Source organism: Lathyrus oleraceus, chromosome 5 (genome assembly GCF_024323335.1).
Source record: "Lathyrus oleraceus cultivar Zhongwan6 chromosome 5, CAAS_Psat_ZW6_1.0, whole genome shotgun sequence".
In the NCBI taxonomy this organism is placed as follows: Eukaryota; Viridiplantae; Streptophyta; class Magnoliopsida; order Fabales; family Fabaceae; genus Lathyrus; species Lathyrus oleraceus.
In genome coordinates this window covers 246,039,119-246,111,207 of record NC_066583.1, presented here as the reverse complement: position 1 = coordinate 246,111,207, position 72,089 = coordinate 246,039,119, and the positions used below count along the sequence as shown (strand labels likewise).

Below are 72,089 nucleotides of genomic sequence, written 5' to 3'. Positions count from 1 at the left end.
AAATTGTGAAAATGATAGAGGCATTGTTTGTTATTGAGAAAAACCACTTGGCCAAAAAGTTTTGAATCAACTAACCTTGTGAGGAGTGATCCTTAGTTAACCCCTTTAAGCTTGTTTTAGGATTCATTTGATTGAGAAGTGTAAATTCCATTGAAAATTTTGCGAATAAATGAATCCTAATTTCTTTCGCTTCAATTGAACCTTCAACCGAGTTTGTTTGCAAATTTTGTCTTTTGCCTATGTCTAAGTAGGGAGCATTATTGAATAAATTTGGTCTTGAAATCTAAAGTTGAGGAGAGTAAATTAAAAGAGTTGATTAAAAACTTGGAAAAGTGATGTTTTAAAAAAAAGGTGAAAGTGTGAAAAGAAACAAGAAAAATAAGTCACCTTTGAAATTATGGAGCAAAGAAAAAGAAAAGAAAGAAAAAACAAAAAGAAAGTTCATGGTTGTGTGGATGTGAAAAATAAGAAAAGAAGAAAGATTGGGATAAAAAAACGGAAATTGTTGTTGAGTTTGAATTTATGGGAATGCTCCCTTAGGATATGCATTTTTGTTGAATTCTCTTAATCATATCCTTTCTTGTAACCCAAGCCACATTACAACCTTTGAATGACCTCTTGATTCTCATTTTTCACATGATTTAGTATTTGCTTTGATGACCACATGATTCGAGTTGTTGTTGATTTAATTGTTTGGATGAGTGAAAGAAAATCTTCATGTTTATTCATCATTATTATGATGTGTGTGTAAGTTTGATTCAATTTTGACATGTATTGCTTTGAATTCCTTGGTATGTTATTTGCACCCAACCATTGTTCTTATTCATGTTTTGTCTAGCATTGAGATAGGTGGATTGAGAAAGTGTCGTACACTTTTGAACCATTTGAATGTCTTTGGTTAATCCTTGTTTCAATCTATTATTTCACTACTTTGGTTGTTTTGGTGAAAACTTTTGTTTAGGGACAAACAAAATGATAAGTTTGGGAGAGTTGTTAGGGACCAATTATCACTACTTTTCATATATTTTTATTGGTCCCTTTTACCATTTTCTTATTGAATTACACACTTTTATCCTCACAATTTAGTAAAAATGCAATTAAGTTTAATTGATTATGTTTTGAGTAGATATTTCACGTATTTGTTAGTTTTGTAGAGTTTTTGGATAAGAGAGCATTGGATTGCATAAGCATAATTTGGAAGAAGTTTCAATGGCATTTTGGAAGCATTTGAAGAACAAAACTTGGGAGAAATGGTTTAAATGAAGCTTTCAAGGCAAAGAAGCTGAAATTGCTTCAGTTCGCGCCGCGACCAAGGTTGGCGCCGTGAACCTTGCGAAAACAGCAAGCTTGATATTTGGTTTGGGCCAATTGTTATGTTTTCAACCCAACTTAAGTGTGACAGTTTTGTATCATTTTTAGAGTACTTTTCAGTTTTAGACCAAAATGAAATATTTAAGGAAAGGATGAACTCTTTAAAAAAAACAGAATGGAAAAAAAGGAAAAATCATTCACAAGTTGGAGAAGAAAAACAGAGCTCACTTTTGTATTTCATTTTGCTGTCAAAATATGATGATGAGGAGCTAAACCCCACTTTGTCAAGATTGGAGGTAGTAGCTATTCCTAATTGTTTATGTATTCCTATTGACTCTTGTATGTGACAAAAGGTTATTGATGTAATGAATGATATTTTTACCCTATTTTGAATATTCAGATCCGAGTTATTGTTGAGAAAGATTATTCAAGTCTTGACTTAAAATATGCTTTCAAGTAGTGAATAAGTTGTAGAAATAGATTTTTACACTACTCATCTTTTGTATAAAAACATTAAAGATTGCTATATTGATAGTTAGGTAGAGAAATCATTTAACCATTAATATAGTGATTATCACAATATCATTTAGAAATAAATGATATTGAGAGGATACTTGAATATCATCAATAATTTTAAGTCCATATAGTTGTCATTAAGGAAACATAAGAAATTTGGATAGTGAACTCCAATCTTGCCAAGCCTTTTATATTTGATTAAAACTATTTTTATTGTCTTAGTGTCATTTTACTCAAAAGATAACTATTCAAACAAAACAACTTGGTTACATTTTAAACTTATAACAATTGGAATTATAGAACGGCGGTAATAACAACCAATCTCTGTGGATACGATATAAAAATATTTGCCGGAAATATACTTTTCAATAGTATACTAGTGATGAGTTGTTCTTGTCGGTTAAGCAAGTGAATGAGTTCGTGAGGGACGACACTGCAGTGTTTATGGTATTAGCTTTTATGAAGAAAAAACTAAAGTTGTGTTGAACGAGCTACATGTGGTGAGTGACTTTCGAAAGGTGTTTCCAGATGATATTAGTGATTTGTCACCAGAGCGCGAAATGAAGTTTTCCATAGACTTAGTACCTAGTACTAGTCCGATGTCAATGGATTCTTATAGGATGTCTATTTCAGAGTTGAGTGAGATGAATAAAAAATTGGAATATCTTCTTGAGAATAAGTGTGTTCGTCTGAGTGTTTCGCCATAAGGTGCGTAAGTGTTGTTAGTGAAGAAGAAGGATGGTAGTATGAGGCTATACATGGACTACCAACAGCTGAATAAGGTGACTATCAAGAACAAGTATTAACTTTTGAGGATTGATGATTTGATGTATCAATTGTTAGGTGCTTGTAGGGGGTGTACATGGGTTAGGTCAACCCATAAAACCCGGTCAAACCCACACAAAAAAAAAACAAAAATGTGTGTTGCGTCGGGCAATTTGGTGGATATGAGTTTAAAAACTAAAAAACCCATTAAAAGATCATTATTTTCGGTAAAACCGGATCCAAATCCAAAAAACCTATTGACCCACTAATCAAATATTTATTATTACGATTTTAATGATTTTGATGAATATTACTTTAGTTGTTGCAATTTTAGTCTCTTAAAATTTACTATTTTAGTGAATCATGACTTTAACTAATTTTGAATGTTTCACTCTTTAATTATTTTGATGCTAATACAATTTTATGTCATGCAACTTTAATTTGTTGCTAGTATTTTATGATAATTTTATTAGTTGATGATATCATTTATTATTTTATGATGCTAAAAGATAGTAAAAATATGTTATCTAATAATTTTTAAGAAAATATAAATATTGAGTAATTTTTATAAAAAAAATTGGATGACTCACCATTTTGTTATTTAATATTAATAAAAAAGAAAAATCATTTGGGTAACCCATTATCCAACCCAATCCAACCCAAAAATTAGTGGGTTTGCCCAAACCGTCTCATTGGTGTAACGGGTAGTTATTTTACATAACCCAAACTGAAGTGTCCTATATGGATTGAGTATTGGGTTTGGCCAAACCCAACCCAAACCGGCCCACGTACACCCCTAGGTGCTTGTGTGTTTAGCAAGATAAATTTGCGTTTGGGTTATCATTATATTTGTGTGAAGCCGAAAGATATTCCGAAGACTGCTTTTAGAACGAGGTATGGTCACTACGAGTATTCGATAATGTAGTTTGGGGTGTCTAATGTGCTTGGAGTTTTCATGAAATACATGAATAGAAACTTTCATCCATATTTAAACTAGTTTGTGGTTGTGTTTATAGATGACATCCTGATATACTCGAAGTCTGACGAAGAGCGTGTGGAATATTTGAGAATTGTATTACAGACATTGAAAGAGAACCAGTTATATGCAAAGTTGTCCAAGTGTTTGTTCTAGTTAAGAGAAGTGATTTTCCTTGGTCATTTGATTTATAATGGTGGTATAGTTGTGGATCCATCGAAGATAGATGTTATGTTACAATGGAAGATTCTGAAGTATGTCATTAAGATTAGAAGTTTTCTTGGATTGGCTGGTTACTATAGGAAGTTCATTGAAGGTTTTTTGAATTTAGCATTGTCGTTGACTCAATTGACTCGTAAAGGTCAAGCATATGTTTGGGATGTGAATTATGAAGAGAGTTTCCAAGAAATCAAGAAGAAGTTGACGTCTGCTCCAATTTTGATTTTGTCGAATATAAGTGAGCCCTTACATGTATATTGTGATGTTTCGAGATGGATCTAGGAGGTATGTTGGTGCAAAATGGTCAGGTGGTAGCTTACGCTTCTAGATAGTTGAGAGTTCATGAAAGGAATTATCCTATGCATGATCTTGAGTTGGCAGGAGTGGTATTCGTGTTGAAAATTCGGAGGAACTACGTATTTAGCTCCAGATTTGAGGTGTTTAGTGATCACAAGAGTTTAAAATATTTATTTAACTAGATTAAGACCCGCGCGATGCGCGACAGTTAATTAATTTTTATTTATTTCGTATTGAGTTTTATATATTTTCAGAATTTTTATTTTGTAAATATGAATTAATTACGAATAAAAAAAATGTATATTTGTAACTTGAGAGTGACATACAAGATTTTATTTTACAAATTGAAATAATTTTAAAAGATATCCCAAATGATTTATTTTTTATTTTGATTCTAATGTATTTTTAATATCGGTCTCTCTTTTAAACATTTAATAAGAAAAATATAGAGAATAAATATATAGATTCGAAAAAGAGTGTTGTATTCTCTATTATCTTTTTATAGATTAAATGAGAGTAATTTAGACCGGAAAATTATGGAATATATACTTTAACATTAAAAGTATTTTTCAAGTGTTTCTTTTGTTGCTATGATTTTAAGAAAACAAAAAATATTTTAAAGTGTGTGGATTTGAACATCTCTTTTATTTTTAAAATTTTGAAAAATATATTTAGTTGGAGTAATAATAAATGTATTGTTAGTAAATTAGTATGATATTTTTTAAAATAAACAAAATTAATAATCAAATATTGGGTAATTGTATTTTTGCATTTGTTTGGATTCGAACCCGTGAGCTTTTATAGAGAGAAACAATATGTTTTGACCTTTTCAAAACTGAAAATGAATTTTGAGAGATGCCAAATATATAGTTGACTTGTATATTGAGAAGATTGTTAGTTTGTATGGTATTTCGTCGAGCATTGTGTCGGATAGGGATCTGAGGTTCACGTCGAGGTTTTGGAAGAGTTTGCAAGAAGCTTTGGGTACTAAGTTGAAGTTGAGTTCCACTTATCACCTGCAAACTGATGGCCAAACGGAGAGGACTATCTAATCCTTGGTGGATCTGTTGAGGGCTTGTATGCTAGACCAAGGAAGTGCTTGGGATAACAACTTGACACTGATTGAGTCCACTTACAATAACAGTTTCCATTCAAGTATTGGGATGATACCATTTGAGGCGATGTATGGCAGGATGTGTAGGACACCTCTGTGTTGGTACGAATCTGGTAAGAGTGCAATAATTGGACCTGAGATTATGCAATAGACTTTTGAGAAGATCAAGATGATTCAAGAGAAGATGAAAGCTTCACAGAGTCTCCATAAGAGTTACCATGATAATAGGAGGAAGACGCTTGAGTTCAAAGAGGGGGACCATCTGTTTTTGAGAGTTACCCCAATAACCAGTGTTGGTCGAGCCTTGAAGTCTCGAAAGCTTATGCCATGTTTTGTTGGTCCATACCAGATCTTGCAGAAGTTATGAGAGATGGCCTATCAGATTGTCTTGCCATCGCCGCTTGCTAATCTTTATGATGTGTTTCATGCGTCTCAATTAAGGAGATACATTCTAGATTCGTCTCATGTGATCCAAGTGGATGATAAACAGGTGAAAAAACCCTGACTGTGGAGGCATTGCCCATGCAGATACAGGATCGGGAAGTGAAGCAGTTGCGTGGTAAGGAGATTGCGTTGGTGAGGGTAGTGTCGGGAGGACCAACTGATCGAATCATAACTTGGGAGCTGGATGGTCAAATGAGAGAGTCGTATTTGACTTTGTTTCCTTCATGTAATTTTCGAGGGCAAAATTTTTTATAAGTGGAGGGAAGTTGTAACACCCCAAATTCGATTAATTAATTTAATTGAATTATTTATAATTTTATTTGATTAATTGGTGTTTTAAATTATTTGTTGTGTGGTTGTAAGGGTAAGTATCCTTGAAGTAGAGGTATAGAGAGAGTAAGAGCTTGGAATATTCGTTTAGAATTAATTAGAATTTTAATTAATTATTAGAATAAATAGTATTTTATTTGAATTAGTTAAATAAATAATAAAAATGATAGAATTGAGTCATTCGTGAGAATTGGAGGAAATAAGTGGTAAAAATAGAGAAATTAGTATTGAGTTGGGCAAATTTCATAATAAGACAAAGTGGTGAGAGAGTACATATTCTAAAAGTAGGGAAAGAGCTAGGTTTTTAGAGAAACATCAGATACATAGAAAAGAGGCAAAAGGGAGAAAGAGCAAAAGCTAGGTTTTTGAAGAAGGAACCATAGAGATTGCTTGATTCGTCATCAATTGCTGAAAATTTAAGGTAAGAGGAGATAAAGTGTTACTAATTAGGGTATTGCGTGATGGGGTGATGATGAGTAATCCTTAATCTCATTAGGGTTCTTAGCTTTCTTGAGATGACTTATTATATGATGAATTTTCTGGAAATTGTTGGTTGGATTTGTGTTTATAGGTGTTGTAATGATTGGATCAATATTTGAACTACCATGAATATATATGTATGATTTTTTGTCATTGATGAGAGTGTGAAAGCTTGAGTTTTGTTCACGATGAGGAGAAAAATTATTGTTGAAATTGATGATGAAATTGCTGTGAAATGGGGTGAAATGGGTGATTTATATGTTACTGATTATGCTAGTATGATTTATAGTTATAAATCATGTTTGGGTCTGTTAAATTTTTGTAAAATAATTTGGAATGATATATAAGGGTTTTGAGATGAAGGGGATGAAGACTGTAGGAGAAAAACTAGAATTTTTAGAAAAAAATAAGCAGTGCAATCGATTGCAGGGGGGTTGCAATCGATTGCATGCCTTGAAAAAAGTATATAAAAAGCATGCAATCAATTGTAGGGGGATTACAAACGATTGCAATGTCTAGAAGTGTGATTTTTACGAAGTCAGTAGCAAAACTTGTTTATGTGACAATCGATTGCACCATGACAAATAGTGAAAAATTCTTCTTTTGTTTTCGTTGCATTGTCTGACGATTTTGGCCGTATCTTTTAATTCGTAGGTCCAAATAATTCTTCTTTTGTTTTCGTTGCATTGTCTGACAATTTTGGTCGTATCTTTTGATTCGTAGGTCCAAATGAGGCGCCGTTTAAAGTGTTAGAAAGCTAACATGCAAAGCTACCTCCTGATTATGCATGGTGAAATATTTAAGTTGTAGTTAACTACATACTGTAGGGATATTTATGATGACTTATATGATTGGTTAGCGAATCATTATTTTTATGTGATGATGTGTTGTTGTTTTGGTGAAGTAACATGAATGAATGCCTACGAAGTCATGTTTGATGAGATACTACTATTGTTGTGGTTTATTGATATCATAACATGAATTTATTCTTGAGTATGATGAATGATGTGATGCATAAATGGTGAGATGTGTATGGAGATCCTTTTGGTGAACCTTTTTGTGATAATGCATATTGTTGAGAGTCATGCATCATGGTGTACGGGCTTCAATCCAGCTTTAGTATGCTCTGGTCCTATGATAGGGATCGAGAGCGAGTAGCCGTTTTAAGGTAGGAATCAGTGAAGCGTTACTTATGGTGATGGTAACGATTGGTGTGCTCTGATCATATGGTGGAGATTAGGGGCGAGATAAACCTAAGTGTTTGTGAATGGTATCATATGCATAATGAGTAGTTATGGAGTATATTTGCATATATGATTGCATATGTTGTTGATTTTTCATGATGTTGATGATTGAATGTGATTATGTAATTGTTCTCATGAATTGGGTGTGAGAATATGTTGTTGATGGTTGTGTAATGAATATGTGTTTGATGTGTATTCTCTACCTTAACATTCTTTACACTGTTTATATTGGTTTGTCATTTCTCACCCCCTTTACTTTCATGTTATCTACCTTGGACATCTTGCATATACTAAGGAGTAGAGTTTGTTGTTATAAGTGGAAATTAGCTCTTGGAGTTACTTCGTTTAGTTTCGTCGTTATTTTAGAAGTCTTGATTTGATGTTGTAACATCGGGGTTAGGAACATGCTTGTTTGCTTATTATGTTTGTTAGAGTTTAATTATTTATTTAGTTTATGTTGGAATTACTCAATGGTTGAATATGATAATTCTTTACTTTGAAAACAATTTATTATGATTTGAAGATTAAGACTAAGAGTCTAAGTTGTAATGTTTTGTTATTTGAAATAAATCGATACCGCCTCAATGATACCTTAAGTGAAGGTGAGCATGCGATGACATGTGTTGTATGAAGTTAATTTCCGTTGCATGTTTGTTAAAAGTTTGATTTATTAAAGGTTTTGTCGGTGGTGACACCTTAGATTGTCGTGTAAACCTTAATATATAAGTTTTAGGGTTTATGGTGTTACAACAATGCTAAGCTAAACTTTGTAATTGGTTTGAGGCATGTTTCACTCCTTCTATTTTAATATATTCGTTTTGATTTTCCAAAAGATAAATATAATAATTTTCCATGTAATAAATTGTAAATGTGAGTGTTGAAGAATTAATAGAGAAGAAAAAGTTAATAGAAGTATTGCCTGATGATGAGAAAAAGAAGAATTTTTTTACCTCATACCCCTACAGTTATACCTATTGTTAGTTGCGGTAAAGCATCAAGCAAAAGTAAGTATTTTGTTGTATCGTCTCCACAGGGATTGGTGCGACATCAAATGTCGTTCAACGGTTTCTACGTTTTTAAGCTTAGATTTTTTAAAGAATTGGATCTAAAAGCTAAACTATGTAAAACAAATGAATAAATAAATAAAGCTTCAGAGAGATCTGAGAGCTTTACAGGATTGTATTTCATCCACCATACGAACATGTAATTTTCCAATCAGTTATGCACAATCTAAATATTCATCAATATCATCACGTATCACTCACAACAGAGTTCATATCTGCAACTTCCGTAGAGAGTTCTACCGTATTGTTTAATCGACGATCTCTCAGCCTATCAAACAATATGGAGCATTAATATTCGACATTCATGCAAATGTTAAACCTAAATCTATGTCTAGAGTTTATAATCTAACAGATGATTATCCTAGATCTAGATTCGAAGAGTATTTCTCAATAACGGTTCAAATCAATAGATAAACAAGTAAATAAGGATAACATCGATATAGATTCATGAATAGATCATACATAACGCCATGATTAATAAAAATACATACTAAAAAAGTAAACTTGCATATAAAGCCAACAAGAGAGGTACAAAGAGAAGAATGAAGATGAACAAGAATCTCTCCATGTGTCAAGTAGATTGATGCTAATCCCACTCCGAATCTTCAAGATTGCAACCCCTAATATTGTTTCTAAGCCTATCTACTCAAAAAATGTTGGTGATGGAGTGAGAGAAAAAAAATCCAAACCATGACCCTAGAAATGAAAAAATGGGAAAATTTAGTGTGTTGGAAAGTGAAAACCGCACTTAGCGATAGCAGATCCCGCTAAGTGCGCTCTGTTGCAATGCGAAAAATCAGAATCTTATTTTTGTCATAACTTGAGAATCATAACTTTGATTTACACACGGTCAGAAGCGTTGGAAAGCTTATTCAATGATATATATCACAATGACTAAATATAATTGCTTTAATACCTACAAAAATGAGATAAAAATAATCAAACTCAATGATAATTACATAATAACATAATATTTACATTAATACGTAAAATATACACACTGTACACAGAACTGGGGATTATTAATGAAAAATAAATGAGTTAAGTGGACGAGTGATAATTATTTCACACTTAAAATATCAACAATTTAGCACTCATCGAACTCTCCCCAACTTAGACTTGTTTGTCCTTAAACAAGAATCAGTCAACTCAAAGAAACAAGAACAACCTTCAAGAGTTTATGATCAAACAAGTTTTTGGAACCGGAAGTAAATGCATGATTCAAAATTTTCAAGAATACAAGCAAAGTAATGTTTACCACTATACTACAACGATACCATGACTATGAAACAAATTCTAAGCATAAAACACATGTCAAAAATTCTAAAGCAATACATATTCAAGAATAAATCACACCTAACACACAAATTCATCCAGGGATAAAAAACAAACATGAGGGACTTAACTCACACCCAATAATCTTGCTAACATCTAGATCAAATTATACATTTATCCAAAAAATTCATATCGAAAACATAAAACACAAATCACAAGGACTTCAAGGGTTGTAATGTGGCTTGGGTAACAAAGAAAAATCATTTATAAAGGTAATTGAAAAAAATTTGCCTAATCATATGAGAGTGATCACCTCTCACAATCTTAAGCATTCACAAATTTCATTCACCTTTTCTCATTGCATAATTGTTACACTTTTTCACACAACTTATTAGCACAATTTATTTGCTATTTTTTTATATTTTTTTCTTTCTTTTTCAATGCTTTTTATTTTTCTTTTCTTTTTCTTTCTCGATCTCTTATCAACCAACCTTTTCTCCCCAACTTGAACGCAACCAATCATGTAATGTGAATGCTCCCAAACTTTAAGGCAAGGGTAAAAATTCAACTGTAAATCATGGTTATGGTTCAAGAAAAATATTATAATCAATACAAAAATGAGCTCAACACTAACATGGATTCTAACATAAGGCTCAAAGGGGTGAACAAATGTTCGCTCATTCACAAGGTAGATTGACTATTTGGTCAAGTGGTTGTGCTCAAAATCAACAAAATGTCTTTATCATTTTAGTGATATCATACAAGTCAACACAAATAAAAGATTAAAAATAATTCAAATGAGTTAAACAAGAATGTTGGTCTCCATGAAATTTGATAAACAATGGAAAGGTTCCTCACATTAGTTATGAACTAAAGTGATTCAAAATTGAACAAAAATTGCAAAAGAATAAATGACGTGTAAGTTATATAAAGCCTAAGGCTCATAAGCATTTTAAGTTCTAGAAACGCAATAAACACAAAACTCGATAATGCAACTTTCTTTAAACTGTTCACACTACCATAATATTTCCTTGTTGAAACAATCAAAATTGAACAATCACACAATGCATCCTCAAGCTAAGCAAAAACAAAACTTGAGAACAAACACAATTTATTCTAACAACCTAACAAAATTAAATTAAAACTAACTAAACACAAAACACAAAGACAAAAATTGATGAAAGTGGATGGAAAATGAGAGATTTTTCATCATAAACATGGCGTGCTAAGCGCGAATAGGCAAACTTGGTTTTTCAAAATTAGCGCTTCCTCTCATATAATTCATCCAATCTCACACTATACTATCTATACTACTAAGTGACAACTATAAAAACTCAAAAAATATTGGGTTGCCTCCCATAAGCGCTTGTTTTACGTCGTTAGCTCGACGTCTTTATTGTGCTTGGCTAGTAACCTCCTCATTGACACGCTGATGCTTCGCCTCAAGCGCAAACCTAAAGAAAGTATCATAACCAAACACTTAAATAAACGTTACGAGAATAAAATATATACACCACTTAAACAAACATAATGGAAAACAAATATATACAAACAATTACACAAAGGCTATAGAAGCACATATGTACAAGTTTCTATGAAAAACAAGTATGAGCAAGTATAAAACACAAATATAAACAAGTATGAAAAATAATTCTATATAAGTATGAAAAAAAAATCAAAACACATATATTCAAAGTGGACAAGTTACTATACAAATATCTATACAACTATACAATCATATATACAAAGTAAGCATTTGAACAAAATAGAAAAGTTCATTTACAAGTATACAATATAAACAAGTTAATATACAAAACATACAAGTATGTACAAAGCTTAAAAACATAGAAATGGTTGCAATGCGCTCAATATCAAAACACTAATCCCCGACAACGGTATCATTTTGTTAGTTGCGGTAAAGCAGCAAGCAAAAGTAAGTATTTTCTTTTATCCTCTCTATAGGGATTAGTGCGACATCAAATGTCGTTCAACGGTATCTACATTTTTAAGCTTGTTTTTTTAAGAATTGAATCTAAAAGCTAAATTATGTACAACAAATGAATAAATAAATAAAGTTTCTGAGAGATCTTAGAGCTTTATAAGATTGTATTTCATCCACCATACGAACATGTAATTTACCAACCAGTTATACACAATCTAAACATTCACCAATATCATCACGTATCACTCATAATAAAGTTCATGTCTGCAACTTTCGTCAAGAGTTCTACCGTATTATTTAATCGACGATCTCTCAGCTTATCAAACAATACAGAGCATTAAGACTCGATACCCACACAAATGTTAAACCTAAATCTATATATAGAGTTTAGAATCTAACAAATGAGTATCCTAGATCTAGATTCGAAGAGTATTTCTCAATAACGGTTCAAATCAATAGATAAATAAGTAAACAAGAATAACATCGATATATATATATATATATTCGTGAATAGGTCATACATAACGCCATGATTAATAAAAATACATATTATAAAAATGAACTTACATATAAACCCAACATGAGAGGTACAAAGAGAAGAACAAAGATGAACAATAATCTCTTCATGTGTCAAGTAGATTGATGCAAATCCCACTCTGAATCTTCAAGATTGCAACCCCTAATGTTGTTTCTAAGCCTATCTACTCAAAAAAATGTTGGTGATGGAAAGTGTAATCGTGCTTAGCGGTAGTAGATCCCGTTAAGCACGCTCTGCTGCAATGCGAAAAATCAAAATCTTATTTTTACCATAACTTGAGAACCGTAACTCCGATTTACGCACAATCATAAGGGCTGGAAAGCTTATTCAATGCTCTATATTAAAATGACTAAATATAATTGATTAAATACCTACAAAAATGAGATAAAAATAACCAAACTCAATGATAATTATATAATAACATAATATTTACACTAATACGTAAACTATACACAATGTACACAAAACTTGGGATTATTAATGAAAAACAAATGAATTAAGTTGATGAGTGCTAATTATTTCACACTTAAAATATCAACAATTTAGCACTCATCACTCATACCCCTACATTTTGTTAAAAATAATAATTTTACCCTTGTTTGTTTTTAACCAATTTACCATTTCACTTTTAACCATTCAATCGAGACTTCCGAAAATTACACCCTTCACACTCGTATCAGAACATATTGAAAAAGACTTTCAGTATGTATTTTTTCTTAAACGGAACACTTTGTTGAAGACATCCGGTTTATTATGAAACGTGTCCCAGAACACTTTCTTGAAGAGTTCCGGTTTAGTGTAAAAAAAGTACCATTTCGGAACACTTAACATATGTGTTCCAATTAGCACACTGATATATATCGAAAATCTTTTCTAAAGATTTCCGGTTTGTTATTTTTGTATACCGGAACTCTCTTATGAAGACTTCCGTTTTACATTGTTAATTTTTTTGGAATAATTTTTTATTGTGCATGTATGAAAATTATTTCCCAAATGTGTATAGATACTTCTGGTGCTTTTTCAACTACTCAAAGATTTAGTACACGAGAAGAGGTGATAATATGGATTAAAGAGATTGAAATCCATAATAAAGTAATTGTTATTATCACTCGTTCAGATACTGAAACAGGCAAGAGAGGGAGAAGTACAAATTAATATTTGATTGTGATAAAGGTGGGAAATACAATGATACTAAGAGTGGAACCCAAAGTGAGAACAAAAAATGTGGATGCCCATTTAAAATCAGGCCGACTCCGAAGAAAGATGGGTTTGGCTGGAAGATTGATGTACAATGTGGAGTCCATAACTATGGTTTACCTTATAGATTAAAAGGTCATTCCTTTGTTGGTAGGTTGACCATTTATGAGAGTAGCATGTCGTTGATTTGACAAAGAGACATGTTCCACCTAGACACATATTACTTTTCTGACAAGACCGAGATCCAGAGAATGTCACTCGAATCATGCAAATATACAAGCATAAGAGTATGATAGAAAAAGAGATAAAAGGTCCTTGAAGTGAGAGACAACATTTGTTTAAGCTTATTGAGGACGAACGCTATGTGTATGAAGTAGAAAAAAAGATGACTCAGAAGTTATGAGAGAGATATTTTGGGCCCATCCCGATTCAGTTAAGTTGTTGAATATTTTTCCTATTGTGTTAGTTATGGACAACACCTACAATACAAACAAATATAGATAACCTTTGTTTGAAATTGTTGGCATGACATCAACCGAGTTGGCTTTTACTATCGCACTTGCGTATATAGAGTATGAGCAGACAAGGAATTTTTGTTGGGTGTTAGAGAAGCTTAAACAATTGTTTGTGAAGAAAGATTTATGTCCACAAGTGATTTTGATAGATAGAGATTTTCTTTGACAAAGGCAATTTAAATTGTGTTTCCTAGGTCGATTAATTTGCTATGTAGATTCCACATTAACAAAAATATTGGTGAAAAATGAAAGTAATGTGTGGTGAATGACATGCAAAAGACGAGCGACACATCATGAATGTAAGTTGTTTGGGCTAGTGATGAGGTTGAGTATGATCAACGGTTGCATCAACTTGAGCAGGCATGTGTTGATTTTAGTGGATTTATTAATTATGTGAAAGACACATGGTTGACTCCACATAGACAAAGATTTGTTGGAGTATGGATTAATCTAGTGCTACATTTGGGTAACATGTCGACTAATCGATGTGTTATATTTTTTACTATGTGTTTTTGTAATATATTTTATTTTTAATATTTTCAATATGTATTATTTTTAGGGTTGAATCTGCTCATTGGAAGTTAAAGTAGATGTTGGGGAACAATGTAGGTAACATGGTCAAATGTTGAGAAGCTATGAATAACAACTTGAGGTTAAAACTGGGTAACATTAGAGCTTCTTTTCAAAAAAAATTTACGAAGTTGAGCACGCGCACGTAAGTCCATTTTATAGTAATCTGCGTGGTTCAATATCTCGTGCTGCTTTGAGACGTATTGATGAAGAGTTATTGAGAGTTGATTATGTTGGAACTAACAGGAAAATATGTGGTTGTACTCTTAGAACATCTTATGGGTTACCTTGTGCTTGTGAGTTAGGAAGATACACACTTGGTGGTATACCGTCTTGGATGTTAGGATTTACAGAACGTCTATATTATTGGCAATTACTTATGCATATATTACCATGAATATATGATCAAAACATGAATATTATATTATGTCATTCAGTTTTAATTTCATGTCTCATTATCACATAATTGATAATAAATTAAACATAACTCTAAAAGTTAATACATAGGCAAACGAATAAACATAAATCAATGTGAACGAGAAATATGTAAAACTTCAAATAAATTAGCAAACTGCGGGTCATCCTCTTTAGCATTAACTTGTCTGAGATAACGATGAATCAATGTAGAAACACGAGCCCAATTAGGATCAGATGGTCCTGCTTCGTAAATAGGAACTGACACCTCTCTTGACGCATCACGATGGGGCGGGACCAAACGAGGATGCGAAACACGATAATACCACTCCAAGTATCCATCATCTGTATCAGATGGAGTGGTGGCCAATGTTGTCAGACGGATCATAACAACAATGCTCTGATGGTAACCAATCCACTCAACATCAATATCACCAGCTATCATATAATCAGGAGGTGGGGATGGAACATACTATCTGTATCCGAACTGACGTATACATCTGTTAGGCAAGTATGGAACAACTATGTCACCCGACTTCATACACCCCTTGTACATACATAACTCATCAAACTGACGCCATAATCTATGATCCTCGAATGGACGCCATATGACGTCGGCAGGTATCAACTCGTCCAAAATAGGTTGCAAGTCATTCACCTTCAAGACTCCTTGCTTATATGACCATCTCATCACTCGAGGAAGACCAAAATTATCAGTTGGTTTCCAATTCTCTCCTCTTTTTCTAACTGTTAGAAAGTACTCGTGAATCTAACACTATTACAAAATTAAAACATAATAAACTTAAATTAATATGCTAAATAAAATTAATTAACATATAATAAATTAAATTAAATTAAATACCTATAGAAGAGTAGGATATCCACCGAGCTGCTTGCAATTGAGCATGGAAGCATCTCTGAGGTATCTGTAAAGGGTAACCAATACAACTGCTCCCCAATTGTATCTCGAACATCTCTCTAAGTCCGTAAATAGTAAGAGGTATCGTGCCTCAACAAGTGTAAAGGTATTGTCGACAAATATTATGGAATCCACCAACATCATCAAATACACTCTAGTTGCATATGCCTAGCTAGAAGCAGCTCAATGTGCTATGAATAAATCGTATAACCACTCCTATTTATAGTAAGAACCCATGCAGTTACGAACATGTGCGTGTGCCTCACTCTATGAAACTCCTAAGTAATCAACAACAAGTTCAACAACAACCTCTTTAGTGACATCTTAAGGGCTCTAGAACACTCCCCTGATGGGCAAGTGAAGCAGACAAGAGACGTCATCCAGAGTAATGCCCATCTCACCAAACGACATGTGAAATGAAGATGTCTCTAGATTCCATCTCCCTATAAATATGGATACCAAGTTTGTGTCTATCTTCGTCAAACTGGTTCTCTGAAGTGAAGATAATCCAGACCTAGAAACCTAACTCTCCATCTGTTGTGGAAGAGCTTGTGGAACCCTCGATGTCAGCTTAAGCACGTGTCCAACAATCTTAAACTCTTTCTTCGGACCTCTCTCCTGAAAACAATTAAAACACATATTATAAAACACAATATAAAATATTCAAATATGATTCAATATCAAATATACTCTGTTTACTTACCTCACCGAATCATAAATGTCGAGCAACATGATGCTCGTACTTTACCAAAAGAGACGTATCATATGACCCTTCTAGAAAGCCATCCGACTCTACTGCGGATATAGATGTGCCACATCCTAAACCATGACCTGGAATCCTACCGTCATTACCTCGTGTTCGAGCCACAATTTTTTTAATTTTTTTTAAATTAAAAAAAAAGCGCACTGGAACACTTCTTAAAAGAGTTCTAGTGTGAAAAACAAACTACAAACCCGAAACACTTTTAAGAAGACTTCCGGTGAAAATAATGAAAAAATGAAAGTCTTTTAAGAAGTGTTCTAGTTCAAAGTTTGAAAACCCAATGTCTTTTATGAAGAGTTCCAGTGAAATGGAGAGAACCCGAACACTTACTAAATGTGTTCCGATATGTTAAATGTGAACCAAAACACTTGCTCAATGAGTTCTGGTTTGCAACGACAAATGTGTTGTTCCAGAAGTCTTGAAGCGAGAGTGAAGTCAAAAATGGAAATTTCAAAAATATAACTTATTTATATGAGGGTATTTTGATCCAAAAAATTATAATGTAGGGATAGAGGGATAATTGATGGGGTATGGGGTATTTTTTTTGAAAAAAAAACAACTGTTGTCCAAATAAAGAGGGATGAAAGGTACCCAAATCTAATGCAGTAATGAGTATAAAAATTGTGTGGGCTTATTTAATCTAATTGATATAATTAGTGGTACATCAGGTAGGGGACTTAATTGCACCATGTAGCGGTAAATTCATGATCATTAAGCTATGGATAAGCTAGACATTAAATAACAAGAGTCGCCACCACGCTTTTATTGTTTCCAAGGGAAAAGGGAAAAAGTACGAATAAAACCCCAAAAGTAAGAAGTTTTCAAATCAAAACTAATAAAATGTCAGAGATTACAGGTAAGGGGGTTGGTTACACAGAGGGAAGGTGTTAGCACCCAAAGTGTCCTAGGTACTCCTAGGGAGCCCTTTTTGTGTGCATATGTATTTGGTATAAAAATGATGTTTACAAACAAATAGAATGGGGGGATGAGAAAAGAATTCAATTAAATATATTTTCGTGTTTGACAAAACCTTCAGACTTATGCCTACGTACCAACATAAAAATGAGGGATCAAAACCCCGTAGTTCATGATACAAATTTCAAAGTGGATGTATTGCTTTTATCAAAAATTAAGTTTGAAAGACACAAAGGCCTAAAAATGGTTTGAATGAGTTAGTTATTTTTGGCTTTTTGAAAGTTTAAGTCAAGTATAGTTAAGTTTATTTACAAGTTTGATTTAAGAAAAGAAGTTCGAAAATGCAATGACATAAGGCCGAATTTTCTATCTTTTTGCAAAGTGGTCAAAGTTTGGAACAAAATAAGTTCAAACAAAGAAAATTTTAAAAGGAGGGAGATATTTTTAAATTAAAGAAATGGGGAGAAGATGAAGAGACTAATCTTATGCACAAAATTAAAAGTTAAGAGTCGAAAAGATCTGACTGATGGGTAGCAACCCAATAGGCAAGAATGTCATATAGAAACCCCAGATTCCCTTGGACATTTAGAATTAAGCAACACATAAATGCACAATTATATCAATCTTGAAGAGCAAATGCATCAAATAAAGATAGCCACATCCAAGCTTTAGCCACTCTATGATCATCTTCAAATTAGCCCATATAACAGATGAATTCCACAAGTCACAGGTTCAAAATAACAACTCCACAATGATCATGTTGCAGATAAACTCAAAGGGGTCTTGAATGATGTATAAGATGAAGTTTCAAATTGCCAGCACTTGGTTTCACAAAAAAAAGTTGGCATTGCCCAAGTCCTCTAGCATAGGAATGTTGCCTAAATTCTAAGTCCATTTGTCCAAGATCAAGCCAACAATCCACACAAAAGGTTTTTAGGGTTTTTGTTATTATTACGTACATTAATGGTCAAAGACCACACAAACAAGCAAAGTATACACAAACAAGATATATCACACAATATGGTCCAAATGGACAAAGTGAAAATTGCATTAACATAAACAATTAGAATGGTATGAATAATGACAAATGAATAAAGGCTAAAATTAAATGACATTAAAGTAAATGACTTAAAATTAAAAGTTAGTTGTTAATGAGTTAGAAGTTAGTATTATTTTGCTTTTTCTTTTCATTTTTAAGTCATTCTTTGGAGAACGCTCAACCCACTTATCACAAGCATGGATCCTTGAGCCAAGACATCTTCCAAAGGAAGGAAAAAAGGCTAAGTTTCCATACAATACCATGAAAGAGGGGAGACTTACAATCTTACTAACTAGAATTCTATGCCTTTTGTGTCACAAATTTAGCGCTATGTTAAGCAATCATAATTGGACTTATGTCGAAGTCATATCTATTTGAGGTCGGACAATAGAATTTTGGTGTTAATGCATGTTAGAGACATAGTATAATGGACTATGCTCATGAAACATACCACATACAAAAAGAATATGCAAAAGAGGTGACCTAATCTCACTCATACTCATGTTGATTTTTCAATCAACTAGCCTTAGGACTTTGAGATATCATAGGCCAAATGAGATGAATGCATAAAGAATGGGAACGAGATGAAGAGGGAGGGGAATGGATCAAAACTCAAATTGGTCAAAGGAGGATTTTTACCAAATTAATATCATCCATTCATTTTGGGAGATGGAATGTACATTCCATCAATCCCCTAAATCCAATGATATTAACTTGAAAAAGTCAAATCAACCTTGACCGAAGCCCAACAACAAGAGTCAAACTCAAACAAGTCATCACAATGGTCAACACAATTAATTGACATTTATTTAAATTAAAAAAATACATTTAAATTAAATATGGTTTGTCAAATTCCTAAAACCTCATCAAAACACCAAAGAAATGGCCATGAGATTTATCATAGGTCAAACAAGGTCAAAGGACCTTGGAGAAAAAAATTCAGAATTTTTAAAGACTTAAAAGTATTTTTAAACAATTAAAAATAATCACAAAATCAACTATCATGAAAAATATTAATAATGATCCAAAAAATAATTTTAATTCAGAATATGAAAGAGGAAATTATTTGAATTTTTTTTGGTGAAACTCTCATATTTTTTGGATCAATATTAAAATTAATATGAATTAATGAAAATAAACGGAATAAAAGAAAATCATAAAATAACAAAAAATGTGGACCACTTGATCTCCCTCATTAATTGAGGTGGCAGATCAAGTGGTCCTCAACGCGCTTTCCATTGTGGACTTAAGTCAATGTGCCACAGGGATGGTAATCAAAACCAATGCGTGAGATTAAAACATTTGAAAAGGATCATATGGTCGGAGACGTGCCAACACACGGCCAGAGCTGTAGCTCCGGTCTTCTTCTCCGGTGGACCTCACCGGACTGGTCCACCTTCAACCATCACCAAAATAAAAAAGGAGGTCATGATCTGAAAGAAAAAAAGGGCGTAGAGCACGAATCTGACCTCAATTTTAACTAACTCCACATATATAGAAAGATATGAGGAGTTGAATATTGAGGTGTGTCAACTGAGTTACTTCGATTTGACCTCTAAGCAACTCAATCTTCCTGCCTACATTGGTAGGACTTCAGACAACCAAAGATCCAAGAGAATTGAGTAGAATTCAGTGAGAATCGAAGAGATGAAGTTTTCTGAAAATTACCTTCAATGCTATGCAGCTCTTGATGTTGTTTGCTCCAAACACGATCTGATCACACTTGAGAAGTTAGCAGGAAGTGATTAGAGAGGTTGCAAGGCTTTGGATCCTGGAGTTCTTGAATCTCCAACAATTGAGATTCAAACTCAAATTTCAAATTGAAGTTTCACAGGTTTTCCTTTAGAATGAGAGGGTTTCAATAGAGGGCAAAGCTGGCGCGCAAAGTGTTGTTCAAATGAGCTCAGAAGCCTTCTATTTATAGCCAAATGGAATGATATCTGCACACTTCAAAATCTATCCAAAATTAGCAATGTGGATGGCACGAGTGCATGGTCATGTACATGCCCATGATGCAATGCAATAAGGTCCAAAATGATTCCAATTAAGGTCTGAATGAAGCTTGAATGGCAAGGCATTGTGAACCAAAATTTGTGAAATTGATTCTTTCCAATGATGCAGCCTTGTTAAAGCCATGCGCAAACCTAGCAAACCTCATCCAAAATGCATGAACTTGAGTTCTTTGGAAAGCTTGGATCAAGGGAAACAAGTTTGATGATCAACACTTTTTTATTTGGATCTTGGAACAAGTAGAATTTTGAGGTGGAAGTTTGGAAATTTCAACATGTTGAAATTTTTTCTAAGTGACAAACATATATCTCAATATTCCACCTTACTTAACTTTTTATGTGAGCTTCAAATGAGAAAAGTGTCTTCATAAAAGTTGTATCTCTTTCAAACAAATTCAGAATAGTCACCAATTTCATGTCATTTGGATTTAGAATGATAGAGTTATGCATTTTTGAAGTTTGGAAAAATCACTTGTTCAATGGTATAGGTCAAAAATGACATATAATGTAACCCCATATCACATGCTCATAAAAGTTGAATTTTCTTTCACTCCAAATATCAAAGTTGAAGTAGACATCTTAAATTTGATTGTGCAACTTGGAAATCTTTCATATCATAAAAAATTAGCAAGTTATGGCCTTGGGAAGTTGACTTTCAAATTAGGGTTTAGACAAAATGACCTACAATCTTTCAACATAGAAAATGATTTTACAAGCAAAACTAGCTCTAGGTCTCAACATGAAAGTTGTTTGGAATATCATTTAGAGTAATTTTTCACTTGGAATAATTTTCATATGGTGAAAATTGTAGGAGATAGGGTCTAAGGAGATCCAGTTTTGATAAGATGAATTCATCTGGCCAACCACCATCAACCAACTTGATAACCTTCAATTCTTTTGACTTTCTTGGCTCATGGTAGATCATATATGAATAAGATGATGAATTTTGAAGTTTCCCTTGATAAATTTGATCAATTGGTGAGATAGCTTGTTGGAGAAGTTACTCAAGATACCCAATCAAACTAGGGTTTCCAAGGCAAATCACCCTCAAACTCTTGAAGAAAACTTGATCAATATAACATGTAGGAATCAATGGAACTCATATATGATGCTCATAACGATTCTTGGATCAATTCATGGTTGTGCTCTTTGTCATGAGGGTCTTAAACCCTAGATATGAACATGATAGATCAATGGAGATCATGCCCTACCTACAAAGGAGTTAGGCAAATGCAAAGACATATTTTTGTATTTTGATTAGTAAATGATGATATACAAGTATGATACAATCACATAGTGCTTGGTGATCTCTCCCAAAACAAACCCAATGAAGGAGGGGTAAGGAAGATGCCAAGGTATGATCCCAATGCTAATGCTTATGATGAAATTGCATGAGGGATCTTAGGGTCAAAATTGGGGTCTTACACACCCTCACTTAGAAGTCACCTAATGATCATAACAAAACAAAAAATTGTAAAAAAAACTAAATTACAGTTTTGGATCCCCTATTTTCTCTAATTCATGAAATTAATTGTCATATTTCAAATTTAAACAATTTTGATTCCTTATTTTAAATTCACACCGTTTTAGCCTTCCTCTCATGTTTTTTTCATAGAAAATTGATGATTTTTTTTTTGTTTTTTTAACTTATATTTTTGTCTACAAAATTTAATAATAAGTTTATATACGATAATTGGTCATGTTTTATAAATAATTTATCATTTAGAAAATAAAAACATCGTTAATTAGTTAGTTTTAAGTGCAAAAATATGAAAGGAGACCAAAAATATATAATTTAAAATAGGAGTTCAAATTTGTTTAAATTTAGCATAAATTTCAGTTTTGATCCCCTATCATATTTTATTCTTAAATAGTTTTGGTACCCCATCCTTAATTTTGATCCAAAAAACACTTAGGTGTTAGTTTTTTTATCCGATATCACTATTTTGATGACGTGGCATGACATTTATTAGTTTTTTATTATCCATATCGTTTTTATTAATATATTTAACATAATAAATTAATAATTAGTAATTGATAATTTTAATTAAATTTTTATAGAAATTAATTCAGATATTAATTAATATAAAAGTAATTACTGGCTTTAGGATGAAGTCGCCAACCCTCAAACTAAAAGGAAAGAAATGTTTTGTCAAGAAAGTCGAAGCTTTAACTGCGCAGTAGATGAAATCATGGAATGATGAAAAATATCAATAGATTTTACTTTGAATATATGCTTACAGCCATCTTGTATTTTATAGCTCAGTCATGTAGAAATTTTATAGCTCCCGCCGTGTAGAATTTTTTTGAACAAACAACTATTTTCCGTGATCTGCAATAGGCATCGCTGCTTCTGCTTTTCTTACTTTCTTTGTGGAACATAATACTTAATTGAATCACACCATTCAATTTGAGAACATTTCTTCAATTCTTACTTGGTATAGATGGAGATAAAAACTTTTATTTGCAATCTTTTAGGAGTTTAAGTTTGTTTTGTGATTTTTTTTTAAAATTATCAATTTTTTTATAAAAAAAATACAAAAATAATCATAATTTTAAAAAAATACAAAAATAACCAATTTTGAAGAGGAGACGCCAACCGTAGAAGTTGGTTATTTTGGTATTTTTTTTTGAAAATATTGTTATTTTTGTATTTTTTTTTTTAAAATTGGTTATTTTAAAAAAAATTTCTTGTTTTGTTTTTCCAAGCTACTTGAATGATCATAGCTCAAAACAGAATAATAATGTGGTCCGTTTGTTGTTGGCCTGAGGTTGAATTCATTAGCGTTAAGCATCGTCTCTAGGAAAATATCATTTTCATTCCAAAAACTTAACTGTTTGTCAAAATAACCAGAAAGGAATTGCAAGCTTAAATCTTTTTAAGCATGGAATCATATTTCCTTGTGGAGGAATTTTCCATCTCCAAGAAAATATAAGGAACAAAATACATAAGTTCCTATTGTTTATGTCATATTTAATTTGAGTGTTTATATACCATATATATATATATATATATATATATATATATAAAAGCAGTTTTCAGTATTAGTTTGTTGATTTGTGAGTTGGGCCTAAAGCTCAAATGATTTAACATAGAATAAATTAATAATCAGTAATTTAATAATTTTAATTAAATATTTTAAAAATTATATCAAATATTAATTAATATCCAATCACATTATCAAAATAGTGGCATGTAATAAAAAAAGATTGACACCTAAGCAATTTTTAAATTAAAATTTAGAATAAAAATCAAAACTGTTTAAACCTAAAATAGGAGAACTTAAATTTAAAATAGGGATATAAGAATTAAAAAAAAAAGGATAAAAAGAGTAGAAGCTGAAATTGAGAAGGCAAAGCAAGAATACAGAGTAAAGGCTGGTTGGTTGCGTATGATAAATGAACAAAGTATCCTTGCAGTGTCTGACGACGCCGTTCACATTCTCGCTCTCTTCTCTCTCTTCTCTCTCTTTCTCTCATCACAACTCACCACGCTCCTTTCTTCGCTTCTCTGTTCGCGCTACTTCTTCTAGGTTTTTTCCTCTTTCTCTCGTAGCTTCATACACAATAATAAGACTTGTTGTTTTTTCTGTGTAAAAGTTGGTAACTTTATTTTCGTTCTGTTATGTTTTTTTTTTATAAAAAATGATGCATGAGTACCTTTTGTTCTGTTTTTCTATTGCACTTGAGTTGTTAAAGTTTTGAATTTGGGTTGATCGAGAGTTCTACTAGTAGTAGTATTTATGGTTTTTAGCTTTTAATATGTTACGATTGAATTTAAGTTTCAATTGAGAACTATTTTGGATAATAGGTTGATGAAATGGAAACTCTGAGGTCGTTGTTTAGGAACTTTAATTGAATACAATAGAAAGATTTAAGTTTTAAGTTGTTTTGTATTCAATAATTCAATTTCATATAAGATATGTGTAATTGTAAATGCCTAGTATTCATTTATTTTGATAAAGATTTGAGACTTTGGAAAGAAAAGTGAGGTATTTTAACCATTACATGTTAATGTGAGAATCAAGGCTGTGGGTTTTGACCTATGTAGCACCGACACGTCTGAAAAGTGTCGGTGTCCGAAACCGACACCGTTACCTTTGATTATGTTAAATTTATTCATTTTTTCAAATTATTACTGGTGTCGACGTGCTTGGTGTCATGTTTGCGGTGTCCGCACTTCATTGGTTTTGACAAATCTATAATATGTTATGCATGTACCATGTGCATACTAAATTATCCGATGATTTTTCATCAATGATTGAAAATGCTTATTTTTACTTATAGTGAGCTACTCGTTGAAGAGAAGTCAAATGTAATTTGTTCGTATACAATCAACCTTCTGATATTTAAATGTATACTATATAATAGAAAGCTTACCTTTATGATTTGGTGATGGTAAAAGTTGATGTTCAGTCATAAATCAATTTTTTAAGATTTGGGGGTAAGGTGTTGGTTTCGATTACAATGTCAAATTCCTCCACCTTTATGAGAGAAATGGAAAAGCTATCTAATTGTCTGTCTTATAGATTTAGGTTCAATTATTGGATGTTTATAAAAACAAATTGCCATTATAGTTTTCTCACTCTATGTTTGGTTGTTACCTGTTCATGTAAAGTAAAAGAAACTTCATATGGAGAGCCACATGCAATTCATTTTCATTTATGATAATGATACATTCAAATTCTTCATTTCTAACTGTACCACTGAAGATTAATGTTTATTACAGACGAAGTTTCTATAATGCCTCCTGCACCATTAGTTTGAATCTGATTGAAGGCCTAAATAGTAAGATGGTCAAGGCTATTTGTGGTCTTTGAAGCATATGCTTCTTAGTGTTGAAGATGTTAAAGTTGTGATATAAATTCTGTTCATGTCTAGTATTTGTGCGGAAAGTATCTCGTTAGGCAAAAGATTCATTTATTTAATTTTTTTGAAGAGCCTCAGAAAATACTTATCTTGCACGTTGTGAGGATTCACATGCGTTCCTCTGATAGTCGGCATCAGGGGTCTGTATATGATCATTTCGGTAGTTGGCTGACGCGTCAGGGAACTTTGTTTTGTAATAGGTCTCTTCCTTTTACGCTGAGCAGTGGCGTTCAGCCCCTATAGATTTTGCATCCAGCACTTGCCCGGAACCATGGCCCAAAATTTCTTTGAACTTCTGCCTCTTTCAAGTATCGAGGTGGATTGCATAGATTCTTTTCCAATTCAGCGATAGGTATATCTCAGTCTCGTTATCGAGTTGCTGCCGGTTTTGGTAGTTCGACTTAACTAGCAACTATTGGTAGCTATTTTACTGTTCCCTTCCAGGGGTTCTTCCCTTGGGAGATTTAGGGACAATCTCCTTGTCATCTACAGCGAAAACAGGTTAGGCAGGTATTCCTTTTTTCATAGAATGTCGACGAATTCGCTAGATGCGTTGAATTTTTCCCTTCTCATCCTACCTCGGCCTACGTGCTCAAAATATACCTTCATGTCCGTCTCAAGCTACGTTTGGATCAGTTAAGCTCCCACTACAGCTTGAGTATACTAGAGTGGCGTGATCTATCTCGATGATGGGGACGAACTTCGAACTTTGCATCGGAGGTTCGTTTATTCTATTGCGATAGCGTCAGTCCATGGATTCTTTCTATTTATCTTTCCGATAGGGTGAGATATGGTGGTAGGTAGGAGATTGTCATCGTTGTCATGTTTATTACAGATGAAGTTTCTTTAGTACCACCTACTGCACTATTAGATTGAATCTAGGTTTAAATAATAAGATGGTCAAGGCTATTTGTGGTCTTTGAATCATATGCTTCTTAGTGTTGAAGGTGTTAGTGTCGTGATATAAATAAAGTCTATTCACGTTTACATTCTATCAAAGCCTTTATGATTAAGTTATCTAGAGTTTGTTTTTTGCCGCCACAATTCTTCTAACAGAAAACTGGATTTTAGCTCAAGGTTAGGGGGCTTGTGCATTGTCCTTGCTTCAAGCACAGAGGGCCATGTGAAAAGACATGTTAAAAATATAATACTAAAAGTATCATGTGTGTCTTTATCTAATAGCTTAAGCTTTTGGCAGAGCTGGTTCATAAAAGAAGACATTGTTCAGTTTTGTTCTTACAAAAGTAATATACATTCGAACTACTACACTGTGCCTATGGTTTGATTTTCACCTATTTTCTTAATGAATCTTGTGATTCATGGATTTATATGGCTGTGCTGAACCCCCAAGTTTCCATGAAAAGTGATAGTCATATTCTCACTGATTTTATCATCATTTTACAAATGTGTAGTAGATTTGCTAGAAACATATTTGAGTTGGTTGAATGATATATTCAAATTGTGCATCTGAAATAACAGAGCAATGACATCCCATATTGTTGGTTATCCCCGCATGGGACCAAAGAGGGAGCTTAAGTTTGCTCTGGAATCATTCTGGGATGGAAAGAGTAGTGCTGAGGAACTGAAGCAGGTTGCTGCTAACCTTAGGTCAGCCATATGGAAGCAGATGTCCGATGCTGGAATTCAGCATATTCCAAGCAACACCTTCTCATACTATGATCAAGTATTGGACACAACAGCCATGCTCGGTGCAGTTCCTGACAGATATAATTGGAAAGGTGGAGAGATTGGTTTTGATGTTTACTTTTCCATGGCTAGAGGAAATGCATCTGTGCCAGCTATGGAAATGACCAAGTGGTTTGACACCAACTAGTAAGTAACCCCCCTCAAAAAGTTTTTCTTTCTTTTCAAGTTATACATGGAGATTTGAAGTTTGATACCAGCTAGGTTAGTGTATGAATGGAGATTTTGATGTATAACTATACAAAATATTGTAGTAATTTGAAATAACTTAAGAAATGCATATTTACTATATTTCATTTAAATATCTAGATACAAGTTGAAATGGCAATTTGGTTTGATATTTATCATAGTCATAACAAAATCATAATGTATTATGGGGCAGCCATTTCATTGTTCCTGAATTGGGTCCAGATGTTAAGTTCTCCTATGCATCACACAAAGCGGTGGATGAATACAAGGAGGCCAAAGCTGTAAGTTTAAAACTTACTTTAGCATAAATATCTTTAATTTAATTTAACTTTTTAAAAATAATTATTGAATACTCTGATCTTGGAAGAATCTTCACTACCCAGCCTATGATATACTAAAGAAGTTTGAAACCTGGGAAGAGTATTTATTACAAGTGACTTTTGTTTTGAATTATTTATATCATAATGATGTTTATACAATGTATTTTTGTTCTATGCAGCTAGGAGTGAATACCGTACCTGTACTTGTGGGGCCAGTATCCTACTTGTTGCTGTCAAAACCAGCTAAGGGAGTTGAGAAGTCATTTTCCCTTCTTTCCCTAATTGACAAGATCCTTCCTGTATACAAGTGAGGCCTTAATGTAGTGATGTGTTTTTGAATCATGAATTTAAGTTGTTTAAAATTTTAATCATACTGTAATTTTTAATAGGGAAGTGGTGACTGAACTGAAGGCAGCTGGTGCTACTTGGATTCAATTTGATGAACCCACCCTTGTCAAGGATCTTGATGCCCACCAGTTACAAGCATTTGATTATGCTTATGCAGAGCTAGAATCTACTTTATCTGGTTTGGATATTCTGATTGAGACATACTTTGCTGATGTCCCCGCTGAAGCGTACAAAACACTCACCTCTTTGAAGGCTGTTACTGCATATGGGTTTGACCTTGTTCGTGGAACAAAGACCCTTGAATTGATCAAGCAAGGATTTCCATCTGGAAAACTTCTTTTCGCTGGCGTTGTTGATGGAAGAAATATTTGGGCTAATAATCTTGAATCTTCGTTGAACACCTTGCAGACACTCGGGGACATTGTTGGAAAGGGTATTTACCATTTAATGTTTTCTTTTTCTGTTGACATATATATTCAACGCGCACCAACCTAAATGTGAATTATAATTTTCTTCTGCAGAGAAAGTTGTGGTTTCCACATCCTGTTCTCTTCTTCACACTGCAGTTGATCTGGTGAATGAGGCGAAGCTGGACCACGAGATTAAGTCTTGGCTTGCGTTTGCAGCACAGAAAATAGTTGAAGTAAATGCCTTGGCCAAGGCATTGTCTGGACAAAAGGATGAGGTACATCAAACTCGAAGGATGTTGTTATTCATACTTAATATTTTTCAGCTTCTTAATGTGTGTTGTTTTGCAGGCTTACTTTTATTCTAATGCTTCCGCTTTGGCTTCAAGGAAGTCCTCCCCAAGGGTGACAAATGAGGCTGTCCAAAAGGCTGTTAGTGCTCTTCTGGATTTCAATTATGTTATTTCCGTATTTGATAAATTATAAGCTAGATGGATTACTCTTAAATGTTGATTTCTTTTCTCAGGCTGCTGCTCTTAAGGGCTCTGATCACCGTAGGGCCACTAATGTCAGTTCCAGATTGAGTGCACAACAGAAGAAATTGAATCTTCCTATTCTTCCAACCACTACAATTGGATCTTTCCCTCAGACTGCAGATCTTAGAAGAGTTCGCCGTGAGTTCAAGGCCAAAAAGTAAGCATAATTATTCTTTTCTTCAGTTATCTACCACATTCCATGATTATCACATTTTGACACTTAATCTACTATATGTCACTATATGAATAGGATCTCCGAGGAGGATTATATCAATTTCATTAAAGAGGAAATTATTAATGTTGTTAAGATCCAGGAAGAGCTCGACATTGATGTCTTGGTGCATGGAGAGCCTGAGGTATGGAGCTGATATTTGTTATATATTTAGTGGTTTAATGGAGGCTTATTTCTTGTGTGAAAATACAGTTCAAAACTATAAATATTTAAAAGTTTTTTTTTTTGCCAATTCAGAGGAATGACATGGTTGAGTACTTCGGAGAACAATTATCTGGCTTTGCTTTCACTGCCAACGGGTGGGTGCAATCCTACGGATCCCGCTGTGTCAAACCACCGATTATCTATGGTGATGTGAGCCGTCCCAAGCCAATGACTGTTTTCTGGTCTTCAACAGCTCAAAGTTTGACAAAACGACCTATGAAGGGAATGCTTACTGGCCCTGTTACTATTCTGAACTGGTCCTTTGTTAGAGATGACCAGCCTAGGTATGCAAAAGCACCTTATAACTGATGATCATTTTGCAATATATCAGTTTCATTTAACATTGTCTATTTTCTTATTAGGTTTGAGACTTGCTACCAGATTGCTTTGGCTATAAAGGATGAGGTTGAGGATCTTGAGAAAGCTGGCATTAGCGTTATCCAAATTGATGAGGCTGCTTTAAGAGAAGGTTTGCCTCTAAGGAAATCTGAGGAGGCTTTCTATCTAAACTGGGCAGTTCACTCATTTAGGATTACAAACTGTGGTGTGCAAGACACTACCCAGGTTCAGCTTCACTTCACTGGCTCTAATTTTCATTAATGATTATTATGCAGTTTATTTACCGAGCTTGTATTAATTCTACTATAACGTGCTGTTTGGCAGATTCACACTCACATGTGTTACTCGAACTTCAACGAAATCATTCACTCGATCATAGATATGGATGCAGATGTGATCACCATCGAGAATTCCCGATCAGATGAGAAGTTACTATCTGTCTTCCGTGAGGGAGTTAAATATGGTGCTGGCATTGGTCCTGGTGTTTATGATATTCACTCACCAAGAATTCCACCGACAGAAGAAATTGCTGACAGAATCAACAAGATGCTTGCAGTCCTTGAAAGCAACATCCTCTGGGTCAACCCTGATTGTGGCCTTAAAACCCGAAAATACACCGAGGTTAAGCCTGCTCTCACCAACCTGGTTGATGCTGTCAAGCTCATCCGCAAACAACTAACTAGTACCAAGTGAGTTGATGATGAGACAACAGAGTCATCTATCTATGTGAGAGGGCGTGCTCCAGTTGGAAAACTGAATGCTTTATGTTTAGAATAATATTTTGATAATAGATTTTGTCCGTTGTTCTCAAACACGATGCTCTTTATGCTCTTTCAATTGTAGGTTTGCATTTACAGTATGTGAATAAGTTAAATTATCTATTTTATGAGTTTTTCTTATATATTTTGTTGGAAAACTTGTACCAATTGTCGGTTTGCATTTTACAGTATGTTTTTCTTAGAAAAAGAAAAATATTATAACGAGTTCGCTCATATAATTGAACCTTCTAATTGTCATAGATGTTATTCGAGTTTAAGTCTAAAACTCAAGTTGATTATTCTTTTGTTAAAAAATCTCTAGTAGATATGTTAAAACTAAATTCTCCCTCTATCTTTTTATCTGAAACAAAAGTGTTCATTTTTGGGTCCATTTATAAGAAACATTGAATAACTCAAATGGTAAATTTCAAATGTACATTTATTTATTTTGAGATAGTTTAGGGGTATTCACAATTTAACAAATTTAAATTTATAAGAGTATTAAATGAAAATTAACTATTTGTCTATCTGCAAGATGTTGCTTTGGTCTTGAAGAACATGTCGATGATACTGCTATGATAAAAAAAATCCAGGATCTTGACACATGTTATATGAGTGATATATGCTAAACAACTAATTCCATAACTGTGCAAGCAAGCATAGTTAAACTGTATTGTAAATGTTTATCATGATTTGTAGTTCTCTTTACTTTTGCATTAGTATAAATCCAAAACAGTAAAAAAGAAAGATATATTTTTCAGAGAGAACTCTCCCATTTTGAGCATAAGGTCAACTTTACTTTTTGAAGTATCTGCAATTATTTTTCCATTTTTGTGAAGGAAATAACAGTTTGGATTGTAGACACCATTGTCTGCTACAAGATCATAATATCCTGTTATAATCTTGTTGCAGAGAACTCTGCAGAACCATTATGGTATGACAGTACTTGTTTTCCAAATGCTGTAAACTACCACAAGACAAAAATACACAACAAAACAGGCTTCAACCACGTTGCTTGCACAAAAGTACCAACACTATCTTCCTTGTAGGAACTGTCCACTTTTTCATGACCCTTCATGACCAAAGCATTTTCTCTGCATGCAACCGTATATCATATCATGTATTTTTAACCAATATTTTGTATATATAGTTTACATTGGTTTTACTTTTCATTTTCATTCTATCTTCACGATTGTAGTTATAGACGAAGGAGTGAGAGTGAAAATGTACAAGACACAGCTGCAACAGCTGTGTCAACAGAAAAGGTGGAGTTTGCCAAAATATTCCGCCATGAATGATGGTCCTCAACACAAGCCAAGCTATAAGGCTTCTGTTCTTGTCAACGATGTCATTTTTACTTCTTCTGATACTTTCAGTTCATCAAAAGAAGCTCAAAACCAAGCTGCTATGAGAGCTTTTCTTAACTTCACTTCTCCTTCATCTGGTACTCTACTTCTTTCTCTTTCCAAGTTTGCTTTGTTTCCTTAAAAAGATGTTTATTTATTAAATCTTGCTTTGGAAATTATATGATGATCTTGTAGTTGAAACGTTTGGTATTTCTGATAAGTGATATATTTTTCATAAAAAGTGATTTATTTATGATAAACAAACACAAAATAGCTTTTATGGCTGTAAAAGATAAAAGGTTATACTTTTTGTATTCTTGCTTGGGAGATCATTGTGGTCTTGTAGTTGACACATTTTTGGTGTTTTGAAATGAGCTTTTCTGTTTGAGCTTCATATAAAAACATAGGGGATTGGGAGTTACCAATATTAATTTATTAATTATTATAATTATTTATGAGATTTATTTTATGGTTGAGAGTGATCATTTTAATCATTTGTTATCAGAAGAGTTTTTTGAATTTACAAACTGTTTGATCCGCAGAGATGATTATATGTGTCTTGGTGGTATGAAAAGGTTCATGATGTTTCATAATAGACAAAACTGAATCATGTCATTGAATCAAGCATAATTTTCTGAAGTTTAAAAACACTTTTGTTAGAAAGTTTTTATTGTATATTTTCCATTTACAATCACATCAGCTTCACATGGTAGCTATATTCATACAATTTTACTCTAATGTTTGTGGTTCATAATTTCCATCTAGGCTCTTCAACGCCCACTAAGGAAGTTGGAGCTGCCAAACCTCAAGAGACTCCGGTTATAATGGCCGGTAAACAATTTCTTCCACTTTACTCACTAATGTGTCTGCAAATCTCTGAAAATTTTGTTACTATTCTTTTCTATTTAAACATTATATTTAACAAAAGTAATGAACTCATTCTTTCAGAGACGGATCGTTTGTGCAAACATCAGTTGCAAAACTATGCTCGAAAGAACAATCTCGATCAACCTGTTTTTACAATTATAACTGAGGGGCTACCTAATGTCATTCGCTATAAGGCTACTGTTGTTATTGGTGGGACATCATTCGACAGCCCAACATTTTTTAACACTATAAAAGACGCAGAACATGCTGCCGCCAAAGTTGCTTTGAAGGAATTGCCAATTTCAGCTGACTTGTTTAAGAAGGCAAGTATCCTTTTAGTTTCTGATGTGATTTCAATACATTTTTTAGATAGTTTTTGATCATCAAATTGATAATTAGATTTTGGATGTTTTATAACATATTTCTGAGCTAATGTTGGCAAAAAACTCAAACTTGTGTTACAAAAGACATTTAGATGTTAGTAAATAATGATCTGATTTATCAGTAATAGAATGTCCACTTAGCTTATCTACATGGATATGATTATGATATTATGATATGTTCATAAATTCTTTTCAACTTATTTTTATAACTTATATGAAAAAAGTTTGACTTTATTCAGTTTTTATTATAGAAATACCTTATCTATATTTTTATACCTTCTGCAGTAAGTGCTTAATCAAACAGTTTATCCAAACAGGATCTAATAGGATATTAATGGTGTTTGGAGGTCAAACTTATTCAAGTTTACTTGTATGTTCATGGTGTATCTGCATTAATATAGTTCTAACTGGATTTTTATTTTGTATTCTATTTATTCAGGATGAATCTTGTCCAGCCAAGAGTTTACTGCTTGAACTAACACAGAGAGAAGGTTTTTCGAAACCAACATATAAAACTACGGACTCTGGTTCTAATCATATGCCAACTTTTTTCTCAACTGTGGAAGTAGATGGTGTTGAGTTTCATGGAAAGGCATCTAGATCCATAAAACAGGCCGAACATGATGCTGCCAAGATTGCTTACATTGCCCTAAAAGAGTGTAAGTTCATTCATTTGACTTTGCTTTCATTCATACCAATCACAAACAAGTTTGGCCTCTATTATTACATCGATACAACAAATAATTAGAGAAAATAAAAGTAGTTGAATATAATCATAGGTTTTAGTGTCAAGTCAGTGTCCAACACAACACTAAACACACTTTAAATCTGATGTTCTGTGCTATGTCGATGCAAAATATAGCCGAATATTCGTTAATGCAGATTATTATTTATGAATATGATCATGATTTGATAATATTATCGTCTTGCACAGGTGGACTTCATACGTATGCTTCTTTTTCTTCCTCTACCAAAAAAAACACGACACTACAAGCAAGTCGTACATCAGACGTTGCTAAATCCAAACAGATCCTCAACTCGAACGGTTTGTCTATTCATCTTCATCCAAAAACATATCTTACTTATCAATAATTTTTTCGGAATCATCACATGAAACCATTGAAGATGTTAATGACTTTGTGTTTATTCTAACAGATCAACATTTGAATCAGGAGATATTACACACTGATACCAAAGTCAACAATGGCAAATATAATGGAACTTTTCCACTGCCTCCTAACAAAAAAACAAAGATAACCAACATGTGCCCTTCATCTTCACATGATAAACCTCCTCCTGTATTGATTTCCGAGTCGAACAAGGGAAAGACTTCAAATACAAGTTACTTACTTGGTAACAGGTTCAAGGTGTACACAAGTTTTCCAAATATTAAATTTCCTGAGGGGATTACAATTGTGCCTATTGGCGAAGACAAATGGGTTGCAGCGTGCTTGGAATGTCAAAATGACAAAGACGTTTGATTCTGGTTAAAAAGTTTCATGTATGACTTTGGTTTCAAGTAGTAGAAGACAAGATGTTGAATCTATGTTGTGATTTGGCTTCAAGTTAAACTCTATGACTTATTTAAATGTTGTTTATGTTTGAATTCAGTTTCAAGAGCGACAAAAGTTAAACTCCATTATAAAACAAATATGATTTATATGCAAGCCATCAAAACTTTACTAAACCATCTTATTTAAAAGGAATATTTTTAATGGACTCAAACATTTTATAAATGAATCGAAACAACATCATGTAGAACGATTGACTGAATTTATTGATTATGGACAAAGCGTGGATAAGAAAAATAAGATAAATCATTTATGTTTATAAGGTTGACATATGCACAAATGCAAGATAAATCATCCAAAGGGTTATGTTTATGACATGATGAGAAATTTAGTCTTGGACAACCACAGAAAAAATTACGGTCGTTGTCAATAGATAATCAGAGAATAATACTGTAAAAATTGTTACAACACATAATATACTCTCAACAAATCCATATCCCTAATACATCTACACCTTCCAAAGCAAAAACACTTGTGCTCTTGGAATGAAGAACTTGAATTCTATATACAGCCTTGGACTCCCTATCCCTTCACAAAACTAAGCGATGTCTTCAAAGAACTTGTATCCTATATATAGCCTTAGATTTTCTTTTCATTCACAAAATTAAATAATGTGAGACTTCTTCAATATGTATATTTTCAAAACCAATCCCAACAATCTCCACTTTGATTGAAAATAATACATTAACTTTCAATCTCTTCACCGATAATCATACTTCATCATAAAGAGTATCAACATGTATATTTTCAAGCAATCTCAACAATCTCTATCTTGATTGAAAATAATACATCAACATTCATTGTCATCACCGACAAACATACACCATCATAAAAAGTATAGTCACTTGAAACTACATTACTCCAAGAATTTTCATATTGTCTTCACCGACAATTGTATTTTTAAAAACTATCGTACTCTCTCATGAAGAATATATTTCACTTGAAGAGAAACCACTTCAAGAGTTTCACATTGTCATCACCGACAATCATATACTTTATCATGAAAAATAAATTTCACTTGAAGTTAAATCACTCAAAGAATTTCACATTTCAAAAACTAAGTTGAAAATTTATGGTGCAACTTCCTTGTTGGCATGAAGCTCTTCAACCACCAGCATAATCTTTCACCTTGTGTAATCTTGATTGTATCAACAAATATTTGACTTGAACTTTCCACAAGTTAAAAAAATTCTTCAATCAATTTTCTCTAGGCCAAACTTTACAAAGAAATCTGTGACTGCAACTATCAATAACTCTTTTACAACACTAGCCTTCTTTTCTGATGTGGAAGATCAAACAAAACTGTAATCATAGAGCATACTAAGAACACTTATCCTCAGATTGAACCAGGTGCACTGATACCAATTATTGGAAAAACAAACAAACAAAGCATAGAGAAAAAAGAGGAGCACGATCACAACACAAGAAAATAACGTGAAAACTCTAAAACCGGAGAAAAAATCACGACAGTTGTCAATAGACAATAAGAGAATAACATTATGTGGAAATTGTTATAACACATGATATACCATCAACTAACTCAGACCCCCAGTACACCCACATCCTCCAAAACAAATATTTAATTACATCTCATACCACTCTAGTATAAGACTAATATAAAAGGATAAGAGAACGAAGAAAGTCAAATATAAGCTTAAAGTGTTTTTGACTGGTGCATATTGGAATGAAGAACTTGAATCCTATATATAGTCTTGGACTTCCTCTTCCTTCACAAAACCAAGCTATGTAGGACTTCAAAAAACTTGTATCATATATATAACTTTGAACTATCTCATCATTCATAAAATTAAGCGATGTGAGATTTCTTAAAGATATATGTTTTCTACCAATCCCAACAATCTTCACATTGATTGAAAATAAAACATTAATTTTCATTGTGTTCACCGATAATCATATTCCATCGTAAAGAGTATTAACATATATATTTTCAACCAATCCCAACACCGTTAAGGATAAAATCCATCAATTAACATCTTATTAATGGATGGATAATTCATCCAAAAAGTTAATTTAAATATATTTACTAATTTTTTTTATTAAAAATGTTATTTATAAAAAAAATTATAGATATTTTACGTTTTCAAAAATAAAAAAATGATTTTTTTTTTAAATTTGATGAAATTTTTATTTTCATTTTTGAAAAAAAATCCTTTTTTATTTTCAAAAAAAATCAATTTTTTTATAATTGAAAAAATCATTATTTTTCAAAAAATAGATTTTTTGCATTAAAAAAAAATCAATTTTTCAGCTCCCGCAGATAGTAGAAGAATGCTTCACCGTTCCCGCAAATACTTTAGTTCTTATGCATCTATAAAAAAAAGAGTTGAAGAAAAATAAACAGAAAAATTCAAAGGCGTTGTTCACCTAATTGGTGCAATTTTTCCAAGATTTATGGGAGCTAAGATTGTCAAAGAAGCGTGGAACACGTTGCAGGATGAGTTTCAAGGAAGCAACAAGGTACATGCCGTTAAACTTCAATCTCTAAGGAGATATTTTAAACTATTGAAGATGAAAATTATTGAGAAAATTATAATTACTATACCCCTAAAGTTTGACCCAATCGTTGTCACGATTGAGGAAACCAAATATTTATCCACTCTATTAGTGACTGAACTAGTGAGCTCTCTTCAAGCATATGAGTAAAGTCTGTTAGAATTAAATCAATTCAATATACATGCACAACATATTATGACATATATTTTATGTGGAATCAAAATAGTCATACAAGCATGTATACAATTATAGGATCGATAAATTGATTATAAAATACATAAATCCATTGAGAAAATTGTCTTTGACGATAATCCTAGAAAACCCAGAAGTTGATTTGTGGTTCTTCCTCAATCGGTACTCCTTATGTCTCAAATTCTCTTCAGATGGAGAGAAGAGATAATTTGCTTATGTACTGTATATTGGGGACCATAGCCTATATAGTATATATATAGTGTGATGACCAATTAGGGTTCCTATTATTCTCAAATGGGTCATCTTGACATCCACTCATATTTAAACCCATACCCAATTATTTAATTAATTAAATAATTTTTAAATAAAATCTAATTAGCCTTTTAACTTTATTTGATCACTTAATTATTTAAAGCACTTAATTGATAAAAGAACTTATATATATATATATATATATATATATATATATATATATATATATATATATATATATATATATATATATATATGGGCATATAATATTCGTTGGGATATTAAAATAATATATATATAAATATTCCAACAATCTTTCACTTGGGAGATATATCTTAATAATTATATCACAGTTCTTTAGGCGCGCATTTGAATGCTATTTATCCTTAGATTTTAACTTTTCAATCTGGTCCATCTCATACATCAATAATGGGACCATCACGGCTGTAGTCACTAACGTATAACGTGACCGAACCCTAACGACCACCACATCAACATACTTGATGACATAAATCGATATGGATGAGTGACATGGAAATTTTATGCAATGTGATCTCTAAATCATGCATATTTACAACTTGTCCTACTGGAGTCTTTAGTGAGATCAAACTGAAGTTCCTTAGGTGCAATTCAAAAAAATTTAATATTTGCACATAACAAAAAAACCTTGATACTGTTATAACAATAGTACCTCATAAGTTTTAATTTTCTGTAGAAAATTAAACATAACATAAAGTTTGTACCAAAACAAAACCAAAACATGGAACATAGAAAAATGAGGAAAAAACTCCCACTAATCAAAGGCAATCTCAAAACCAAGACCCATGTGAACAGCATGCCCATGAAAAGCCTTAGGTGTCAATCCTTTGATTAGTGGGTCAGCTATCATTAAGTCCGTCCCTATATGTTCTATCAATATTTTTTCTCCTGAACTCTTTCTTTCACAACAAGATACTTGATATCAATAAATTTTGATTTTGTAGAACTCATATTATTGTTGGAGTAGAGTACAACTGCACTATTGTCACAATAAATCTTCAAGGGCCTTTCAATGCTCCTAACAATATGTAGGCTTGTGACAAAATTCCACAGCCAGATTACACGATTTGATGCCTCAAAGCAAGCCACAAACTCTGTTGCCATGGTAGAGGGAGCCACTAAAGTCTGTTTGGAAGACTTCCAGGAGACGGTTTCTCCAGCCAAGAGAAAGATGTAACCAGATGTGGAACGTCTGCTATTCGGGCATCCTGCAAAATATGAGTCAGAATACCCAATGATCTCCAAGTTATCTAACTTTCGATAAGTGAGCATGAAGTTTTTTGTTCTCTTCAGGTAGCGTATTACACACTCTACTGCTATCCAGTGCTGCAAACCAGGGTTGCTTAGATATCTGCCAAGAACTCCTACAATGAATGCTAAGTCGGGACGGGTGCAAACTTGAGCATACATAAGACTTCCCACAACTGAAGCATATGGAACCTTATGCATCTCTTCCTTTTCAAGATCCGTAGTGGGGAACTGTTTGAGACAAAACTTGTCTCCTTTAGCAATATGCGTGTCTTCTGGTTTACTGTCTCTCATGGAGAATCTATCAAGAACTGTATGAATGTAGCTCCTTTGTGACAATCCTAAAATACCTCGAGAACGGTCTCTAAGTATTTGAACTCCTAAGACAAAGGAGGCGTTCCCAAGATCTTTCATCTCAAATTTATTTGTGAGAAATCTTTTGGTTTCGTGCAATGAGCCTATATTGTTGCTTGCCAAAAGGATATCATCTACATATAGTACCAAGAAAACAAATTTACTCCCACTGAACTTTCGGTATACACAATTATCAACTGGATTAGCCTCAAAACCAAATGAGGATATTACTTGCTGAAATTTGTAATACCATTGACGGGAAGCCTATTTAAGGCCATATATGGATTTAATGAGTTTTCAAACCATAGACTTTGGGTCTCCTGATACAAATTTTTATGGTTGCACCATGTATATTATCTCTTCAATGTTTCCTTTTAGAAACACGGTCTTTACATCCATCTGATGCAACTCTAAATCAAAATGAGCTACCAATTCCATCATGATCCTAAGAGAGTCTTTCGAAGAAACTGGAGAAAAAGTCTCTTTATAATCAATTTCTTCCTTTTTAGTAAAGCCTTTTGCGACAAGACGAGCTTTATATCTCTCAATGTTACCCTTTGAATCCCTTTTGGTTTTAAATATCCATTTGCAACCAATGGGTTTCTTTCCTTCAGGTAATTTAATTAGATCCCAAACATTATTGTCATCCATCGACTTCATCTCATCCTTCATAGCATCAACCCACTTAAGAGAGTTTGGACTCCGCATAGCTTGACTAAAGTTGATAGGATCTTCCTCAGTCAAACCAATGCCATCCTCACGTTCCTGAAGAAATACAACATAATCATCTGTAATTGCACTCTTTCTCTCTCTAGTGGATCTTCTTAATGGTGGTTCTTGAGGTTGTTGAATTTGAACTATAGGTGGTGCTTGGGGGAAGAAACTAAGTATTGTCTTATTCTTGAGGGATGTTAGGAATAACATCATTGTTTATTTTAGGATCTATTTCTGGAACAAAGATAGGTATAAAAACTTGATGATTGTGAGAAATAGTTTCTTCATCAAAGATAACACTCCTTATGCTTCCTTCCTCTCCAAACTCTACATCCTCAAGGAAGCTTGCATTTCCCGTTTCAAATATTGTTCTAGTGATGGGATTGTAAAACTTGTAGGTTCATCGTATCCAATAAAATAACAACTAATTGTCTTTGCATCCAACTTACCTTCATGAGGCCTCAGCTGGACATCCCCAAATGTGTAAGTGTCTAATGCTAGGATTTTTCCCAGTCCAGAGCTCATAAGGGGTTTTAGATACTACTTTACTAGGTACTCTATTAAGGATATAAACCACGGTCTTTAATGCTTCTCCCCAAAATGACTCTGGAAGTGAAACATGACTAATCGTACTCCTTACCATGTCCTTAAGAGTCCGGTTTCGTCGTTCTGTAACTCTATTTATGTTGGATTTTCCCGGCATTGTGTATTGCAGAACAATTCCATACTCATTAAGAAAAAGCACAAAGGGCCCTGGAGGTTGTTCCCTTGATTCATCATATCGACCATAGTATTCACCACCACGGTCAGATGTGACAACTTTTATTTTTTTTCCAAGTTGAAGTCTGACTTCAACTTTGAATGACTTGAACACGTCCAAAGATTGAGATTTCTCATGAATCAAATACAAGTATCCATACCTCGAGTAATCATCTATGAACGTAATAAAATACCATTGTCCATTCCAAGAACCTGTAGGGAAAGGACCACATATATCGGTATGAATTAGTTCTAAGACATCCTTAGCTCTTTCAGCATGGAGATTCCTCTTGCTTGTTTGCTTACCTTTAATACATTGAATGCATACTTGAAAGTCCGACAAATCAAGGGATCTAAGAACACCTTCCAACATAAGCCTCTTAATTCTTTGTTTAGATATATGTCCTAATCGCTTATGCCATAAAGTGGCGGAATTCTCATTTAATTTTCATTTTGTACCACGTGACTCTATTTGCGTTATTTTGTTATAAGAACATTTAATATCAAGCATATAAAGATTATCATTCAAAGCACCGTAACAAACAACATTTGAATCATATGAAAGGCTAAATTTATTATTTCCAAACGAACAAGTATAACCTGATTTGTCAAAAATAGAAGTAGAAATTAAATTTCGTCTAATAGACGGTGCAACAAAAGTCTCAATCAAATCCAAATGAAAACCGGTCTTTAATAATAATCTAAAAGTCCCTATAGCCTCTACTGCAACTTTATTTCCATCACCCACATAGATGAATCTTTCAGCATCATTTGATGGACGACTCCACAGGAAATCATGCATGGACATACTAATGTGTAGTAGCACCAGAATCTATCCACCAAGTATCCTTAGGCACATAAACTAAATTAATTTCAGAACAAACAAAAGTGAGAAAATTACCCTTCTTTTCATGCCATGCAGCATACTTGGAACACTCATTCTTCATGTGTCCATCATTTTTTCAAAAGAAGCAAGTGGTGTCCTTAGGTTGTTCCTTTGCCTTCTTATTTTGAGAAAAATGTCCCGCAAGTTTCTTCCTTTTATTCTGAGAACTGGTAGCCAAGTGAGCACTTTCAGTCTTATCTATCTTTAGCCTCTCTTCCTCCCGCACACAGTGAGATATGAGCTCATTGAGATACCATTTGTCCTTCTGAGTATTGTAACTCACTTTGAATTTCCCAAAGTATGCCGGGAGAGAGATCAAAACCAAGTGCACAATCAAATCTTCAGGAAGTTCTAACTTCAATGCCTTGAGTTTTGATGCGAGATTGGACATCTCCATGATCTATTCCCTTATGTTCCCTTTGCCTTTATAGACCATTGAAATGAATTTGGACAAGGTACTACTTGTCTCAGCCTTATAATTTTTAGCAAAGAATTGTTCCACAATTTCAAGGAACTTCTTGGCGCTTTCACTCTCACTAATCGAGCTCTTAATCATTTCAGGTATGGATCTTTTGATCATCATGAGGCACATTCGGTTAGATCGCTCCCATTTTTCTATTTTAGTTTCATTTGGATTCTCAGCAGTGGCGGTGAGACGCTCCTCCCTACTGCAGAGAATCCAAATGAAACTAAAATAGAAAAATGGGACTTATCATTCAAAGAATCAAATTACATATATGCTATGACACTTAAAGTTCATCCCACTCAGACTCTTAGAAAAAAGGCACGTAAAAGTGTCTAAATTACATATATGCTATGACACTTTTACGATATCTGTATTAGAACTTTATGGGAGTTCAATACTATTCATATTTTAATTGGATTAATATCATTCAGAAAATTAGAATTCCAGCAATTTTAATTCAGACATAAACCCCAAATACGAGAAGAGGAGATGACCAATCTTAAACCCTAACTGATTAGCAATATGGTGCAATCTAGGTTCATTCATAGAACCATACAAAATAAAAGATTTTTGGGGATTCACTATTTGACCCGAAGAAGTAGCATAATTAGATAAAAGGCTAATAATAGAATTAAGGGTAATGCTAACTTGTGTTCCAAGGGCACATGTTAAGAAACCCACAAATAGAAAATCTGTATTGAATAAATAAATAAAATTATTAATTATAAATTTCTAATAAATTTAATATACAATTTCCAAAAATTTATTTCTATATTTATCTCTTAACTTGTACCCTTGGGGCACAAGTTAGCATTACCCTAGAATTAATAGTGCGTGTATCTCCCCTACAAAAAATCATGACATCATCAACAAACAAACAACAGAAGGCACTTCAAGACCTCTAGGGCCAGGGATAAGCTTAATCCTTTTCTGATTGATCAGGTTTGTTAAACTCCTACTAAGAACTTCCTCAGCTATACAAAAAAGAAAAGGGGATAGGGGATAGCCCTGTCTCACCCCTTTACCACATTTAAAGAATACATGCATCTTTCCGTTGAATGAAACATAGATCTTGGAAGAATTGAGGATGGTCCATATCTAATTAGTAAATATATCGTTGAAATCAAATTGCTTTAGGACTTGCATAAAAAATAGCCAATTAATATAATCAAAAGCTTTTTTTATTTCTACTTTCATGACCAAATTACCACCATTGGACTTCTTGTGCATCAAGTTGACGACCTCAGAAGTAAGCTTTATACAATCTTTAATGCATCTCCCTTTAATAAAACCTTTTTGCTCTTTGGAAATGATGGTTCGCATAATGTGAGCTAACCTATCTGCAATAACCTTAGAAATGATTTAAAATTTAAAATTAGCTAAAGCAATATGTCTAAAACGATAATTAGAATCAACATTAGAAGTTTTAGGAATGATAATCAAAGTATTAGAATTATAGTTAGGCATAATCCAAGAGAAAATGAAATACTCAATCGCATGAGAGCCAAGAATCTTTGATGGTTTCCTGGCTAATGAGATTGGGAATGCTATCTTTGATGAGATCAGTATCAACACTTGTTCCCCCAGAAGAGGATAAAAGATTATTGAAATACTCAATCGCATGAGAGCCAAGAATCTCTTGATCAGACATGAGTTCCCCATCAAATAAGAGCAGAAATAGTATTAATATAATTCTTTATCTTGGCAACCTTGTGGAAATATTTAGTGTTTCTGTCCCCATCCAAATGCCAATTGACTTTAGCTTTTTCTTTCCAAAATAAATGCTCTTTATGAAGGGCATCCTCAAGTGTGGTCATACAAAGCTTTTCCTCATATCTAAAAGCTTCAGTGTAACCATCAACCTGAATCAAGCCCCGTAAAATGTTCAACTTCTCCTCTTTATCATTAACTAATTGATGAATATTACACAAAAATGTATTTGTTCCAAATTCTAAGATTATTCTTGAGCAACTTGAGCTTTTCATAAAGGACAAACATAGGGCAACCTGAAACTTTAATCTTCCAAGAGGTTTTGACAATATCTAAACAAAGAGGGTTACATATGTTCAAATTTAAATTGAGAAGCAATAAAAACAGAATAAATATTGAAATTAAGCATAAAAGGGAAATGATCAGATCTTACTTTAGTTAAAGAGCGACAAGAAGTTTGATTGAAATAAGATATCCATTCCATATTGAAGATAGCTCTATCCAATATCTTAAGAGTGCTAGTTGTACCCACCTCCTGTTAGACCAGGTTTAGTAGGCTCCAATTGTAGGCAAATGAAGTAAATCATTCAAGTTGGTCCAGTCATGGAAATCCTGGATATGAAGTCTGGCCGGAGAGGAAATTCCAAGGTGTTCATGAGCTCATATCACCACATTAAAATCTCCGAAAATGTTCCAAGGAATTTTGTGATTAGAGATTATAGAAGAAATCTCTTGCCAAAGTAACCTCCTTCTAAGATAGCTAGTGGAAGCATAAAGACCAATCAACCCAATATTTTATTACCTAAGATAGAAGTAAAAGCAATATGTTGCTCACCAATAGATAAAATAACAAGATCTAAAGCACACTTACAAAAGCACCATAAGTTAGGAAGATTATTAGGCCTGTAGTTAACAGAAATGAGCTTCAAGCCAAATTTGGAAAACCAATTTTGTGGGAAGTTAGCATAGTCCATCCAATGTTTGGATATATAGAGGAAATCAGGATTGTTTTAACGATCAATCTTCTAAGCGCCAATTTAGTAGGGTAATTGGTCAAACCTTTGGAGTTCCAATAGATGCAAATCATCTCAAAGGTACATCATGGCCAACCTTTGATCTAGTAATGTATCCCCTTGGCAATTTCAATTTTATGTTCTGCTTTTTACCTCTGATCAAAGTGAATCCAGGAGGTTCTAGGGGAGAATCATTCAGTTAAGTATGATCCCTTTCCTCCTCGCTCTAATTATCCTCTAAAGCTTCCCGAGACTCTTTAAGGAATTTCTAATTTCTGTATGAATCGTTGATATGTGAATTCTCAATGGAGTCGGTCTCGTCTACAATGATTTGAGTCACATCAACATACTCCTTACCTACAATGCTGGGGCGCCAATACTCCTGTGCCAGACCAAACAATCGAACCCAGACTTGGGAAGTGGAAGATCGCTGAAGATGAAGGTTGAAATCCTTGGACCAAGGAAGGAGCTTGAGAGTGTTAGGCGAAAGGTTCCATCCGCCATTGAACTGAGCATCCACGATGGAGAACGAAAATGAAGAAGAATGGGGGTAAATCGCACCGTTTAGGTCAATGGTGATTGAAAAATCGCCAGAGCATTTTTTCAGTTGAACCTTCTAATTGTCATAGATGTTATTTGAGTTTAAGTCTAAAAATTCTCAGGTTGATTATTCTTTTGCTAAAAATATCTCTAATAGGTATGTTAAATCTAAATTCTCCCTCTATCGTTGATATGAAAAACAAAATTGTCCATTTTTGGGTTAAATTCTTATAAGAAACAATTTCATATTTACATTTATTTATTGTGAGAGAATATTAAGGATGGAGTTAGAAGTAATTAGTTTAGGGTATTCATAAAAAAAATTAAATTTATACGACTATTAAATGAAATTTACTATTTTTCTATCTTCAAGATGTGATTTTTTTTTACTGCTTTGCTGTATTTTTCAAAATTTATTCTCAATATACCCTATTCTGAAAATTAATTCTCAGAATACCCTAGTTTGTAGGGTCCTCTCGCCCAACGGATGAACGAGTTGCTGAATGTGTGAATTGTCTAGTATTGACTCGCCCATTGGTTGGACGAGTCCTGCCACCACTTTTTTGCCATGCATGAACTCGGCCAGTGGATGGCCGAGTGAATGAAGTGATTTTATTTTTTATTTTTTAAATTAGTTTAATAGATTTAATTAATTAATATTGTTTTTAAATAATATAGTTATCACCCATGACTTTTATTGACCGAGGAATTGCTTTGTGTTTGTAGTGTCTCGGTCAATGATTGGTCGAGTATTCATGTATTAATTTTCTATAAATAGCAGGAGTTGTAGTAATTCAGATCACACATCAAATTATTTTGGTAAGAATGTCTGTTTGGGGTCTTGTGTTTTATGGACAAGACAAAATAATCAGTGTTTGCCTAGATCCGCAATGGAATTTCAGAACACTGATTGTAACCATCCACACTGGCTTTCGACAATTGGGCGGACGTCGTATGAAGGTGAGAAAAGTAGAGTATCGTTGTCCATACATAACATTGACTGATGCAAGCCCTGATGGTACGTACATGTATTACCTGAATCATATAGAAAATGATGAAGATGTTCAGTATATGTTTTCGGCACATAGTGATGAAGTTAACAGAGGAGTTGAAGGTCCACTTGTGTTGGTTATTGTTGTTGATTAGTTAGTTAATAAGCTCTATGAATTTAAGTTGTTGTGATTGTACTTTGTAACCAGAAGCCTTTGATTATGAAATGTATTCCATAATGTTTATTTCCCAAAGACATTATTAATACACAAGGGTTGATATATAGTACATGCATAATAGTTGATAATAAAAAAAACAACATAATCATCTAGAGGGTCCTACAACATTTGGACATTTTCTACGCACATGTTCTATTTAGCAGCAAATCTCACACCTTCTCTTTTCCTTTTCAATATTGTCCATTTCGGTTCTAATCCGGGTGCTGTTTGGGCGTCCTTTCTTCCTCCTTCTCATAGAGTCATCGTGACAAAGAGTAAATCCTTCATATTATGGCCAATTCTCTTCATGGGGAAATCCTAGGAAACTCTCCTTATAGACATTGAAGACGTTAAGAATTTTGAACACGTCTGGTATGTGAATGGAGTAGTCCTGGCGTATACTCGAACATGCTGCGATTACATGGGAGCAAGGTAAGTGAAATGCCTGAAAATTTCCCACAATCGCAGTGTTGTTTCCTAAGATCAATGCAGAGTGTACCGGTTGGTCGACCACCATTCTGATTAATTTTTTCATGGACTATAAAATAGAATCTCTCGCGATCAAATTGCATGACGTTATGTGTGTTAGCTTTACTGACTTCCTCAGCCATCCCCTTGTTGCAGTTATCAGTGAAAACTTGCCTAGAGGCTAACATTTTTGTCCATTGATGGCCTCTTTTACCAAATAGTGATCCTAATCGATAGTACGTAGATTTGACCAATGCAGTGATTGAAAGATTTCAGGTTTTTTTAGTACAAAGTTCATTGCTTCTACCAGATTAGTTGTCATGTGACTCCAACGTTGCCCTCTGTCAAATGCCCTTGCCCACGTATACATGGTCGAAACGCCCCAAAAAGACGATGGAAGAGCCTTTGGTCACCCAATTGTGATCCATCATTCAAAATCACATGCAAGGATTGCAATTCTATAATAGTTCCTGGAAGATATATTTTCATTACCAATATCCACTACGGCAGATCGTTGTAAGATGTCTCCCAATTTCCATACAGCGACTCAATTGTCTTACACTTTGCAATCCATGCCTTTTTGTACGATATTATATACCTGTATTTTTCTACAATATGAGTGATGATCACCTTCACCGGAAGAGAAGCGTCACGATTAACAAGCTCCATTATGCTCTTACTAATCATTTATGAATTGAGTTTTCTACGGTCTTGTGACATAGAAGTGGTTGTGCATGTATGAGGCCCACCAACTTACCAACTTTCCACTTTGAGTTCCCCTTACGCAAAGAAACCCTGCATTTGAATTTGCATGCAGATCTTTTACATTTGATAACGTAACATACATTGTCAGATTTAGTCACTGAATAATCTAGACTACGTTTTATATGCTATTGTTGCAACATAACAACACACGCTTCCTTATTTTCAAACTCCGTGCCATCCTCTATTTCGTCAACATTGTGAATTGGTGTGAAACTCCCCAAAACAGAGATTGGTTCAGCATCATCCAAACTTATATTTTGCATGTGAACAGGTGGATTGTACAAACTAATCGGTTGAGCTCTTACTGCCATAGTAGGTGTTTCGATGATATCTTCATTGCCATCATCATCGCTAGCACCAAATATATCTTCAAATCGGACCTCTTCTTGATCATCCTCACTATTGTCGCCAACCTCTTCATTCGGTATGAAAGGTTCATTATTTTGAGTCAGTTCTTCGTCAAAGGTTTGACTCATTCCGTACAGGTGTGACTGTATGGATTACGTTGGATATGTTTCAAGATTTTCAAGTAGACGAACACATCTCAATGGTGAGTAATTGAGAAAATGTTATATGACATTGAAACATTGACTTGACATCTTCGTCATTCTCAATAGGTGTCATTACGTAAAAGAAGATATCACCGTCTCCATTAATTAATGGATGGCGATAAATAATTTCTTCAACGCAACTTTGTAACTTTTTTTCAATTCGATCTTTTAGATGATGGAAGTCAGAATTGATGTGGATTTTGAATAAATGCACATTTGTATTGTTAAATGAGAATCCCTCATTAACATCTATGAAAATAGACCCGTTAGAATGGATAGACACAACTAAATTTCTTTGAGCCATTTGGATATAGATATGAATGAAGGAGAGTTGGAATGTTGACAAAGAATACTATTAAAGACCTACTTTATAGTCAAAAAATGATTTCCAAGGATACAAAATCCTAAACCCTAACTCGGCCATTGATTGGACGGCTAAAAAGGCTGACAAGCATAGCTCTCCCTTTTGTTGGACGAGACAACACACGTGTAGACATAACTCGTCCATTGGTTGGACGAGTCAAAATGGTTGCAGGCCTAGCTCGACCATTCATTGGGCATGTCAGAACGCATGTAGATTTTGTAGTGCACCGTCTCATCAACCAGGGAATCATTGAAGGGAATACTCAACACAGTTTTTTGCATGCATGCAGTGTTGTGTTCAATCAACCTGCACTTTTATCATCAATTGTTTTAATATTTTTCCAACCCTATAAATTAGCCTTTCATCATCAAATAATTTTCATCAAATCTTTTCAACCTTCAAACAAATTCTTCAAATCTTTGCAGTGTCGAAATTTTTCTTCAATTTCATATCTATAAAATGTCTTTGTTGTGGACGGGAGAATCACACTGTGGAACAACAACGAACATTGCCGAATATGTAAGTCTACGTATTCATTACTTTTTTTAAAATTCAGCTTCTCATCACAAAAAATATTCATTATCATTTTTATTTGAATTTCAGGAAGACACTAGGTTCTGGGTCCATCCCCATACTTACATTCAACCAAGTGCGTTTATAATACCGTATTTAGAACTAGCGGGTTTTGCTAATGTAGCAAAGATAGAAAGTTTAAAAATAGACTCTAAACTAGTTGTTGCTTTATTAGAGTGATGGAGACCCGAGACACATACTTTTCATTTACCAACGGGTGAATGTACTATCACACTGGAGAATATGAGTATGTTACTCGGTCTCCGAATTAACGGTAAACCTATTAATGGCCCAACAAATGTAACTAACGATGTTTACATGGAGAATTTAGGCGTCAAACCGCACGCTTCAGATAAAAATGAGGCTTCTGTCAAAATTGTTTGGTTAAAAGCTCTGAAATTCTAGTTAACAGACTATCGATGTCACACAGGGTGTTATGACATCCAATTCTGCGCAGACAGGAATGTATGCAACAGGTAAGTGTAAGTGCAGTAAATAACACAAGAAATTGTTTACCCAGTTCGGTGACAAACACACCTACGTCTGGGGGCTACCAAGCCAGGGAGGAAATCCACTATTAGTAGTATTAATTCAGACCTTAAACCAACTATTTAATCCTATCACTTAATACCTACCCAATGCAATTTCAATCTTAAACTAAGACCAGAGTTCCTACTCACTCCCCCTCAATCACCACAGTGATTACAACCTTTAAATAAGTTTAAAGTCAATTGTGAAGTTACACTTCAAACAACTCTTGATTGTGCTTCACAACTTTAATCAAGATACACATCACTCACACTTAAAAGCTTAGAGTGACACAACACTTACAACTCAATGAACACCCTAGTCCAATGCAATCATCTAGGTGATAATTGCTTGGCTCACAAGTTACACCTAATACAAGACACACATAAAACTACAGCAGTGAAGTATAATGGTACAATGAATGCTTCACGCTTAAAACCCCTTAGTTGTTGAAAGTAGGATTGCCATCCTTTATATTGCAGCACTTGGGCCTTGTACTTGTATTTCCTAAAAATAAGGTTAAGCAAGTTAACCTAATTTCCACATATGCGGGTGCTAACAAATAGGCTATTTGTTAGGTTCATTAATTGTAGCTCAGTTGTTAGTTTCCTGGATTTTAGCTCAGCTGTTAGATTCCTGAAAAATAGCCTGAGAAAGATACTGAAACAGAAAAACTAACTATCCTACACTTTAGCATATGCTGTCAAGAATGAATGTCATAACATTCAGTTTGACGTCAAGAACATAGGCCATATGCTAGGTCTGTTATTTTCCTGAAAATAGACTGTACTAAATGCTGAACTGTAAAAGACCAACCAGTCTATACTTCAATATCAACTATCAGAGATAAATTTCATAACATCCAGTTTGACATTTAGACAATGGGTCATATGCTAGGTCTGCTATTCTTCTGAAAAACAGACTGAAATAAATACTGAACTGTAGCAGAAAACCAACCTGCCTATTATTCAGTATATGTTATCAATGATGAATTTCATAACATTCAGTTTGACATTTAGACAGTAGGTTATGTGCCAGGTCTGCTACTCTCCTGAAAAACAGACTGAACTCAATACTGAGCTATAACAGAAAAACCAACTATTCTATAGTTCAGTATCTGCTGTCATGGATGAATGTCATAACATCCAGTTTGACATTCAGTAAATCCTGTATTAGCTAATCCTACATCATGCTACTCAAGCATGTCATGACATCAGTCAAAACATCAGAGTACAGTTAGTGTTTTAACACAAAATGCAACCAATCAAACATCTACAAAGCATGTCATGACATCAGTCAAGACATCAGAGTACAGTCAGTGTTTTAACACAAAATGCAGCCAATCAAACATCTACAAACTCCCCCTTTGGCAATTATTTGGCTAAAACAACTTGTCATCACAACAGAGTTCACAGCAGCGGAAAACACACATCCTAGCAGAGAATTACCATAGCTAATACACTCAGAATAACAGCTCACTCAGCACACACAGAAGTTCAATAGAAACTTCAAACAACAGCACACATAGAAGTTAAATAAAAACTTCAAACAGCAGCACACATAGAAGTTAAATAAAAACTTCAAACAACAGCACACATGCAGATAGTAAACAGCAACACACTCACACTCATCACACATAGAAGGTGAACATCAAGCTGCAGCGCAACCTCTGGATTAGAGGATCTTCAATATCTGTTCAAGCATAGCAAATCTGTTGTCCTGGGGTACAGGTGTTACTCCCCCTTTTTGTCAAAAATGTTGCCAAAGCAACACTTAAAATTACAGACCAAAACAGAATAAAGTACACACAAATTTCAGAAACACAGGACAAGATCTATTCATCTGACTCAGAGTCAGCATCATCATCAGTGCCATCATCAGGACTGGAATCCTCTTCACCCTCTGTACTTTGTCTTGCAGCTCCTTCTGCAGCAGCTTCACCAAGTGCATCATCTTCAGTCATCTCCAATTTGATAATCAAATTTTCCAAAGTGAGCTTCCTTGCCTCTAGCTCCTTGCATGTTTCTTTGAGTATTGCAATGACAACAACTTTACCTGGTTGATTGCAAACACTTGATGTCTCTCCTGTTGCCATGGCAATGTCAAGAACATGCTTCCCTAGGAACAATTTATGATTGAAGGCCAAAGGACTCTCTCTTCTTTTCACAAAATCATTTTCTGTTAATATGTTTGGAAATTGATTCAACACAATACCACATATGAGGGAAAGAAAGGCTATATGCCCCTTCACACTGAAGCTTCCTGCATGCTTCATGGTTTGATCAAAAATGTAGGTTCCATAGTCAAACTTGGCTTTGGTTCCAATAGCATATATGAACTTTCCAAGCATTACAGCCACTGTAGATTTGTGATTGGTGAGCACCCAGTTGGCAGCTCCAATTTTTTTGCAGCATAACATACTTGACACTGAGTTTGCTGGGCACCAACTTACCTTTTAGAGGCCACTTCCTGACTTGATTAACAGTGATGACTTGACAAATTTTGTTGTCAGTCACCTCAAGCTCAGGTTGAGCTACATAAGGTCTTCCCAAATACATGTTGATTACTGAGGGATAGAAGTTCACACACTTGCCTCACACATATACTTTTCTGAATTCCCTAGACTTTCCATCAACACATTCCTCAAACACATTGACAATAAACTCCTTTACTAAAATCTCATAGCACTTTGAGAGTTGAGTCACAGTTTTCATTAACCCTGCCTCTTGAATAAGGTCTACAATCTCCTTACATTCCAGAACATTCTGAGCCAGTTCCCTTTCCAAAGCCAGCCTCTTGTGATAAACATACTTCCACCTGTTCACACTAGAAGCAAAATGGAATGATATGTTGTCAATTGGTACCTCAGGGACACTAGCTGCCAGCTTGCTAGTGGTTGGCTTCTTCTTTGATAGAGATGTTGTGACATCATATGGGACATCTGAGTCAGACTCCACCACAACAGACTTGGTCTTCATTTTCTTGGGCACCCCTTTGCTCCAAGATTTTGTTGGACCATGCCCTTTCCTCTTGAGGGAACTCTCTGCCACCTTTGGATTGGGAGAAGTTGACACATCAATCTTCCTTTTTGGGGACCTCTGCACCACTGTTTTCTTTTCTCTCCTAGTCCTAACCCTTTTGGCTATGCTAGGGACAACTGAGGTCAACAACTCATTATCAAAAAATTCCTCCAGGTTAACTGTTTCAGCTTCACAGTTAGGGTTGTCACTGACATCATGAGTGACACAAACTTCTTCACTACCTACATTCTCTAAGGGTTTGTCAATATTTGACCCCTCATGAGCATCAGTTTGCTCAGCATCATCAGACACATTCTTTCCTAAGGAAACTTTTTTTTCTTGACAAGCAACATTTTCCGGTACAATCGTGTTTAAGGGAACTGAGACCCCAAGAACCTTATGATTACCAGACAAAATTCCAGTCACCATAGTTGCAATGGCATTGTGAACATACCTGGAGCCTTCTCTGGTTTGTTCATCAAGCGCGATTGCTGAGGAGAAGCCTGAGATAGTTTCTTTAGGTCTTCTTGCATGTGAGGTATTCGCAGAGTCAGACATAGGATCTTCCCTGTTAGGGTTGCATGATTCAGAGCTAGAGGAATCAGACATGGTCGTGTAGGAAGATGAGTCGGATTGGTGCGACATGATGAATATCTCAGAGGAGAACTAAAGAGTTTCTTTGAGAGAAAGCTTGCAAGACTGAAAGTTGAAACGATGGAAGCGGTAACGCTTGTTGCACGAGCAGTATCTATTATTTGTTGACCAATCAGAGTGAACTATCAAATGTTTAATAAGTTGACTTATTAAACAGTAAATAACTAACATCATTAGTTGCTATAATTTCTCAGAAGGACACATTCTCATTTTGCCCCTTAATTTGTCAACCTGAGTAACATCCAATGTCATGACATTTTGAGTGACATTATACTCAGTCTGCATTTGGTTCATCCATACCAGTGGGGAACACCTGCTAGCAGATGCTAGATACTTAGCTTCTGCAGTGGATAATGATACATAATTTTGTTTCTCCCTTACAACTCCACCATTTTGATGAGGACTAATAGGTGAGGTCAACTCTTGTCTTTCAATCTGCCTATGTACCATTAAGTGAATGGGTACCAGTTCAAGAAGTTTGGAAGATTTTGGATGTCCCATCTTGGGATATGACATCTTGGTTAGCTTGCCCACCTGACATTTTACACAGCCTTTTCTTTCATCCATAAGCAGATTTGGGATTCCTCTAACTGCTTCCTTGGATATGATCTTATTCATTCCTCTTAAATGAAGTTGTCCAAGTCTTCCATGCCACGACTTTACTTCCTGCTCTTCCTTGGCTAAGGGGCACTTTAAGGAGTAGTTTGAGACTTTAGATTCCCACAGATAACCGTTATCTTTGGATCTGGCTCCTCTCATAACTTCCTGATTGCATCCATTCATCTCCACACATCCTTCCTTAATGAACTGTACATTGAACCCTTGATCACATAGCTGGCTTATGCTAATAAGATTAGCAGTTAGTCCTTTTACTAACAACACATTACTCAGTTTTGGAGCTCCAGAACAATCCAGCTTACCAACACCTTTGATTTCTCCTTTAGCTCCATCACCAAATGTCACATGCCTGCTAGTATGAGGTTGTATATCCACCAATAAGTTACTCATCCCAGTCATACGTCTTGAGCAGCCACGATCAAAATACCAGTCTTGTCCGGTAGATGCCCTTAGAGATGTGGGAGCTAGTCTAGCAACCCATTGTTGATTCTTAATGGGGGCATTATGCTTAGATGCCTTCTGCTTAGGTCTGACTTGAGATGTCTGGTTAGCAACCCATTGTTGTTTCTTAATGGGGGCATTATGCTTAGATGCCTTCTGCTTAGGTCTGACTTGAGGGGTCTGGTTAGGATAACCATGCAACCTGTAGCAGAAGGGTTTGATGTGACCAAATCTACCACAGTAGTGACATCTCCATCTCTGAAATTTCTTCTTCTGATGGTTACTCCTCCTGGTTCCCTGATGTTGTGACATTGGTTGTGACTTCTGCTTGAGTTTCTGAACTTCAGCCTTTGAGCTTTTGAGTTCAGTTGAGGATTTCTTACCAAAGCCTAAACCAGACATGGTTCCTGACTTCTGTCCCACCTTTAGAATCTCTTCCAAGGTGTCAGTTCCTTTATTCAGCATTCTGATGGATTTTGTCATTTGTTCTAGCTTAGATGTCAACAATGATATCTCACCATTTAGATCATCTATGACTGTCAGATGCTTCTGTTTCTCAGCTTCCAGCTCCTTGATGAGTTTCTTCTGCTTTTCTCCTTGGACACACACTTCTGCACTTTTGACACATAGCTCTTTATATGAAGCAGCAAGTTCATCAAAGGTAAGTTCATCTCCACTTGAGTCATCATCATAGGCACAAACACTAGTTAGTGCAGTGACATGTTTAGCCGATTCTCCTTCAGATTCACTCTCAGAATCTCCTTCGGACCAGGTGACAGATAGCCCCTTCTTTTGCATCTTGAGGAAGGTAGGGCATTCAGCTCTAATGTGACCAAAACCTTCACATCCATGGCACTGGATTCCCTTGCCTTGGGTGACCTTTTCTTCATATTTTGATCTTCTACTGATGTCAGATGAAGAGTTCTTGACATTAGGTCTGCCCTTTTGATCAACATTCTTTGTGAACTTGTTGAACTGTCTTCCAAGCATGGCTATAGCTTCTGAAATTCTTTCATCACCTCCAATATTTCCTTCTTCTGAATCCTCTTCAGTATTTGATACAAAAGCTATGCTTTTGTTCTTCTTTTCAACATCCTCACATAAGCCCATTTCAAAGGTTTGGAGAGAACCAATAAGCTCATCAACCTTCATATTGCAGATATCTTGAGCCTCTTCTATAGCAGTGACCTTCATGGCAAATCTCTTTGGCAATGATCTGAGAATCTTTCTTACAAGTTTTTCTTCAGCCATTTTCTCTCCTAAGCCACCAGAAGTGTTGGCAATTTCAAGAATATTCATGTGGAAGTCATGAATAGTCTCATCCTTTTTCATCCTCAGATTTTCAAACTTGGTGGTCAGCATCTGAAGTTTAGACATCCTCACCTTGGAGGTACCTTCATGAGTTATCTTGAGAGTATCCCAAACTTCTTTAGCCAGCTCACAGTGATGCACCAGTCTTAAGATGTTCTTATTTATTCCATTGAACAGTGCATTCAAGGCCTTAGCATTTCCAAGGGCTAATTCCTCTTGCTCCTTGTCCCACTCTTCTTCAGGAATTTGCATAATGATTCCATCTTTACCTGTCTTCTTTGGATGTTCCCATCCTTTGTTGACAGCTCTCCAGACCTTGCTATCTAGACACCTCAAGAAAGCTATCATACACGGTTTCCAGTCATCATAGTTAGAACCATCCAGCATGGGTGGTCTATTTGAGTATCCTACATCCTTGTCCATGGTACTAGAAAGTAACGTCCCTAGATCTCACCCAGAAATTAACAGGAAGGGTGCCTGCTCTGATGCCAATTGAAATTCTAGTTAACAGACTATCGATGTCACACAGGGTGTTATGACATCCAATTCTGCGCAGACAGGAATGTATACAGTAGGTAAGTGTAAGTGCAGTAAATAACACAAGAAATTGTTTACCCAGTTCGGCGACAAACACACCTACGTCTGGGGGCTACCAAGCCAGGGAGGAAATCCACTATTAGTAGTATTAATTCAGACCTTAAACCAACTGTTTAATCCTAACACTTAATACCTACCCAATCCAATTTCAATCTTAAACTAAGACCAGAGTTCCTACTCACTCCCCCTCAATCACCACAGTGATTACAACCTTTAAATAAGTTTAAAGTCAATTGTGAAGTTACACTTCAAACAACTCTTGATTGTGCTTAACAGCTTTAATCAAGATACACAACACTCACGCTTAAAAGCTTAGAGTGACACAACACTTACAACTCAATGAACACCCTAGTCCAATGCAATCATCTAGGTGATAATTACTTGGCTCACAAGTTACACCTAATACAAGACACACATAAAACTACAACAGTGAAGTATAATGGTACAATGAATGCTTCACACTTAAAACCCCTTAGTTGCTGAAAGTAGGATTGCCATCCTTCTATATTGCAGCAATTGGGCCTTGTACTTGTATTTCCTAAAAATAAGGTTAAGCAAGTTAACCTAATTTCCACATATGAGGGTGCTAACAAATAGGCTATTTGTTAGGTTCATTAATTGTAGCTCAGTTGTTAGTTTCCTGGATTTTAGCTCAGTTGTTAGATTCCTGAAAAATAGCCTGAGAAAAATACTGAAACAGAAAAACTAACTATCCTACACTTTAGCATATGCTGTCAGGAATGAATGTCATAACATTCAGTTTGACGTCCAGAACATAGGCCATATGCTAGGTCTGTTATTTTCCTGAAAACAGACTGTACTAAATGCTAAACTGTAAAAGACCAACCAGTCTATACTTCAGTATCAGCTGTCAGAGATAAATGTCATAACATCCAGTTTGACATTTAGACAATGGGCCATATGCTAGGTCTGCTATTCTTCTGAAAAACAGACTGAAATAAATACTGAACTATAGTAGAAAACCAACCTGCCTATTATTCAGTATATGTTGTCAATGATGAATGTCATAACATTCAGTTTGACATTCAGACAGTAGGCTATGTGCCAGGTCTGCTACTCTCCTAAAAAACAGACTGAACTCAATACTGAGCTATAACAGAAAAACCAACTATTCTATAGTTTAGTATCTGCTGTCATGGATGAATGTCATAACATCCAGTTTGACATTCAGTAAATCCTGTATTAGCTAATCCTGTAGCATGCTACTCAAGCATGTCATGACATCAGTCAAGACATCAGAGTACAGTTAGTGTTTTAACACAAAATGCAGCCAATCAAACATCTACAAAGCATGTCGTGACATCAGTCAAGACATCAGAGTACAGTCAGTGTTTTAACACAAAATGCAGCCAATCAAACATCTACAAGCTCTATTAACACAACTAAAAAATAACTCTTCCCCGACGGAAGCGGAAAACATTCTCCATGCAAAAGTTTATATTTTACTATTAATTTCTACTTTCTTAATGCCAGATAAGAGTCACAATTTATTGCATTCTTCTTGGTTACCTTTAGTAGGAGACCTGGAAAAATGTAACACATACAATTGTGATTCTGCTTGTCTGGAAACATTATATAGATATATGTGCAAGGCAGCCCATAAAGGAGTGAAAAGCATAGGAGGCTGTGTTGTATTACTAAGTGTCTAGGCATTCACACGTATACCATTGTTTGCCCAAATTAGTACCGAGGTTCCATCACATCCGTATGCATTAAGGTACTCAATTTCATTGAATGCACTTTATTTTTCTCAAAGTAAATTATACATCACATTAATATTTTTTTTGTAAGTGCAAGATGGTGCAAACGAGGCATGTATTACAGAAATAATCCTCGTCATCATCTACGTGAGTACCGAGTTGCAATTGAACACATGGAAGAAAATGACGTAAGTATGGTTAATTACAATATTCAACTTATCTAAACTTCTTTTTTACATTATAACAATTATATTACTTATGACAGTTTATATGAAGGCCGTACATACAATACCCAGTGCCTGATTATAGTGACAACCGAGTCTGGAGTGCAACAACATATATAATATGTTTCTTTACCGTTGAGATGCATCAGACAGATCAGGTCAAACTCCAATTTGGATTCGAATAACACATCTCGTCTCAGCCAAGATGTCTAAGTGAACACCATAATATGACTATGGTCTAAGCTTGGGATAAACATTGGCAAGATTTAAACAAAGAAGAGCTCAAAGAATGAAAAAAGAGAAGGCATTTGGTATTACAAGGTAACTCGGTACTTTGTGAGTCTAAGCCGGATAAAGAATATATGAATTGGTTTTTGTCAACTCCTTTACACACGTTGCTTTGACACAATTTTTGAACGATCCCCCTCAACATGTCTCTTCTTCAACCCAACAAACTACATCATCCTTACATCAAAGACATTCCCCAACGTACACATCCCAATTTGGGGCCCAACCATCTTCATCAGCTCAACAAACTTACCATCACACCCAGACCACCCAACAACACACATTTTATGCCACCTCAACCCAACACCAAAATTCCCACACTCCATTCCCTCAAACAAACTACTTTTACAACCAACAATATCAACAACAAACCATCCTACGCCCACCCATACAATACACTCTAATTCCTCAACCCAACTTTGATAACTCAAACCCCCAATCTCAACCCCAAACATTTAACACTACATTCGCACAACCCACTTCTACATACAACCCTAATGATGTCTACTATCCTGCAATCCAACACATCCAACACATCCAACCCAACACCTTCACACAACCAACACATTCACTACCCGACTTTGATCTCATCGATGAGCATCTAGTGGATATGCCTACTTTTTCCATTCAAGAACTCGACGGTATGGATATGCGTCCAAATACATCACAACAACATCAAAATCAACATCAAGATCTGTCTTCCGACTCATCTCCATCTCCCCCAAGACAAAGACGAGAAGACTTAGGCAAGGGAAAACTCAAAAAAATTGGCACAAGATGTGGACCAGGCGGTCACTATAACAAATAAAATGTATTTTTTCCATGTATATCAATAAAATAATTATTATTTATTACAATTAGTTATATACCTCATTATAATAATTATAATTTTATTATTAAAATAAAAATTTAATTTACAAAAATATTATTATAAAAAAAATTAATTTATATTATTTAAATATAAAGATAATTAAAAAACCATTTATTAATAACCCTAATAATGTATTTAAATTAAAAAAAAAACAAAAAAAAACGTCAGTTCATTAACTCGGCCAACCATTGGCCGAGCAGACAAATCAAATTTTTCTTCACATGCTTCTCCATCCATTCAGCGAGACGACACTATAAACAAGGATATTCTGGGAATTAATAGTAGGGTATATTGAGAATATATTTTGAATAAGAGGGTAGTCTAGTAAAAAAAAAGTCTCAAGATGTTTCTTTGGTCTTGAAGAACATGTTGATACAGCTATGACAAAAAAATCCAGAATCTTTGACAGGTGTTATACTAGTGCTATCTGCTACATAACTAATTCTATAAGTGTGCAAATTTCATAGTTAAACAGTATTGTAAATGTTTATCATGATTAGTAGTTCTCTTTACTTTTGCATCAGTATGCTTTTTCCCCTTGTGGAATGCATGAGTTTACTTTTCATTCTTAGGACCCTTCAAGCCCAAGGCAATTTTCTGTGTATGCAACCGTATCATATCATGTAATTTTAACCAATATGTCATATATATATATATATATATATATATATATATATTATATATATATATATATATATATATATATATATATATATATATATATATATAGGGTCTGTTTGTTTTGGCTTTTTTTTAAAAATGATTTTTTATAATGTTATATATTTTAGTATAAAAAAAATTACAAAGAAAATTTTCATAAAAGTTTCAAATGAAAATTTGGTTTGAATAATTATTCTTAAAATGTTATTTTAGGTATTTCATCATTTTATCGAAACCTTTTTAGGATATCAAATTTCCAAAAAATCACTTAATTTTGAAACTATTTCAAATAACTTTTCATAAAAATCATTTTTAAGATACAATTTTTTGAAAAAATTGTGATTTTGATTATGTTTTGATCTTCAATAATATATATTTATGTTATAGAATGAACAATTCAATCTTTTAATTTATAAAAAATAAATTTAAAAAAATTTATAATATTTTGAAAACATTTTTGTAAAATCCATTTAAAAAAATATTAAAAAAAATCTATTTTTTTAAAACTAAAACAAACTGCCCTAGGTTACATTGCTTTTACTTTTCATTCTCATTTTCATTCTATCTTCACGATTGTAGTTATAGACGGAAGGAGTGAGAGTGAAAATGTACAAGACACAGCTGCAACAGCTGTGCCAACAGAGAAGATGGAGTTTGCCAAAATACTCCGCCATGAATGATGGTCCTCAACACAAGCCAAGCTATAAGGCTTCTGTTCTTGTCAACGATGCCACTTTTACTTCTTCTGATACTTTCAATTCAACCAAAGAAGCTCAAAACCAAGCTGCAATGAGAGCTTTTCTCAACTTATCTTCTCATTCATCTGGTACTCTACTTCTTTCTCTTTCTGAGTTTGCCTTGTTTCCTTAAAAAGATGTTTGTTTTTTTAAATCTTGCTTTGGAAATTATATGATGATCTTGTAGTTGAAACGTTTGGTATTTTCAAATGTGTTTTCTTTACGATCAAAACTCTTAAGAAAAATCACATTTCATTTTTAAAAGTAGTAGTCTAAAAAAAGTTTTAAATGAAAAACTATAGAGTAGCAACTTTAAAAAATTATTTTTGATAACTGATATATTTTTTTATAAAAAGTGATTTATTTGTGATAAACAAACACAAAATAGCTTTTATGTCTAAAAAATAAAAGGTTCTACTTCTTGTATTCTTCTTGCCTGGGAGATTAGTCTTGTAGTTGACACACTTTTGGTGTTTTGAAATGAGTTTTTGTTACTGTTTCATAATAGTCATATAGAAACATAGGTGATTCGCAGAGATGATTATATGGTATCCTGGTGGTACTGGTATTGAAGGTTTCTTACTGTTTCATAATAGACAAACATAGAATCCTGTCATGGAATCAAGCATAATTTTCTGAAGTTTAGAATCACTTTTTTTTTTAAATCACTTCTGTTACAAAGTTTTCTTGTATATTTTTCTTTCACATGAAAGAAGATATTATTGTCTATATTTATACAATTTTACTCTAATATTAGTAGTTTATGATTTCCATATAGGCTCTTCAACACCAACTGAGGAAGTTGGAGCTGCCAAACCTCAAGAGACTCCGGTTATAATGACCGGTAAACATTTTCTTTCACTTCACTCACTAATTTGTTTGCAAATCTTGTTACTATTCTTTTCTATTTAAACATCATCTAACAAAGATAATGACCTCATTCTTTCAGAGACGGCTCGTTTGATGAGCAAACATCAGTTGCAAAACTATGCTCGAAAGAACCATCTCGATCCACCTGTTTTTACAGTTAAGACTGAGGGGCTACCTCATGACATTCGCTATAAGGCTACTGTTGTTATTGGTGGGAAATCATTTGACAGCCAAACATTTTTCAACACAAGAAAAGAGGCAGAACAGGCTGCTGCAAACGTTGCTTTGATGGAATTGCCAATTTCAGTTGACTTGTTTCAGAAGGCAAGTGTCTTTATAAAGATAACATATTTATGATATCTTCGAGATAGCTTATGGAAATAGGTTATAACTTATATGAAAAAAGTTTGACTTATTCAGTTTTTATTACAGAAATAGCTTATCCATAAGCGTTATAAAGGTTTATTACAGAAATAGGTTACTTGTATGTTGTGTTCTATTCTATCTGCATTAAACTTAGTTTTAATGTAATTTTGATTTGTATTCTATTTATTCAGGGTGAATCCTGTCCACCCAAGAGTTTACTGCTTGAATTAACACAGAGAGAAGGTTTTTCCAAACCAACATATAAAACTACTGAGTCTCGTTCTTCTAATATGCCAAGTTTTTTCTCAACTGTGGAAGTAGAGGGTGTTGAATTTCACGGAAAGGCGTCTCGATCCAAAAAACAGGCCGAACATGATGCTGCCAAGATTGCTTACATTGCCTTACAAGAGTGTAAGTTCATTCATTTGACTTTGCTTTCATTCATACCAATCACAAACAAATTTGGCCTCTATTACTAAGTTGATATAAGTAATAGTTTAAGAAAATAAAAGTGATTGAATATAATCATACGTTTCGGCGTTTTGGCATCGTGTTTTCGTCCAGCACTAAACATGCTTAAAATATTATGTTTTGTGCTATAACGTATAGCTAAATATTTTTTAATGCATAATACCTATGAATATGATTATGCTTTGATTATATTATCGTCCTACACAGATGGACTTCATATGTATGCTTCTTTTTCTTCCTCTACCAAAGAAAACATGGCAATACAATCAACTCATAAACTAGACATTGTTAAATCCATGCAGATCCCTAACTGTGAAGGTTTGTTTCTTTATCTTCATACAAAAACATATCTTATCAGTAGTTTTTTTTAATCATCACGAGAGTATTGTACTTTTTTTTTTTCAATGTTGTAATATGCTGATCATTGAGCTTGTAATGACATTGCATTTATTCTAACAGATGAACTTTTGGATCAGGAGATATTACTATGAACTGTGAATGTTTTGGCCGGTTATGGCTGGTTGGTTCAATTAGCTTAGCCGATTCAGCACTCAGACCAGACAGATAACCCCTCCAATTTCTGGTCCGACCGGTTCAACCAGCCGGGTTGGTTCGGCTTTTAAAACGCATATGCTAAGTACACCATCGAACGAGCAATGATTAAATTTGACTTTCCATGCATTCTGAGATGAAAGAAATGTTATTAAGAAACATAATTTTACACTGTGTTGATGTCTTGTGTGTTGTGTTTACATATTTCTCTAAACAAATATGATTTTAACTTACGCAAGGAATGCTCCCCCAAGGGAATAGTGGTAGAAAATAATCAAACTGTTGTTTTCTAAATGTTTTAAGTAATATACCAGTTAGTTGAATATTAATGGATACATGGTGAGTTGAAATATTGTCTTTGAGAAACTCATCACGTATGAAGTGACGATCAACCTCGATGTGTTTCGTGCGCTCATGGAAGACTGAATTAATAGGTATATGCAATGCTGACTATCGCAATATATCTTCATGGGGCGAGATTAGGGGACACCAAGAGAGAGCAAAAATGCTTTCAACCATTTGAGCTCATATACGATAGTAGCCATGAAACGATATTCTGCCTCAGCTGAGGAACATGAGACAACTTGTTGCTTTTTGGTTTTCCAAGAGATAGAGGAGTTTCGAAGAAAAATAATCCATCCGGTGAGAGAGTGCCTAGTCAAAGGACATCCTGCCCAATATGAGTCACACCAGACATAAATTTGAAGATCAGAATCCGCTTGGAGAAGAATACCTTAACCAGAATTTCCCTTGAGATAGCGAAAAACACGAAGACACTACTACGGAAAACACCCATCACAATGGTTGGAAAAGGATACCACCACGCCGGACCAACCGTTGTGAGGTAAGGTGTGATTGTAAGTATGATGCTTTCCACCATGGTCGGGGGACCGTGATTATAAGTTATGTAGCGCGCTACCTACCACAACGGTTACTTTAATCAACCGCTGTGATATTCTTTAATGCATAACATTTAACAACGGTTAGTATAAACAACCGTTGTGATATATACATCGAGTTTATTATAAATTACGTGGAATGTTTATTTCGCCAATGCTCACTAAACATATAACCTTTCAATATGATCTAGAACATTATAATGTGACAAATTAAGTTATATTAGAAGAACAAGTTCACGTTCAATGCTAGACAAGATTTCTTCAACTCCTTATCCGTATTTTCCTCTTTAAGAATTAGAACTTTGTTTAATGATCCTAGTTCTTCAACCACCCCTTCCTTCACCTCTAGTTTATTTTGCAAAATATTATTTACTTTGCAAACAAAGTTAGAGGTGGAGAGAAGGACGGTTGAAAAACTACAATCATTAAATAAAGTTCTAACAGTTAAAGAACAATATGCAGATAACAGATTGAAGAATTCTTGTCTAGAATTGAACGTATACTTTTTTATAATATAACTTTATCTATCATATTATAATTTACTAATGCAATATGAAAATCTATATATTTGGTAAGAGATTGGAAAAAAAACTCAAACTAAATAAGATATAATAATTTCATCTTTTAAACAAATATTAACAACAACATTCATCAACAACAAACCATAAACAACATACACGATACAACAAACATAACAACTCATAGAATATTTCAGAAATATACATGTCTCATGATAGCATCATCAATGAAAGAAGGATGAAGTTGAAGTTAGAGCTGCAAACTTGTGTCAATTTTGAGAGAGACGACTGTAATGTACTGAAGCGAGAGATAATTTCTCTTATATAGAAATAAGTAACACCTTTCACCAGGGTTAACAATACGAACCATGATGAAATAATTGCCACTTACACCACTGTTGGTTATAAAAACCACGGTGATGTACAAGGTAAAGCCCATTATGTCACGATAAATGGAAAATAGTTGGTGTTGAGATTTGAACCTTTTCACTCCAGGTTCATTTTATCACGATTGATACCTATGACCGTTGTGAAATATCCTTTAGTAAATACAAAAACAAAAGCGCCCAAAAAAGAACTATTACCACGATTGACAGAAGGTCGTTGTAATATTGGTGTTATGAAAGGTTTATCTTGTAGTAGTGAGAGCTGCGTTCCAGTGCTCTTCTAAAGGTTTCTGCATATATTGTGCCAACATATGAACAAAGTTATAAAGTTATGGTCTAGTGATAGTTAAGTAGACCAAACAACTTACTAATCTTTCATATCGATCCAGATTGGAAATAGGAGTTCCAACGACCAAGGGAAGATGATGATTCTGATATAAGGGAAACCCAATGAGTTTAGATCCCAACAAGCCAACTTCGATGATGATGTCAAGCGTATATTTCCTTTGACACAAGAAAATCCCATTTGAATTGCGATCCACCTTAATTCCAATAAAATATTTTAAAGGGCCAAGATCTTTCATATGAAAGCATGCCTCCAAGTAGGATTTGAAGAACTCAATTGATTTATTGTTGTTACTAAAAATGATAAGGTCATCCACATAGACTAATACATACAAATCTACATAGTCACAATGTAGAGTAAAGAGAGAATAATATGAATAAGACTGTGTGAAACCATATCGTAGTAAAGCGCTTTTGAGTTTGGAAAATCAACATCAAAGTGCCTGTTTCAATCCATATATAAATTTGCATAAGCGACAAACCTGATTTGGTGTAGAGGTATTTAAACCGGGAGGTAATTTCATATATACTTATTCATCAAGCTCACCATGTAAAAAGACGTTGTGAAAGTCTATTTGATGAAGTTCCCAATGCCTGGTAGCCACAACAACGAGAAATGTTCTTATAGTTACCATTTTCATAACTAGAGCAAAGGTTTCATGATAATCCAACCCCTCAACTTGGTTGTTCCCCATAATAATGAGTCTTTCCTTATAACGTTCAATAGATTCATCTGAATGATATTTAATCTGACACACCCGTTTGATACCAATAGCCTTTTTGTTTGGAGGATGTGTTTCTACTATCCAAGTGCCATTATTTTCAAGAGCCTCAATTTCAAGCTACATGGCATTTTTCCATTGAATATCTTTGACAGCTTCATCAAAGGTTTGAGCTTTTGTAGCTACAAAAACAAAAACTAAAAAATGCATGTGTTATGGTGAAATGTTAGCATAATTAACATATTTGGCTAAGGGATATGAGTACCTGAAGGACGTGACGAAGCAGTAGGACAATTTGAGGGGCATATCTTAGAGATGGTATCGATCACAAAGTCTTACAACTTGGTAGAAGGAAACTTGATATGATGACCACGTCTCAAATTTTCGACATTATCAGTAGCATGCGGTTCCTTGCTGGTTACAGCTGGTGGCATATCATGGGAGTCAAGTGAAGAAGATCCAATAGAGGATATAATCAGAACAATTGGTGCCATGACACTTGACTCATCATGATCATGTAATATTGTAGTTTCAATTGTTGGAGTCGAAAGGAGTGTAAATATATTAGGAACGTGCTAGAAAGAATCGTCTTCAACAACCTTATTGAAAGCTTCACCAGGCATGATGTGATCATTATTAGATGAAAATTCTGCAGCAAATGGAAATACATTTTCACTAAAAATAATATCTCTATAGTTAAAGAAAATGCCTAGCTCCAAATCATATATACGCCATCCCTTGGTGCCATAGGGATAGCCCACAAATACACATTTTCGACTTTAAGTAACATATTTATCACCCTTATGATGTTGATTATTGTAGCACCTCAAATTTGCACCCTACCTTTTTGTACATTCATTTCATATTAGGTCATAGCATAACATAGGTCATTTCATAACATTGCATAGCCATTTGCCCAAGTGCAAGTTCCTCAGACAAATTAGGTCAAACTGGTTAGGAGGATCAGTCAATCAGTCAAGCAAGTCATTGAGCAATGGAGGGTGGTCATTCTTGAAGAATTTGGGCACCATGATCATTAATCAAGAGTTCATTTGAGTTGTGACATCATTTTGAATCAAAATCTCAAGTGGTAGAGGCTTGAATCTCATCAAGGCATTCATCAGTCAACTGAAGCCCTAGCCAGTCAACCGCAAAGTCAATTGTGGATTTGGAGGTGGGAAGTGATTAGAAATACTCCATTCATGTTCAAACAAGTCTCATTTGACATTTCAAATACTCACATTGAAGGATTTGAGATCATACCAAAAGTTTCCAAAAGGAAAAATTACCTATGGTTTCAAGTTTCCAAAAAATGGCAAGTTTTTGGAACGACTTCAAATCAACTTTCCATCATCAAAAAATCTTCAAATGGAATTTTGTTGAACATGAAAGTTGTAGATCTTTCTCTCCCGTTTCCAAAAAGTCCAAGATCGTGAGAATCGGATGAACGGTTGAGGAGATATGATCAAATTACCACCGAGCGTGCATGGCAAAAGTTTCCATGTATCGATACATACGAATTTCGCATCGATGCATGCAAGGCAAAAAGTGCTATGTATCGATGCATACGAGTTATGTGTCGATGCATACTGTTAAAAAGTGCTATGTATTGATACAAACAAGTTATGTATCGATGCATACTGTTAAAAAGTGCTATGTATTGATACAAACAAGTTATGTATCGATGCATACTGTTAAAAAGTGCTATGTATTGATACAAACAAGTTATGTATCGATACATACTGTTAAAAAGTGCTATGTATTGATACAAACAAGTTATGTATCGATGCATACTGTTAAAAAATGCTATGTATTGATACATACGAGTTATGTATCGATCCATACTGTTAAAAATGTGTTATGCATCGATGCAGGAGCTTTTGTATCAATACATAACTCTGTTTTGAGCTCTCATACAGCACTGTTCACGTCCATATTACTTCATGCACCATTTTCATGCACGAGGGTGAAAATCCCATTTTGTCAAAACACCTCCAATTTTAATCATTTCCATCTTCCAATTTGCTTAATCATGTTTAGTAGCTGGATTAACAGAGGGTATAAGAGCTTAATCATAACAGAAATTCAGAATCACAATTCATTTTCTCAGATCCAAACCAAAAATTCTCCAAATTCTCTCAAAATTCTTCAAACTTTTTCCCACTTTTTCCTTCGAATTTCATGATTCTTTTTGGTTTCTCTTGTGTTAATCATCATTTGTAGGTGTTATTGAGGAACTGTTGCAGGAGAAATCGTGAAGAACTTGGCTAAACCGCAACTGTCATCACCTTGTTCATCCATGGCATCTTGAAGTTTCTACATCATCAAGCTGTGTCGAGCTAAACTTCCACTTGCATTCATCTTCCACAACACCATAGGACATCTGTTTTGACAATTGGAGGCTCGAAAAGCTCAAGAACACGAACTGCACATTCATAAGGTGAGATTTCGAATCCTTCGATTCTTGAAATCAGCATGTGGTTTAGGTAGATCGTGGAACATAGATTACACTGCAACTTAGATCATGAATTTTCGTTAGGTATTGATGAAGTTATGTGGATCTTAATGTTTGACTGTGAAACTTTCTTGGCTCGATCCGTGAAGCATGATTAGATTTAGGTCAAATCATGGTTAGATCCATGATCTAGGTGGAATGAGGATTCGATCCATATATGGCATGATGATTTTTGTGATGATTTGCTATTTACCGGTATGAACATGAAGAACGCGTCCAGTTTTTGTTCTAGATGGCCGTTTGATCTGTTTTGCCATGGCTTGCATTCAAATTCTTGTTTCCCGCGGTCACAGTCCAATTACACGGTGCCACGCCATTTAATTAAGCTCAGCGTTTTGGTCCTGGCTTCAGCTAATTACCATAATGCCATTCAGATTAATAAATTCATTTAAAAACCAAATAAAAATTTCATTATTCAATTAACTTCAAAAAATCAAAACAAATCCATTTCTAATCCAAATTCAGTGGGAGTTTTTTTGTTAGATTCGTGATTTTGTCTAGAATTTTATAGGTATGATAACTCAAGTTGCGCATGGTGAAATGTTGACCTGGCTTAGGGATCTTTGACTTGTGTGTATTTTTTACATGTTTTGCCATTTTCATTGTGAAATGCTCATACATTAAAAGAAATTCCTGAAATTTTTTGAGCTTATTCTAGACATGTTGATGGTGATTTACATATAAAGTTTGTGATTTTTGAATACCTGAGGAGTGAGATATGATTTTTTGAATCTAGGTGTGACAATTTGTGTCACACCTAGCTAGGTCAAATTCATGAATTCTTTTGCCTGGCCTATGATTGCTGGATTGGATTGAAATTTTGCATGGATGATCATTGATATGTTGAGATGTTATGTGAATTTTTCTGGATTTTTCTATGGCATTTTCAATTTGATTGATATTTTTCTTCTCTGATGGTTCATTGTGCAACCTTATGTGGCACATGTTTGTATATCTTGTGTGAAATTCTCATATGGTTTTGGATGAATGTGAAATTTGGTGTGCTGGTTGTAGACACATTATAGGACATCCCTGTTTTGGTCCCATTCATTTCTTAAATGTTCTCACTGATTTATGAATTTTTGAAGTGAATGCATGTGTTGATACCTTGAATTGGCTTGAATAATTGTGTCTGGATTTCTTGATTTTTATTGATCTAGTTCCTTTTGTCCAATTGAGCTGAAAATTGACATGCTATACCCTGAATATGTCCTGTTTAGGTGTGAATTATTTGAGGATTTTTGGAGTTGTTTTGGTATGCTTTTTATTGAAGTCATTCTGTTTGGACTTTTGGTGTTGCATTTGACCTAGTTTGACTTGTTTTGGTCATGAAATGATATTGGTGAATGATATGAGCATGGGACCAATTGCAATTGCTTTTAATTTGTTTGAATGTGATTTTGGTTGGTTTGCACTTGCTGCTTTGATTTTTTTATCCCTTTTGGACCCTAGGCTTGGCCTAGTGGTCTTGTTTCTCACATTTGGTGTGGATTTTCAGGATGAAATGCACAATGCTTAAGGAGATTGCTTCAAGGCAATTTGAATTGAGTTTGGTTGATGTTTATAAACTAACTTGACTTTGTGTTGTAGGATTGGAAGCTTGAGCTTGAGCTTATAGCTTGCATTTGTGTGCATTGACTTGTGTTGTCTGTATAGATTAACATTTGCTGTTTACTGTTTGTCTGTCTGAGTACTGATGATACTTGATCGATTTCAGGTACATTTAGTCGCTTACAGTTCTTTAAGAACTTGCTTGCTGCTGCTTGGTTTTTAAACCACTTGAGGTAGGACTTCTAATCTTCATGTAGTCTGGAAGACCTGGCCTGTTACTTGGCCAGGCAACTGTCTGAAGTCCTCCTTAAGAGGCGATGTTTGTGGTTGTTTACATTTGTGCCAAGCAGATGAAGACCTCTATGAGGCAATTGGTGGATCAAAGGGATATGCAATCTATCCCCCACTATTCTGTGAGTCGTCCCTCTGCTCACACGGCTGTGTGTTGACGCATTGGGACACAAACCCAAGATCTTGTGCTGTTGCACAATCGAGTCAGAGTCTTTGAGCGTAGAAGGGTCCCTCCATTCTGGACCCACGCTCCTTTGTCTGAAGCTCTCCCTGGCCAGGGATAAGAGCTGTGAAGTCTCATCTTCACTCACCTTTCATCAGCTTCACCTTAGCCCCTTAATGGCAAGGTTAAGAGCTAACCTGACCCCGATACAGAGGCTTGTTTGTTGAGGTTGATATGACCCCTCGACTAAAGCCTAGCCCTGATGTTTGAGCCCCTTGTTGGTGTGTTTATTTCATGCTGTATATGTTTGTGTGGTGTGATTGTATCCCCTAGGTTTGCTAGACTCCGCGTAGTCTCGTTTGCATGTCAATTAAGGTAGCACGGTTCCTTCGTATAGGACTTCCTTTCTTGCTTGAGCCTTCCTAAAACACAAACAAACATTATCCCCTCGTAAGGATACGTCCACTCCTTCTACTACAGGTGAGTAAGTCTCCAAAGGTCGAGCATCCGGTAGATTGCGTAGTGACGTCGTCCACTTAAAAAACACAAACCAACAGGAATAGTTTAGCCGAACTACGGCAACTCTGATTCTCATGTCCAGATGAGATACGTAGGCACAAGATGCGATGTCTTGTCGAGTTTGAATAACAACTAACACTAATGCTTTTCTCTCGCCCTCGTTGCGATTGAGACCTCCCCTTTCTCTTGCCCTAGTTGCAATCGAGACCTTTCTTCTGCCTGTGTCTTCGTTTTGTGTTGTTGTGTGCTTGGAAGCTGATGTAAGTCCATCGAGTGGCATTCGGGTTCCAGTGTGCGTGTGTTTTGGTTCGGATGCTGATGTAAGCCCAGTGATTGGCATTCAGGCTCCATGTTAGCCTTCTTGTGTGTGTTCTGGTTCGGATGCTGATGTAAGTCCAGTGATTGGCATTCAGGCTCCACGTTTACCTTTGCCTGTGTTTGTTTGTGTGCGTGTTAGCCGAGCTACGGATGCTCTGATTCTCCTTCGTCCAAAGGAGATACGTATGCACAGGATGCGATACCCTAGCGAGCATGTGTCGTTTCCCTAGTCCGAACTACTTTGACTCTGATGTCTATGCTTGATAGACTAAGTAGGCCCAGGATGCGATGTCCTGCCGAGTCAGTCTTGTTTGTTTCTTGTGTCTCTTTCAGCCGGTATTTGTGTGTGTGTGAGCAGTGTTTTTAGCAACCATTTTCCTCCCTTTTG

General features: G+C 34.5%; 3 protein-coding genes and 1 long non-coding RNA gene across 4 annotated transcripts; all 4 read left to right on the top strand.

Moving 5' to 3' along the window:
* Positions 1-6,267: 6,267 nt before the first annotated feature.
* On the top strand, positions 6,268-7,397 carry LOC127081124 (uncharacterized). The gene is made up of 2 exons (XR_007788060.1): positions 6,268-6,393; positions 7,176-7,397. It is a non-coding gene; the product is annotated as an uncharacterized LOC127081124 (long non-coding RNA).
* A 16,791-nt stretch (positions 7,398-24,188) lies between these two features.
* On the top strand, positions 24,189-30,903 carry LOC127083500 (5-methyltetrahydropteroyltriglutamate--homocysteine methyltransferase 1). Its single transcript, XM_051023804.1, has 12 exons — positions 24,189-24,389; positions 27,205-27,558; positions 27,812-27,899; positions 28,118-28,245; positions 28,328-28,719; positions 28,808-28,971; positions 29,045-29,125; positions 29,220-29,386; positions 29,480-29,585; positions 29,699-29,949; positions 30,028-30,229; positions 30,329-30,903. Exons 1-12 carry the CDS (start codon positions 24,256-24,258, stop codon positions 30,695-30,697), a joined length of 2,436 nt encoding a protein of 811 aa, XP_050879761.1. The 5' UTR covers positions 24,189-24,255; the 3' UTR covers positions 30,698-30,903.
* A 464-nt stretch (positions 30,904-31,367) lies between these two features.
* Positions 31,368-63,413, top strand: LOC127079998 (double-stranded RNA-binding protein 1). The gene is made up of 7 exons (XM_051020338.1): positions 31,368-31,787; positions 61,058-61,304; positions 61,994-62,059; positions 62,165-62,409; positions 62,643-62,862; positions 63,130-63,279; positions 63,382-63,413. The coding sequence occupies exons 2-7, from the start codon at positions 61,085-61,087 to the stop codon at positions 63,411-63,413; spliced, it is 933 nt and encodes a 310-aa protein (XP_050876295.1). The 5' UTR covers positions 31,368-31,787; positions 61,058-61,084.
* Positions 31,785-34,964, top strand: LOC127083499 (double-stranded RNA-binding protein 1). Its single transcript, XM_051023803.1, has 6 exons — positions 31,785-32,206; positions 32,874-32,939; positions 33,057-33,298; positions 33,798-34,017; positions 34,293-34,403; positions 34,514-34,964. Exons 1-6 carry the CDS (start codon positions 31,861-31,863, stop codon positions 34,837-34,839), a joined length of 1,311 nt encoding a protein of 436 aa, XP_050879760.1. The 5' UTR covers positions 31,785-31,860; the 3' UTR covers positions 34,840-34,964.
* Positions 63,414-72,089: the final 8,676 nt, after the last annotated feature.

Coding starts and splice junctions, on each gene's coding strand:
- LOC127079998 (XM_051020338.1), top strand. CDS start 61,085: ATGTACAAGACACAGCTGCAACAGCTGTGCCAACAGAGAAGATGGAGT. Junction 62,863..63,129: donor TTACATTGCCTTACAAGAGT/GTAAGTTCATTC, acceptor CGTCCTACACAG/ATGGACTTCATATGTATGCT. Junction 63,280..63,381: donor TACAAAAACATATCTTATCA/GTAGTTTTTTTT, acceptor TTATTCTAACAG/ATGAACTTTTGGATCAGGAG.
- LOC127083500 (XM_051023804.1), top strand. CDS start 24,256: ATGAACAAAGTATCCTTGCAGTGTCTGACGACGCCGTTCACATTCTCG. Junction 24,390..27,204: donor GTTCGCGCTACTTCTTCTAG/GTTTTTTCCTCT, acceptor CTGAAATAACAG/AGCAATGACATCCCATATTG. Junction 29,387..29,479: donor CGTGAGTTCAAGGCCAAAAA/GTAAGCATAATT, acceptor CTATATGAATAG/GATCTCCGAGGAGGATTATA.
- LOC127083499 (XM_051023803.1), top strand. CDS start 31,861: ATGCAACCGTATATCATATCATGTATTTTTAACCAATATTTTGTATAT. Junction 32,207..32,873: donor CTTCACTTCTCCTTCATCTG/GTACTCTACTTC, acceptor ATTTCCATCTAG/GCTCTTCAACGCCCACTAAG. Junction 33,299..33,797: donor CAGCTGACTTGTTTAAGAAG/GCAAGTATCCTT, acceptor CTATTTATTCAG/GATGAATCTTGTCCAGCCAA.